General features: G+C 34.0%; 4 protein-coding genes across 4 annotated transcripts; 3 read left to right on the top strand and 1 right to left on the bottom strand.

Moving 5' to 3' along the window:
- The first annotated feature begins 38,670 nt into the window (after positions 1-38,670).
- Positions 38,671-39,609, top strand: LOC110727719. The gene has a single exon (XM_021907301.1). The coding sequence runs from the start codon at positions 38,671-38,673 to the stop codon at positions 39,607-39,609; it is 939 nt and encodes a 312-aa protein (XP_021762993.1).
- Positions 39,610-46,363: 6,754 nt separating this feature from the next.
- Positions 46,364-48,937, top strand: LOC110728124 (cytochrome b5, seed isoform-like). Its single transcript, XM_021907768.1, has 3 exons — positions 46,364-46,656; positions 47,868-47,934; positions 48,370-48,937. Exons 1-3 carry the CDS (start codon positions 46,570-46,572, stop codon positions 48,624-48,626), a joined length of 411 nt encoding a protein of 136 aa, XP_021763460.1. The 5' UTR covers positions 46,364-46,569; the 3' UTR covers positions 48,627-48,937.
- A 285-nt stretch (positions 48,938-49,222) lies between these two features.
- Positions 49,223-54,349, bottom strand: LOC110728123 (BTB/POZ domain-containing protein At5g48800-like). The gene is made up of 4 exons (XM_021907767.1): positions 53,607-54,349; positions 51,904-51,970; positions 50,410-51,585; positions 49,223-50,008 (listed from the first exon to the last, which is right to left on the bottom strand). The coding sequence occupies exons 1-4, from the start codon at positions 53,669-53,671 to the stop codon at positions 49,481-49,483; spliced, it is 1,836 nt and encodes a 611-aa protein (XP_021763459.1). The 5' UTR covers positions 53,672-54,349; the 3' UTR covers positions 49,223-49,480.
- A 9,722-nt stretch (positions 54,350-64,071) lies between these two features.
- LOC110728122 lies at positions 64,072-70,549 on the top strand. The gene is made up of 4 exons (XM_021907766.1): positions 64,072-64,519; positions 64,651-64,751; positions 69,430-69,527; positions 69,855-70,549. Exons 1-4 carry the CDS (start codon positions 64,312-64,314, stop codon positions 69,985-69,987), a joined length of 540 nt encoding a protein of 179 aa, XP_021763458.1. The 5' UTR covers positions 64,072-64,311; the 3' UTR covers positions 69,988-70,549.
- Positions 70,550-72,089: the final 1,540 nt, after the last annotated feature.

The following is a 72,089-nucleotide window of genomic DNA, read 5'->3' as shown; positions in this document are numbered from 1 at the left end:
AAGCATTGGCCTATTGATGATGATGGTGGTATACAGAGGATGTTTAGGACATTTCCTAACAACAATGTATTTGAGATTATAGTTGGAATAAACCCATTGAAGTCTAGTTACATGAATGACTTAGTGTCTGAGTTTAGGAGGAGAAATGCAGCTGTTGAACTAGATAATAAACCACCTCATTTGGATGAACTAGAAACACCTCCACTTCCACCTGTGAATGAACCAGTCTCACCTCCACTAGTCTTTCAACACATAATTAGACCTAGCAGTGAGGAACCTGTCACTGAAACACAACCTAATTAGCCTTTGAGTGAACCACAGCCTCACCAATCCTCAAATGAACCACTGACCAAACTCAAACCAAGGAGGAGATTGGTAAAGAAATATCAGTCCACCACTGATGCTAATGCTACTGACCCATCTTTAGATGACATTGTTCCTGACCCTTTAGTAGATCAAATGTTCCCTACAGAGTTTAACTATGATCCATATGTCACTGCTGCTGATTTGCAAAATGAGGATCAGAATGAACAGGCTAATGACATGTCTAGTAAGGAATATACTAAGGGTAGGAAGGCATTTGAGAAGACAGAGGCAAAAATTGCAACATCTAAGGGAAATGGCAAGGGTAGTGGGAAGGGTGAAAGTTCTGCTCTAGGTAAAAGAAAAAGTAAGGAAAAGGGTAAGGGAAAGGAGAAATCTACACAGTCAGTTTCAGTTGGGCATGGGAGTGACAAGTTACCACCTTCTCTAATATCACCACACACTTTTTTCAAAAAGTTACCTTTGAGTAGAAGTCCTAGGTTTTCACCTGCACAAATCACAACTAAACACATCACTCCCCTACCTAGATCAAGTCCAAACAGTCAACCATAACATATAATCACTGACCCTACCCTATTTGCTAGAAAAATTCCAAAGAAAACTCAATTTAGAAAGGGTATATGGAGTGGTCAGAAAGGAAGAGTTCCTAAACAAGGTACAGACCTCATAAAGTCAGGGAAGAGTACTGTACCTAGTGCTAGAAGGAAGGTTACTTTTGGTTTGGGTGGTGGTAGTGGTGATCTCGATGGTTCTGGTGATGACTTTGAATATGAATCTGGATCTGATTATTCTATGGATGAGGATTATGTAGTTGGTGAGGGTTCTGGTGAATTTGTAAACTCTGATGAAGATATTATACTTGATGGTGATGTCCCTGAAGATGAATTAATTGAATTAAACAGTGTTCCCGACATAGAAGACAACTGGGAACCTAACTTCTGGTCAACTTTTATTGATGATTCTGATGATGATGTTTACATGGCCAAGTTATATAAGCATGGAGAGATGTATGAAGAAGTCAAATTTGGGAAGATAGTGCTTAGACCTTGAGAGATATTCATTGACAAGGCTCATTTGAGAGAGACCTTGAAGGATTATGCTGTTCAAGAAGGATTTGCAATTGATGTAGTTGTTGCAGACAACAAGAGGTATACTGTGATATGCTTGGCACAATGCTGTGAATGGAGGATGCATGCAAGTAGGATGCCTGATGGAAAGACTTGGGCTATCAAGAAGATTTGGCTTGATGTGCATAATTGTAGGGGGTTAGAGATGTATAATCCAATCTGTATTGTGAGATGGGATGCTCCTAAAGTGATGGAAGACATAAGGGAAAATCCAGATATTCCAGGAAAGGCACTTAATTAGCTCCTTTTTCAGAGGTTTGAAATTTATTTGAAGCAAGCCACTTTGTATAGGTTGAAGAGATATGTTGTTCAAGAGTTATTTGGAGGACATAATGAGTCCTATAGACACTTGCCTAGATATGTTTGAAGTTGTTATGAGCACAAACCCAGGATCTAAAGCTTTTGTGGCATGGCATCAAAGTGAGAGCATTCCAAGGGTTAATTTGTTCACAAGCATATTCATATCCTTTGCTGGACAGTGGCAAGGATTCCTAGCTAGCTGCAAGCCATTGATTGAGGTTGATGGTGCTCATTTGAAGGGAAATTATGGTGGAGTTTTGCTTTCTCCTGTAGATTTAGATCATAACAATAAGATAATCCACTTGCATATGCAATTGTGAGCAGTGAAGACAAAGAGAGTTGGAGTTATTTTTTCTGCAACATTCACAACATAGTGAAAGAATTAGAGAGAAAAGATTGGACAATAATATATGACAGGCAGAAGGTGAGATTATTTACCCTATTTTCATGTTTTTTTTGCCTAACTTTAATAAAGTTATATTTCTCACATTGAAAATTTTGTATGTTTTAGGGTGTTGATGTGGCATTGAAAGATAGGTGGCCTGAAGCTAAGAGAAGATACTGTTGTAGACATCTGTCTAGAAATTACAAGAAAGCTTTTCTAGGTCCACTTATGTATATCCTTTTTAGGAGAGCTTGCAATGCAACAAACAAATTCACATTTAGGAAGGCAATGAAAAGACTTCAAAGGAAGGAGGAGAAGATGTGATGAACTGGTTTGCAGATCTATGTGACCAGTCTAAGTGGAGTAAGCACAAGTTTGATCCCATTGTGTGCAATGACTCCAACACTTCAAACTTTGTTGAGAGTTTTAACTCAACACTTGGAGCTGATAGATGTAGGCCAGTTTTGACCTTACTAGAAGGTAATGACCCTTATGACTTGCTTTTAAAACTTGTTTGGAATTATTACATGTCTAATTTTGTTGTTTTTCATGCTAGGCATAAGGAGAGTTTACATGGTTAGGATAGCTTCAAGGCATGAGGCTACAATGGCCTTGAGTGATGATGAATTGTGCCCCAAAATAGCAAAGCTAGTAAGAGACATTAGTAAATCCACTACAACATGCAGAGCTTTTCAGTCTAGCCCAGGAGAATATGAGATTCATGAGGGCAAATCACAGTTCTCACTCAGCCTAAACACCAAGATTTGCTCATGTGGAGCTTGGCAGCTGTCTGGCATACCTTGCAGACATGCTATAAGGGCAATGATTTATGCTAAAGTTCACCTCACAGGTCTGTAAGTTCCTGGTATTCTGCACAGACCTACAAAAAGGTGTATAGCCATTCCATTGCTCCTATACCAGACCTCAGTCAGTGGGCTAAATCTGCTGCTGAGAACCCTGTTGATGTTCACCCACCAAAGATGAAAAGGGGGGTTGGTAGACCAAGCAAAAATAGAAAAAGGGAAGTTGGAGAAAAGCAGCCAGGCAAAAGGTCAAGGACTGTTAGATGCTCAAGCTGTGGTTGTTTTGGACATAACAAAGCCACCTGCAAAGGAGGGCTTACTGGGAAAGAGTTAAGGTCTGGAGAGACACTTGTGATCCAAAACCCAAGGGTTAGAGATCAGTCAAATGCTGCAAAGGATGCCAGGGCAAAGTCAAAGGGTGAAGGGTCTGGTGCAACTGAGCTCACAAGTTCTCAGCTCTCAAGTCAGCCACAAGACCTGTCACAATCCCAAAACTGAGTATGATGCTCACAAGTTCTGCTGCAGCTGTTTTTTTTAAATCTAATTTAAGTATGTACTTGATGTTTTGAACAATATTTGGATAGGTTTGTTTTTTGGTGAAAAAAAGTGTAGTTATTTTTGAACAGAAATTGGATAGATTTACATTAAGTGTAGGTCTTACTTTTTGATGCAACCTTTTGAAACAATATGTTTGGGATGCTATTGCTATAACAGTTAATATATGACTTTTCTTTGTCTCACTTCTTTAACACTTATTGTACTATCATATTTATGTTATTCACAACATTATGTGCTATATTTGCTTCGGAAATAGAGGAAATAACATAAAGCAAACATCTTTATTTATCACTTCATATTAAATGTCATAACTAAGTTTTCATTGCAACTAAAACTGCATCTACTTTAAAACAACAACCAATATGACTAAATACATAACAACATCAATTTCTACAACCAGATGAACAAAATCTGCAAAATCATCTGTCTTCTTCATGAACTCATTAAATTCTGCCCTAAGTAGTTGTACACTTGATGCTTCTGACATGTCACCAGGTCTGCCACCAACATCCCTCACAATGTGTTCTTCGCTAACCCACATGAAAAATTGACAGAGTCTGCACTTGTAATACGGCTTCCCAGAATTTGTAACTGAACTTGAAAACCTGATGTCAGCAGCTCTTGCAGGATCACAATTGCATGTAATGGTTTTAACCCACAAGCCTCCTCTGTTGTTTATGTTGCTTGAAATTGACCTTGTCGCAGAAGAGGAAGCCATGGCAGAAAAATGGAGCAAGGAAAAAAAAAAAGAGATAGAAGATGCAAATAAAAGTACCTTTGAGAAGAAGACAATGTATTTATAAGTGCAAATGTGGTGGGACTTTTTTTTTTTTGAAAAAAAGGAGGGAACTGTTGGAGGGAAAAGTTGGAGGGAACTTAAATGGGAGGGCATTGAGGTCTTTTCCTCTTTTTATGCTTAAAACGTGTGTAATTAACGTTTGCTTAACGGTGTACTTACTGTAGCAATTAGTTTTTAATTATGAGTGTACCGTTGATAATGAAAATTTATTGAAGTTTACCAAAGATAAAAACCAGATTTTGGAGTGTACCAGTGATAATTTCCCTAAAATATAATAGGGTGAGGATAGGGGTGAGCATAACCGGGTACCCGGTTGGATTTTATATTTTATCTAGTTTTGTGTCCCGTGTGATGTCTGAGTTGTTTATTTAAAATTAAGATAAATTTTTAATCTATATGTCAATTTTTTAAAATATATCATTGATACAACATTAGTTAAGAATTGATGTGTTTTTGTGACGATTTAAACTATGTAGTAGACATGTAATGACTAGTAATAATATTGTTGAAAAATATATCCTAAAATTCTATCTACTAAATTTGATTGAAAATAGAATTATAAACTAATTTTTTTTAACCTACAAATTGAATTCTATATAACTCTATCCTAGGTGGCGCGACACTTGGCAAAAAGGTGAAACGCCAAGTGTCGATGTCTTGTCGTCTGGCTAAAAGTTTAGCTTTATATATTAGTTATATGATTGTAATTAAATTACTTTTAGGTTAATTTTTATATTACCACCAAAAAATGTAACCATTTTTGAAATAACCACCCATTTAATTTTTTATTTTAAATAACCACCCCTTAAATTAAATAAATGCTCAGATTACCACCCTATTTAAAAATTCGGTGGATTTTCCGTCCGCGGGTCCCACTTAATGCTTATTTTAACCCTTTTGACTGATTTTTTCCCTGATTATTCTCTTTAAAAACGCTCTCCTAACTTCAATTCACATTTCCTTCACCAAATTCTACCAAATTTCACTATAATTGGGGTAGAATTCGGTGAAGGAAATGTGAGTTGAAGTTAGGAGAGCGTTTTAAAGAGAAAAATAGGGGAAAAATCCAGCCCAAATGGTCAAAATAAGCGTTAGGTGGGGCCCATTCACATAATATTCACCGTATTTTTGAAATGAGTGGTAATCTGAGCACTTATTTGATTTAAGGGGTGGTAATTCAAAATAAAAAATTAAACGGGTTATTAGTTCGAAAATAGTTACATTTTTGGTGGTAATTTAAAAAATTTCCTTATATTTATTATAGCTGTTTATATTTTATATTTTATATTATATTTTAATGTTCTTCATAGGCTGCGGACCTGCGGTAAGTACTCAGGGCTCTTTCCTGATCTTTTATAGCCGTTGTGCCAGCTTTGATAATTCATTTTGACCTCCCTCACCGTGCCTCTTATATATTTTTTTCGCCAGCATGTTTTGAGCTTAGTATGTTCTTTGGCTACAGGGTTATATTAAGTTTTTGACATCAATTTATGATCATAAGACTCAAATTCAGGTTCTTTTAAAAGTTTAACTAGTGTATGGTCTGGCCGATGGCCCGGGTTGTTATTTTGTACTTGTTTAATTTGCTAATCAAATTTGACAGTTTAGATAAAAAAGACTTACTAGTTTTGGGTTTAAGTCTTGCTATAAACATTTTTTAGTTGTCAAATTCAATCATTACATAATGGAAAAAAAAAGTATAATAAGACAAAAATTAACTTATCTAAGTTAACTATAATTTTGTTGAATAAAAAAATACAATTAATAAATGACTAATATGGTAAGACTTTTAATATTAGACCTGTTGGTCTTGAGTTCAAGTCATATTTGGGCTCATACTCACTACCTCTAGCTTCACTGAGTTGATTTTTCTCAAAGTGTAAGAGCAATAATGGCCTTGTATTCAATAATGAGAGTCTCTGCTTCCAATAAAGGTTCTCACTACAGGATCTCGCATCAATCTCCTTCTCGGATCTTTTATTAAAATGGCTAATTTTACAAAATTATTCACCAAAACGGTTAACTATAAATTTTAATTCCCAAATTAGCTAATTTATTAACTTGGAAGGAATTTATCTATTTCTTATATTCCTTTGAACCGATTTGGTTCACATTATAGGTTTTTATTTTTATTTATTTTTTATTTTTTTGGAATTTGAGTTCAAGATAGTTTTTTTTAAAAAAAAATTGGAATTTTGTTTTTCTTTGGGAAATTATAATGCCACAGTTTGAAACATCCCATTAATTGAATAATGAGTAATATATTTGCAACAATTCTCAATTCTTAAAAGTTACACAAAATAAACAATCATTAAAAAAATTGATCCGAAGATCCAATAATCAACAAAAAAAAAACTCTTTTTTTTACACGTAAATATAGAAATATACGGAGTACTTTGTATTAAGGTTTAAAGGCCCAAAGTTTCTAATGCACTTTACAGAGAGATAAGATGTATTAGAATAAGATAAAAGCCTAAAATTTAGAAAGCAAGTAGGAACAATCAAGTCTTGATTACATATAAATAACTAGAGTTATACAACGGTTGACCATAATATTATTTTATTTGCTCTGGAAAAGACAAACAATACTTTATTTCCCTTATCGTGGTATAATTTGCGATAGTCTTGATAGACCAATACTACTTGAAATTCCAAATTTTTGTGATTGATATGATCTTGACGAAAAATTAGGGATTTTTTTTTTTATCAAAATTAGGTTTCTGCCATTGTTGGCATACTTCGTATAAAAAAAAAAAAAAAAACTTTAAGAAAATTAAATAAAACAAGATTGCATCAACCAGATGTTGAGAATGTGGCTAGCCGGATAAATGTGAAAAAAAACTAACTTTAAGAAAATTAAAAGGAAACCAAAACAAAGGATGACTATTTAATGGCTACAGAGAAATTGTGGGCATTATAATTATTTTTAATCTTAACCGATTATTTTTAAAGACCAATCTTGTCCATCCATTCAATTGACTTTAAACATTTATCAAAATATAATGTAGCAACACAACCTTTAAACATTGTAATTATTTTTAATCTTAACCGTTTATTTTTTAACACCAACTATGATAAAGGTGCGTGTAGCAGCACAACCTTTTAAGGGTGCGATGTACGTCACAAATTATGTAATTGGGTGCACATATTAACATAAATGACACTAAAGAACTAAGGTTTCATGGAAAAAGTGAAATCTTTATTATTTTAAATAATTAATTAAACATTATTTAAACTTATATGATTTACCATCATACATAACTAAGGGTCTGTTCAGTGTTCACATTTACTTAATTTCAGTTCAGTTCAGTTCAGTTCAACTCCAATAAGTGCAGTTCAGTTCAGCTCTAATAAGTTCAATTCAGCTCAGCTCCTAATTTTCCTCTTTCATAAAATATTCATTTAAGCTCTATTCAGTTATGTTCAATTCAGCTCCAATTAGTTTACTTCACTTCAGTTCAGTTCAGCTCAGTTCAGTAAATGTGATTTTCCATCATACGTGACTAAGGGCCTATTCACATTTACTTAATTTCAGTTCAATTTAGTTCAGCTCCAATCAGTACAGTTCAATTCCGTTCAGCTCATCTTCTAATTTCCCTCTTTCATAAAATATACATTTTAGCTATATTCGGTTCAGTTTAGTTAAGCTCCTATCAGTTTTGTTCAGTTTAGTTCAGCTCACTTCAGTTCAGTTCTGTAAATGTGAACAGACCCCAAATTAGCCTTACCTTCTTTTTTTTTTTCATTTAAGCATATATATATATATATATATATATATATATATATATATATATATATATATATATATATATATATATATATATATATATATATATATATATATATATATATATATATATATATATATATATATATAGGAGTTGGATCATGTGAAAACAAGTGGTAAAGTAAAAACTGAAAACAGTTAATCTGGGCCGTACATCATATCTTATGGCTGAGATTTTTTCCCCTTATTTTCAGACATCTTTAATCTTTTAATTCACACGTTATTTTCTCTCTCCTCTCTGTTCTCTTTCCTACTTTCTCTCTCTTCAACCAAGTTCTCTGTTTTCTCTCTCTACTGTGTGTTTCTCTCTCTTCGTTCTCTCTCTAAACGCGGCGGAAGCATACTCTGAATTCTCCGTTGAAGCGGCTTAGGTATTTTTGGAGGTTCGATCTGATTATGTTTTTTTTTTTTTGGTTTTTGGTTTTTTAATCGTGTTTTTTAGGTTTGAACTTGATTTGATCTTCAATTGTTGTTTTCCTTCTGATTCTATGTGTAATTGTCGTGAATTATATGCAATTTTGTTTTATTGTAACTGAATTTTGATAATAAATTGCGAATTTAGGCTTTAATTTTTGCATTTTTGCTGTTTTTTTTTTTAATTTTTATATACTGGATTATTTAGCTATAGAATGTCAATTGTTTGATATTATTAGCAAATTGGTGGTGTCGGTGGTGGTGGTGGTCTAGGTTTGGGGGTTTTGGTGGTGTTGATGGTTGTGGTGGTGTTGGTGTTGGTGGTTTCGGTGATTTTCGGTGGGTTTTGGGTGGTTTCGCTTGGTTTGTGGGCGGATTCGGTATTTTTGGTGGGTGTCGGTGGTTGTGTTGGTCTAGATTTGGGGGTTTTGGTGGTGTCGGTGGTGGTGGTGGTCTGGGTTTGGGGTTTCGGTGGTGTCGGTGGTCTGGGTTTGGGGGTTTCGGTGGTGGTGGTGGTCTAGGTTTGGGGCTTAATCGTTCCCTCTAAATCGGCCGTAGGAAATTATGGGAAAAAGAGAGGTACCGCCATTAAGACGCAGAGCTTGAAACTTCATCTTTCAGTTTTTGTCTCAGCAATGAAGCAGAATGAAGATGTTGCTTCTACTACTTGCCTAATTCTGTAATTCCCCAAATTTTCAGAGAAGAAAGAAGGAAATTGAAAGTTGACACTGACAATATTCTGGGAAAGCCTTCAACATACAATGTATTCCATAAAACTTTGAACGAAGTATATGGAAAACTAATTTGCAGTAGTTAACTAGTTATAAATTTTGTAATTTTTTTTTTCTTTTTTTTGTGTGTGTGTGAAAGGTTATTGTAAAATCTCAAACATAAATTTAAAATCTGTGTTGGTTTTAAGCCTCTAGTTTTTGGCATGTTGAAAGCCTATTAGCTCAATTGGTCGAGTACCGTGTAATCACGGGATGTAGGTTCGAATCCTACATAGACTTTTTTAATACCCTTTATTTTTATATTTAGTGACCTCTGGGTAAATGGTGTCAAATTGATTTAATTACCCGAAGTTTATATATAGTTACCTTATTTTCGTATATAATGACCTTAGTATTATGGAAATGTTGTAAATTTTGTTTCAGTCACCTTATTTTTGTATATATCAATCTTGCTGGATTTTCAGCAATATTGCAAGCTATAATTAATATAGTTATTTTATCTTTGTATATAGCCACCTATATGTAAATGTGGTCAAAATTGATATAGTTACCCTACTTTTGTATATAGTGACTTCTATGAATAGGATCAAAATTGGTATAGTTACCCTATTTTTGTATATAGTGACAAATGTTGTAAAAATTGATATAGTTACCCTATTTTTGTATACAGTTACGTTATTTTTATATATAGTGACTCTACGTTATTTTATTTTTTTTTAAACCGTTAGATCTTTTTAGTAACAATGGATGGTTGAGATTTTCTGTTTTTAGTTTTCACCATAAGCCCTGTTTTCAGCGGAACCTCCCCGTATATATATATATATATATATATATATATATATATATATATATATATATATATATATATATATATATATATATATATATATATATATATATATATATATATATATATATATATATATATATATATATATATATACTAGAATTATGTAGTCAAATTAATAAATGGCTATGATTTAATATTGCATATCAATGGTTCATATTTAAAGGTTATACTAGCTACAAGATTATTGTAGCCATTGTAAAACAACAAAATTAAAAAAAAAAATGTGAACCAAACCCGTTCAAAGAAAAATAAGAAATTGATAATTTCCTTCCATGTTAATAAATTAGCTATTTTGGAAATTAAATTTTAGAATCAACCGCTTTAGTAAATACTTTTATCAAATTAACCGTTTTGGTAAAAGATACTTCCTTCTCTAATGAGCATTTGCTTATAGGGGAGTCTTATGCAATTAGGAGGGAAGAAAAAGGCCGCAACCTAGGATGTGAAGGATTCCTTGAAAGATTGGCTTAACGTCTTGGTGACTTTCCTTCGCACATGTAACTCTATCATGGACATGACTAATTCTTTTCACGTGTTACCTTACTGGCTTACTGCTGATTGAATCGAGCTTCTTGGGCCTTGGCCTGTGTTTAGGCAAATCTCAATAAGGGTATCTAAGAATTTACTAGGTTTGGGGGGTAATAACTGTTGAGCCTTTTGGTTTTGATGGACAAATTGACAAACTCGACTAATGAATGTTTTGAGTCTTTGGTGAATAAAGGATTCAAGCAAAGTTCGTTCCGGAGTAGGAACTTGGATGCGGAGTAGCATTCTTTAAAAAGCCTCGTGCAAATCTCACGTTCTAGTTTTAATTGTGAGCACTCAATAATATAAAGTCGGAAAGGAACTCAATGACTTATGTTAAAGACTACTGGAATAAAAGTTAGTTTTAAAAGATAATTTCTTAAAGAAAAGATAATTTGTAAAAGTTTTAATAAAGATAATTATCGAAGATAATTATCTAGTTGTTTTAATAAATAATAAATTTATCTTTTCAAATAAAATCTTTTTAAACAAACTTTTGATAATCTTTTAAATAAAATATTTGATAAAGTTAGCAAGTGGTTTTTCTGTGAGAAAATCTTTTATACGGCTAATGGTTATCAAGTTGTTAGGATAGTGGTTTAATTAGATAAGGCTAGGAAACCTCTTCATGATCACAATCTGTCAAGATAACTCCACAAGTTGTTAGTGGGTTGTTGACATGTGGACGTGATTATGGTGGAGGTTAATGACTAAGCCTTCTCTATAAATACTCGTGCAAACTATCTCAGAAAAACATAACTCTTAAGCATAAAAATTCCAGTAGCCATCTAATAACATAAAGAGAGTTATTTTCCTTCATATATTCTTGAGTGCAATAGGTATTTGTAATCACAGATTGTATACAAGTACTTTGGGGTTGGGATTGTGAGTTTGTAAGGTGAGGTTAAGGAAGCTTCGTTGCTGAAGTCTTCTGTGAGAGTTGGGAACAAGTTCCTAATTTGGGGAACTTGTTAACGGGTTTGAATCTTCACTTGTACAGAGTTTGATTACATAGTGGAAATTTAGAAAAGCCTATATCTTCTCTCGTCATTATTTCATTTAGTTAAATTCCGCAAAAAGTTTTTAGATTTCACCTCAAATACAATTCACCCCCCCTCTTGTATTAGCCAGTTAGACTTTCAGTTGGTATCAGAGCGGGAACTCAGAACACGCAGGCAACCCTGTTGAGTAAGTTCCTGGAAAATGGCTTACACAGAGGAAAAGGAATTCGGGAGTACATCCATTCAAAGGCCTCCATACTTCAATGGCAAATTTTATCCTTATTGGAAGGATAAGATGGAAATCTTTATCCAAGCAGAGAATTATCAGGTATGGCGGATTTTACAAGTAGGAGATTACGAAATTACGAAAACAAATGCTAATAATGAGGTAATCCCTAAACCTATGGATGAGTATGAAAAAACTGATTTTGAAAAACTTGAAATGAATGCTACTGCCAAAAAATTTTTAATTTGGGGACTTGGACCCGATGAACATACTCGTGTCAAAGGGTGCAAGTCTGCAAAGGAAATTTGGGATCTTCTGGAAGTTACACATGAAGGAACGTCAGATGTTAAACGTTCCAAAATAGACATTCTTTTGTCTCAGTATGAGCGCTTTGAAATGGGAAACAAAGAATCCATTAAAGACATGTTTACTCGATTTAAAAGTATTACTAACGAACTAACGTGTCTTGGCAAGATAATTCCTATAGATGAGCAGGTCAGAAAAGTCTTAAGAAGTCTTCCAGACAATGACAGATGGAGAGCAAAGGTTGCAGCGGTGCAGGAATCAAAAGACTTCACCAAGTTCAATCTGGAACAACTTGCGGGTTCCCTCATTACTCACGAGATCCAGTCGAACAATCGGACTCAGGAGACTGTCAAAAGTCAAGGGCTAGCATTAAGAGCTAATGAAGAATCCGAAGAGAAGTCTGACATCGATGAAGAAGAAGCTGCAATGTTGGTGAGAAGGCTGAAAAAATTCTACCGTAACAACAAGTTTTTAGACAAGAAGAAAGGATACAGTAAAAGAAATCAGGAACCCAAAGCCAAGTCTTCTTGTCACAAATGTGGAAGCACCAACCACTTCATCAAAGAGTGTCCATTATGGGAATCTGAGAAAGGCAAGGGAAAAGAAGCTGATCAAAGCAGAAATTCCAAGCCTAACTTTTCTAAAACAAATTTCAGGAAAGCAATGATTTCCACGTGGGGAGAATCAAGTTCCGAAGAAGAGGAACAGGAACACACAGACGATGAAGTAGCCAATCTCTGTCTAATGGCAAAGCATGATGATGAGGTAGTCATTCAACCTAGTTATTTGAAATCTCTCTCAAAGGATAAATTAATCTCTTTATTGTTAGAAACCTTAGATGAATATAAAGAATTATGTGCAAAACTAAGGCAAGCCGAAAAGGCAACTGGAATTTGTAGAGATCATGTTAAGTATCTGAATAGCTTAAGAAATGATGTTCAAGGCAGATTCTTTGAATTGTTAGATAAAAATATTATGCTAAAAGAATCCCTTGAAAGAGTCAAGAGTGAGAATATCATGCTGAATATTGAATTGACTCAATATAAAATGTTGTGTACTAACATTGATTCTTGCAGGTCTACTGAAGTTCCTTTAATCATGTTTAATAATGAACTAGAGCATGTTAAGAAAGAGATAAAGGAAACCAATGATAAAAATGAGAAACTAGAAAAGGACCTAGAAATTGCAAGAAAAAGTAAAAATACAGCAAGCACGGGTGTTCCCAAGTGGGTAAAGGAAGCTCAGACAAAAAGAACAGAAGGTCTAGGCTATGTTCATAAGAAGAAGTCCACTGGAAAGAAAAAGAAATATGTGAACTTACCTAGTGAGACCGTTTGTTCTTTTTGTGGTAAAAAGGAACATCGCAGTGAAGAATGTACTAAGAAAGCAAATCTGTACAATAAGAATGTGAACTATGTTTGGCAGAAGAAATCTGATTTAAATGTGTCAACACAGGAACCCATGAATGAAAGGGTTCCTGCTACTAACCCTTAATTTCTTTTGCAGGTCGCAGTGAGGGGGAACAACCAGTGGTACCTCGATAGCGGTTGTTCTAAGCACATGACAGGAGATGAATCCAGATTTCTCTCACTGACGGCCTATACAGGGGGAACAGTGACCTTTGGAGACAATAAGAAAGGCAACATTGTTGCTGTTGGCAAAGTAGGAAGGTCAAGTTCCCATGCAATTGACAATGTATTTTTAGTCAAGGGTTTGAAGCATAATCTACTCAGTATTTCTCAGTTTTGTGATAAAGGAAACTCTGTAAGCTTTTCTTCTGAAAAATGCAAAATCATCAACAATAACACTGGTAAAATCGTTTTGGAAGGAACTCGTAAAGGGAACACATATACCGTGGACCTTAACAAAGTTCCAAAATACAATCTATCTTGTTTAAGTGTTATTGAGGATGATCCACTTCTATGGCATAAACGTTTTGGACATGCTAGTCTTTCATTGCTTGACAAATTAAGGTCAAAGGACTTGGTAATCGGATTACCTTCTATCAAATTCCTAAATGACAAAATTTGTGAAGCCTGCATCAAAGGAAAGCATGTTCGATCATCATTTAAATCAAAGAAAATGGTAAGCACCACAAAACCATTGGAACTCATTCATATGGATTTGTGTGGCCCCGTTAGAATTCAAAGTAGAAGTGGAAAAAGATATGTCTTAGTTCTTGTGGATGATTATTCTAGATTTACATGGGTCATATTCTTACATAGTAAAGATGAAACTTTTGATATGTTTATGACTTTCTTGAAAAAGACACAAAAATCAATAGGTAATCAACTTATTCATATGAGAACTGACCATGGTACGGAATTCGAAAATTCCAAGTTTGATGAATTTTGCAGAGAACAGGGAATAAGTCACAATTTCTCAGCGCCAAGAACACCACAACAAAATGGTGTGGTTGAGAGGAAGAACCGAACATTGGAAGACATGGCAAGAACAATGCTAATAGCAAGTGGGCTTCCAAGGAATTTTTGGGCAGAAGCCGTCAACACAGCATGCTATATCGTCAACCGAGCCATGCTCAGACCAATGTTGGACAAGACACCTTATGAATTGTTAAAAGGGAGAAAACCTAATATTGCTCATTTAAGAGCTTTTGGATGCAAGTGTTTTGTTCACAATAATGATAAAAGAAATCTTGGAAAATTTGATGAAAGGAGTGATGAAGCAGTCTTTTTAGGATATGCATCTAATAGTAAAGCTTATAGAGTTTACAATAAGAGGACTATGTGTGTAGAAGAAAGTATACATGTGATTTTTGATGAAACTAATAATTATGAATGTGTACAGGAATATGAAGATGGAGATTTCGAAATTGGTCTCACTCGTTCAACAGACCAAGATGAAGAATTAACTCCCAAAAAGCAGCCTGTTCGAATTACTGAAAATGCTGATAAGGAACCTACTGAAGTTCCAAACAATACTGAAGCCTCTGATCAAAATACAGAAGAAACAGAAAATACAGAAGGCGAAGCAAATGCAGAAGCAGAACACCATGAAGAAATGGAAGAAAGAGCAACTCAAAATGACACTTTTATACCAGCTCAATCATTCCAACCAAAGCCATGGAAACATCAAAGGTCACACCCCCTGGATAAAATTATAAGTGACCTAAGAAAGGGAACTCAGACGAGATCCCAACTGAAAAACTTTTGTGCATTCAATGCCTTCCTATCAACACTGGAACCTCGAAATCACAAAGAAGCTTTGGAAGATGCTGATTGGATTGTTGCCATGCAAGAGGAATTAAATGAATTCGAAAGAAACAAAGTGTGGCACCTTGAACCTAAACCAAAGAATCAAAAGGTTATTGGTCTCAAATGGGTATACAGGAATAAGCTAGATGAACATGGCACAATTGTAAGGAACAAGGCAAGATTGGTTGTTAAAGGCTACAATCAGCAGGAAGGTATCGATTTTGAGGAGACTTTTGCTCCTGTAGCTAGATTAGAAGCAATTCGTATTTTAATTGCATTTGCTGCATTTATGGGTTTTAAACTTTATCAAATGGACGTCAAATGTGCTTTTTTAAATGGTTTTTTAAAGGAAGACGTCTATGTTGAACAACCACCTGGATTTGAGGATCCAAACTTTCCTAACCATGTTTTTAAGCTCGATAAAGCACTGTATGGATTAAAACAAGCTCCAAGAGCATGGTATGAAAGACTTTCAAAATTCCTTTTACAAAATGATTTTAAAAGAGGAAAAGTTGACAAAACTTTGTTCTTAAAATCAAAAGGAACTCATTTATTAATTGTACAAATTTATGTTGATGATATTATTTTTGGTGCAACTAATGAATCCTTGTGCAAGTACTTTGCTGATTTAATGAGCAGTGAGTTTGAGATGAGCATGATGGGGGAACTCAACTTCTTCCTTGGGCTCCAAATTAAGCAAACTAACGAAGGAATAATGATCCATCAGCAGAAATATGTGAAGGAGTTATTAAAAAAATACAGTATGGAAAGCACAAAGATAAACCACACTCCCATGGGAACAACCACAAGGTTGGACCAAGACCCCAAGGGAACTCGTGTGGATCAAACAAAATACAGAGGTATGATTGGTTCCTTGTTATATCTAACTGCTAGCAGACCTGACATTTCGTTTAGTGTAGGTCTTTGTGCAAGATTTCAATCGGATCCAAAGGAATCGCATCTAACAGCCGTCAAAAGGATTCTACGATACTTAAAAGGGACGGAAGACTTGTGTCTGTTCTATCCAAAAAGTGACTCGTTTGACCTAAGAGGATATGCTGATGCTGACTATGCAGGAGATTTGGTAAATCGTAAAAGCACGTCAGGTATGGTCCAATTCTTAGGCTCTTGCATGGTCTCTTGGAGTTCCAAGAAACAAAACACTGTTGCTCTATCCACTGCCGAAGCAGAATATGTGGCTGCTGCTGCATGCTGCTCTCAATTGCTATGGATAAAACAACAGTTGCGTGACTATGGCATTATTTTAGAGTGCGTTCCTATTCATTGTGATAACACAAGTGCCATTTGCATTTCTAAAGATCCAGTACAACACTCTAAAGTTAAGCATATACATGTAAGGCATCACTTTTTGAAAGATAATGTTGAAAAGGGCTTAATTAAGCTAGATTTTATTTCTACTGAATTTCAAATTGCTGACATTTTAACTAAGCCTTTAAGCAGAGACAAGTTTGAAAAGATGCGTGTGGAATTGGGGATGCTACGGCTAAAGTGATTTTTGTTTGGAACCCCTAAGGTAAAATCGGATGTAACTAACGATGCTATGCTCAATCTTGTGTGCATAACACAGCTGAAATTACCCAAGGGAAAGATTTGTGAAGTATTGAAAAGTCACGTATACATACTCTTAATATGTTAAAAATATTGAGCCATGTTGTTTCAAGTTCCCTTTTCATCATTCTTTACTCTCTGTATCATGATCACGTAAATTATCATCATAATTTACAATCAATTTGCTCTTATTTATCTTTTTCATTTTTTATCTGTTTTTCTTCTTGTTATTTTCTTTCTTATCTTTTATTTCTATCTTATTTTTTATTCTTATCTTTTTCCTTCCTTATTTTTTCATGATCAATTTTTCTATTCCTCATAACATTCAAAAATACAAAAAGATTTTTTTTTTTTTTTTTTTCACGTAAGATAAGGAGCTAACATATTCACTACTCCTTAACTTCCGTATTTTTATCTATCTTATTATTGTGATACGTTTGAAAGATGCAATTATTACATCCTATTAAACCCATACTACCCCTAAAACTACCCTACTACCTTACCATACAAACCGTCACTTTTTCTCACCCTTCCCAATTAAATTTTTTTCTTTAACACTCCACCTTCACCCATCAAATCAATTAAACTCCCCATAAACTTCCATAACCGGCCTCACTCTCTCTCCTCCCTATTCGCACTATTCATCTTCTCCTTCCTTTCAATTCATCCTCATAACCATGAAAACCAACCTAACCTCAACCCCGAAACAACCAAAAACCCGGAAGCCTTCCTCTGTTGGCGGCTCCCCTGAACCAGTCCCACTTGCCGTTGTTCACCCTCAAGCTTCGACAAAGAGAAAGGCTACAACCGTGAAAGGAGGTGACAGAAAGAGGCAAAGCTCTCAAAAGTCTCCATCTTGGAATTACACTCACGGTTATCACATCAATTATGACTGGTGTACGGCAAGTAAGTTCTCCGAATTCATCTCCTTAATTGATTATCAAGAATGGGTGCATTTGTTCCAAAATTGTTCTCACTATCCAATTTACCCTAAGCTTTTGTTTGAATTCAAAAATACTTTCAAACACAACAATGGTGTTTGCACGGCTACGGTCAAAGATACTCACATTCATTTTGATATTGCATATTTAGGGAACTTGTTTCAAGTCCCCACCTCTGGCTATAGTTCATACCTAAAACACAAGCAAATTGTGCAAATTGGGCATTATGATGAGAATAGGGTTATTAAATTTATCGGTGGAAACCCGAAAAGCAAGACTTCGCATCATAACATACTCACCCCTCTTCACAAATTATTGTTCAATTTCACATGGAGAGGCATTGTTCCTCGTTTGCAAAAACGTAGCACAGTATCCCTACTAGATGCAACCATCATCTTTTGTCTTGCTCGGAAAATAAAAATAAACTTTCCAAAGTTGATGATTGAACATTTGGCTTTCTATGCAAATAAATCTACTATTCCATATGGATCTCTCCTCACTGTGTTGTTTAAGTCTTTTGGGATTGATGTTGAAAGTGAGTCACCCACTTATATTAAACCTGAGAACATTCTCTCGGAGCAATCTTTGCTTCGCCTGAGCCTTAAACTTGAGAGTGGGACACTTACTTTCTTGACGAGAGGAAGTGAGGAGAAAAATCGTGGAAAAGGGAAAACACAGGTTGTAGAGGGAGATACAAGTGAGTCAGAAGAGGAGGAAAGTGAGTCTGAAAAAGAGGAAAATAAAGAAAAAGGAGAGGAAGAAAAAGGAGAGGAAGCAATTTCTGAGGGGGAACCTCAGGAGGCAGTTTCTGTGGAAGAAGAGGAGACTCAGAGTGAGGGGGAATCTAGCTCAGAAAGTGAGAGTCTCGACCTCCCTTATACAGGAGGACTAAGGCGGAGTAAGAGGAAAATTGTCAAACCTGCTACTTCTACTCTAAAGCCTGTGATCATTGAAGACATTAGCTCTTCTGATCACTCAGACCCTGATTTCACCCCTACACAAGTTCCTTTTGCCTCCGAGCCATCTCCTGTTCCTGCCTCTCCCACAAACCAAGCTAAACCCTCTTCCCCTCCTGTTTCACCAAAACAGACTTCTCCCTCTCCCTCCCCAGCTTTTCCTACATCACAGCCTACAGGCTTTGCTGCCTTCTCTGGAACAAATGCTTCTGTTTTTGATATTCAACAGGTGAAAGCAGAAATGGAGAAGCTGGTAAAGATGGTGTGCACAAAGCTGGAGGACATGGCAAAGCAGCTGGCTTCTCTTCAACGCCAAGTGCAGGCTGTGGCAGATGCTCAGGCAACCAGTTTTACTGGGATGGAGAACAAAGTTGATGCTGCTGAGAAGAACATACTGCACAGCACTCAGGAGATATTGGAGACGATTAACAGGGTGGCTTTTGAAGAGGTGGAGGAAGCTTCCAATGACCCCAAAACCCCAGCTGATGAACCTACTTACTCACCATAATTGCAATTTCAAACTTGTCACTTTTACTTCTTTTGTTTTTGCTTGTTCCATTCGGATTTCAGTTTGTAACTCATAACTTTTGCTACTCTTTCCTGCTTTTGATTTTCGTCTATGGGAACTTGGCTCGTATTTTTCATATGATTGTGTGTGTTTGCTGATGATTTAGTACCTAACTTATTTTTGCCTTGCATTATTTGAGCTCACTATTCCCTACGTAGTCTAGTGGGAGTATAGCAAAATGTTTTTTTCAATCTTTTGATAATGCCAAAAGGGGGAAAAAGACAAACTTCATGGCGGCTAAGGTGTTTACCAAGGAACTCACACATCGAAGGTACAAACTTTTGCTAAGTTCAGTTTTTAAAGTCTTTGTTAATTTTTCTTTTGCTCAGTTTTTTTAAAAAAAAAAAAAAAAATAATAATAATAAAAAAAAAAAAAAAAAAAAAAAAAAAAATACTTTTTAATATTTTTCTAAGTTCTTTAATTGTTTTTTTGTTTTCATGCCTTACTTTAAATTTTTGTTGCATGCCTGGATGATTTTATTTACCTAAGTTTGTCAATGTTTGTCATCATCAAAAAGGGGGAATTTGTTGAGCCTTTTGGTTTTGATGGACAAATTGACAAACTCGACTAATGAATGTTTTGAGTCTTTGGTGAATAAAGGATTCAAGCAAAGTTCGTTCCGGAGTAGGAACTTGGATGCGGAGTAGCATTCTTTAAAAAGCCTCGTGCAAATCTCACGTTCTAGTTTTAATTGTGAGCACTCAATAATATAAAGTCGGAAAGGAACTCAATGACTTATGTTAAAGACTACTGGAATAAAAGTTAGTTTTAAAAGATAATTTCTTAAAGAAAAGATAATTTGTAAAAGTTTTAATAAAGATAATTATCGAAGATAATTATCTAGTTGTTTTAATAAATAATAAATTTATCTTTTCAAATAAAATCTTTTTAAACAAACTTTTGATAATCTTTTAAATAAAATATTTGATAAAGTTAGCAAGTGGTTTTTCTGTGAGAAAATCTTTTATACGGCTAATGGTTATCAAGTTGTTAGGATAGTGGTTTAATTAGATAAGGCTAGGAAACCTCTTCATGATCACAATCTGTCAAGATAACTCCACAAGTTGTTAGTGGGTTGTTGACATGTGGACGTGATTATGGTGGAGGTTAATGACTAAGCCTTCTCTATAAATACTCGTGCAAACTATCTCAGAAAAACATAACTCTTAAGCATAAAAATTCCAGTAGCCATCTAATAACATAAAGAGAGTTATTTTCCTTCATATATTCTTGAGTGCAATAGGTATTTGTAATCACAGATTGTATACAAGTACTTTGGGGTTGGGATTGTGAGTTTGTAAGGTGAGGTTAAGGAAGCTTCGTTGCTGAAGTCTTCTGTGAGAGTTGGGAACAAGTTCCTAATTTGGGGAACTTGTTAACGGGTTTGAATCTTCACTTGTACAGAGTTTGATTACATAGTGGAAATTTAGAAAAGCCTATATCTTCTCTCGTCATTATTTCATTTAGTTAAATTCCGCAAAAAGTTTTTAGATTTCACCTCAAATACAATTCACCCCCCCTCTTGTATTAGCCAGTTAGACTTTCAATAACAATCATTCTACCAACAGCATATAAGATAACTAAGAACGATAATAAATCAATAAGTAATCAATAAGTAAGCAGTAAATATTCAATTATATAAAGAAGATGAGTTTAGAGATACAATACTGAGTAAGGATAGGCCTCCTTGTTCAATAGGGACGCAGTTCCGTAGATAAAAATAGAGCAATTTGTTTATATTTAAGTATATGCGAACGTACATGAATGTTAAAATGTCGAATTCTTCTTATTTATACCTAGGGATCTATAGGGTTTACAAATATATTCAGAATATCTTTGAAATGTATGAGATCTTCTTGATTTATCTTGTTTCATGCTCTGTAGGTGTATCTTTGGCAAGTATCTCCTTGATTGATATGCTTGATGTTGCTTTCCTTGTTTATTTTAATCAAGCCGTTTTGCGTATTCTTGCGGATTTATTGGCCTTGGATTGGTGCCCTAAGTACAATGGGTCGTGTGATAATACGAGCCCAACAATTGCCCCTAATTTTTATTTTCAAGTATTTGGAAGTGAAAATTACCTAAAAAGCCGTTGGAAGGATTTTGAATTTTTCAGAAATTATTTTAACGGTTAGTAAAATAGGAAACGTGATGGCAGTTTTAAAGCAACTTCCTCGATAACCGTTCATGGCGGTTTATTTCTTTTTTTGGTATTTATTGGGTGTGCAGGATCTTGTCTAATCACTTCATTGCTTTGCCCCAATTTCAGTTTTCACCAGGTATTTTCTCTCTCTTCTCTGTTTCCTCTGTTTCTTTACTTTGTTGTTTTCTTTTTGTTTTGTGATGGGTGATTATGTAAAAGTGGTGTTTCCTGGGGTGAATGAGGGTGTGAAAAAGCCGTCTTTGGTGCCGCAGAACGTATTCCCTGCTAAGGATGTTTATCCTTCCACCATAACGAAAGAAGAAGTTCAGAGCATCGCTGCTATTGCGCGATTCCCTAATGGGGTTGTGGTGAAAATCCCATCTTCTAGGGAGAGGTCTGGCTAGACTGCCCCTGGTTGGGTGTGCTTCTTTGAGTATCCCTTTGTAATTGGGCATACTTTCCCTTTTTCTCCTCTTGTTCGCCAATTTCTCTCTAGGGTTAGGGTTTCACCTTGTCAGTTATTGCCCCAAACTTGGAGGGTTTTGAGAATTTTGGATTTGCTGAGTGCAAAATTGGGTTTAGAACTTGAAGTGAGGGATTTGTGTTATCCTTATACTATTAGGACCAGTGGTAAGGGTTGGGTTGGTCTTCGTTTGAAGGATTGTGTTGGTCCTTTGGTGAGTGACTTGGAGAAGGCGTTTGACAAGAAGTGGTATCACAAGTTCTTCTTTGTGAGGATTGATTCATTGGGTGGTGATTGTGACTTTTTGCTTGACACTGTTGAGGCTGAAGGTATTTTGTTTTCTCATTTTCTTGTGTTTTGCTCTCCTTTTTTGTTGATTTGGGCTTATTTGCTTGATGGTTGCAGTGAGTAAATTGAAGCAGCGTTCTTAGTCTCCGTCCCTGATAGACAAGTTGTACGAGTTGAGTGCAGACGAGAGATCTTTCATCAAATTGACACAGTCAAAAGCGGTTATCCAGATCAAGTCCTTGGACGATTCTGATTCTGAGCAGAAAGTTGCCCCAACTATGTCTCAAGTTGTGTTCTTATTTTTTCTGATGTGCTTGTGATTTTTGTTGTGTTGTTCCATGTAGATGTATCCTGTTGCAAATTTGTTTTGCCCTTGTTAATGATTTACTTGGTTCTCAATTTGTTTATCCTTTCTGAGGTGGTTATGTACCTTGTTGAGTATGTTTGTTAGGTTCCTTGTTGTATACGTTTGTTATGTTCCTTGTTGTATACGTTTGTTATGTTCCTTGTTGTATCCCCTTTTGAATTCTGCCATGTTCCTTGTAGATACTTCAAGGTCACTAAGGTCTCATGACCTTCTTAGCTCGTCCTCTCTCTTAGGCCGCCTTAAACATCGCTCCTCTCCTCAAACTACTAAGGTTGTTCCTCTCAAAACGGTAGCTCCAAAGAGCGGTCCTCCTCCACCTCCACCCCGCACTGGCCTTAAGAGGAAGTTGGAGGTACCTATTGATGTTGATGCTGCTGATTTCTCTTTTGATTCCTTGGCTCCGCATGTGGATACCCTACTGTTTCCGTCCTTCAAGGATCGCCAGTCCTCGCAGACTTCCGCTGACCTTTCTCAAGAGGCTGCTGTGCAGTCTTTCCAGGTATGGTATACTCCGAAAAAAAACGAAAATTTAATAAACATGGTTATATCGGATTGCGCATCTCTTTGGAGCCTTCAGTCTTGTTTGGGCATACTGGGCAAAGTGTCAGAGTTTACTCGAGTGTATGAGGCTATGAAGAAGGAATGTGATGCTCTTTCTGACAAGTACAAGGCTGCTACTGATGCTCTGAAGAATGAACGTGCTAGGCATAGGGAATGCATTACTAAACGTGATCAGGTGAAGAGGACCTTGAAGGAGGCTGGAAACGAGGTTGTTGATGCTGCAGCGTATTACTTTGGGAAAGCCCATCTTGAAATGATGGAGGAGTTTCAGTAAGGAAAGCATGAGGCCTGGGATTATGATGCTGATAAGGCTGCTTTTGAAGTTGCATTTCCTGCAGGGACTGCTGCTCCTGGCACATTGTTGCTGAGCTATGCTGATGAGGAAGTGAATTCTCCTCACAACGCCGAGGTCAGGGATGTCCCGGAGAGTACGAAGCCTGTTGCTGAAGAAGTGGTCCCTACTGATAACATGGACGAGAATTAGTTTCAATGGTGCTGTGTCACCTTAAAGAATTTGTTAACTTTGAAGAATGTTTGTTTTTACTGCCTTAGTGCAGTTGGATAATTTTTATTTTGTCTTTATGCTACACTTTTGAAGCTGGATAATTAATCTGTTTTGTTGCTTTGCAACTAAGTAATTCTGACTCTTTTGCTATGTTGATCTATATTTATGTTTCTTACTGTATCATTGATGTCTTACGGTCGTATTGCAGTTGTATTACAGTTGTAATATGAATGTAGTGTTGCTTACATGTGTCTGCTTGTTCTGTGAGGACAGTTGGTTTGTTCTTTGCAAGGATGATTAACCTTTGCTCTGTGATGACCTGTTGTGCTCTTGCCTAGCAATGTAGGTGTTTTTCCTTGCAAAACAGAATTATGTGAGGGGTGGCCGTGGGTTTCCCCAACGGCCCTCCGATGCCAAAGTCAGTACTCGTAATGATCACAAATTGAATTGACAAAGTGTGAGTAAAGAGGAGTACCTTTCGTGCTGATTTTGGCTGTTGGAGATTTTTGTGCTTTTCTGTTTTTTCTTTTTTCTTTATTTTTTTTTTGTAAAAAGAGATAAAATCGAAATGATAACTACGTACCTTCGTTTCTCAGAAATGATATAGCTTTAAGTGTGCTGCATTCCAGCTTCGTTGTATCTCTTTTCCTTCTGCATTTCTGAGTCTGTAGGCTCCATTGACTACCACCTTAATGATCTCGTAAGATCCTTCCCAGTTGGGTGCTAATTTCCCTGCGTTCACTTCCCTGGTATTTTCGTATACCTTTCTGAGAACCCAATCTCCCAACTTGAAGACTTTTGTTCTGACATTCTTGTTGAAGGATCTTGCTACTTCTTGCTGATATGCTGCCATTCTCATTCTTGCATCTTCTCTAAGTTCTTCCACTGTGTCTAGGTTGTGAATTAGTTCTGCTTGATTCCTTTCTTCTGTCATTAACCCTGTAGGCGTCGCTCGATGTGCGCCTACGTTAAAAGCATGTGGTGAATATGCTTGGCACTCTTAGGAAGTGGGAATTGACATAATACGATTAGGGACAACGATTATGGACAAATAAAGTAGGGAGCCGCCAACAAGTTTTTTAGGAACTTGTAAACCGTTCATGGATCATAAAAAGGCAACCACGACAAAGGGACAACGAAGGCAACAACGATTGACCCGTGAAAGTTACACCCCATTCATAATCCACGAGATTACTAACTCCATATGGTTCGGAACCACGAAAGGAGGATCGGGGATGATGGTACGAAGTGAGTCATGGAGTCACATTCGCCCGTATTGGCCTCTACTCAATTATTATATTGAAAAGCATTCCTGTGATCTCAAAGGCATACAAACAAAATATTCAATTCACTCCAAACTATTATTTAACTAAATTGGTTGAATATTAATGCACACATAATTCTAAAATATTTGGTGATCACTTGAATTAAGCAACAAGATTATAAAGGAACCTAAACCGGTTGTCCAAATTATCTTATTAGTCGTGATTTTCAATTACATATTCCCTTTAAACATGTTTGATGATATTACAATGTTCCTTCGATCCCTTTCCTTCGCATTTTGCTTTTATGGGGCAAAGTTTATACACTAGTAAAATATGCGCCATCCAAATTGTTAGTTATTCCGAAACAAGAACACCAGTAACATATGTCCATATTCAAATTTTTTTCAAAAAAAAGTGCCGCAATGTTTATCTCCATTATATACAAGTATTAATTTGGCGTAATCCTTTAACATCTAAATAATAAAAGAAGGATTCCAAAAGAAAGAGATCATAAATGAATCAAATTACGTACTGAAGGAGAAACTGAATCCAAGAATGTGTGTTTTTTTTTTTTTTTTTTTTTGGTACTAGAATACGTCATTTTTTGAACTTTCTCTAATATAATTTGCACATTATTGGTTGTTCGGTGATTATCGTATAATTTTGTGAGTGAAATGTCTTAAACCTATATTAAAATTTTAATTTGGATTTACATAAATACTGTGTGAACATGTTGTACCGATTTATAGATGCATTTTGACAAATGTCTAAACAAAGAATTTAACCCAGCTGTCTAGGATATAACGGTTTGAGTTAGTTATAACTGTTTAGTTAGTTGGTTATCAATAAACAAAAACATGTTTTTTATGTTGGGTTTGAGAGTGTGGAGAACGGTTTCAAGAAGGCTAAGGGGGTGCATAGCTTAGGAGATTAAGCTATGGGCTATTGCTTAGTGTAAAGCAATGGTGGATGTCAAAGGGCTGACTTCAAATGGGCATATCTCAAGATCTAGAAGTGATATTGAGATGATTCAAGTTGGAGGGGATAGCTCGTCTCAAGAGCTTTCCAACGCCTGGTCATAAGCTTGATTTGGTTAAGAATCGAGGGAGTTAAGACTGTTTTAAGAAGAGTTGTCCAGTTGTCTCAAGAGCAGTGCGGGAGTTCGACCGAACTTCTGAAAGGTTCGGTCGAACCAGTTGTAGATTTTCATTTGCAAAAGCTACTGACTCGAAGTTCGAACGAACCTCTGGAGGTTTGACCGAACCATCCTTGGTTCGGTCGAACATGGGGTAGGTTCGGTCGAACCTCGTGTATGCTCTGTTTTCTACGGTTTTGCGACTTAAGCGATGTGGCTTATTTAAGACCGTAGGATTGTTTTATTTAGCCTAGCACTATATATATTCATGTATTGTCATTGTAGAGTAGAATGAGATGAAGGGAAAGATGTAGAGATAGAGAGAGCCTCATGTAAACCCAAACACTTAGGGTTTAAGTGTTTGAGAAGGTGAGCTTGGGGTGGGAGCTTTAATGGTGATTGAAGCTTGTAATCTACATTGTTTTTCATCAAATTGTTACTCCATAGTGGATTGGTGGGTTTTTCTCCCGGTTCTCGGGTTTCCCACGGTAAATTCTCCTTGTCTTGTTTATTACTTGTTTTTCCGTCTTCATGGTTGTTAATTGTCGTTAATCGCAAACTTAGCTAGCACATTCGTAATCCCTTTCATTTTAGTTGCCTCATAAAATTCTGTTAGAATCTAAAAACCACTTATTAAATAATAAAAAATAAAGAGACTATATATACATATTCCTCAAACACTTTTAATGTTGATGAATCAAGAAAGGGTTTTAAATAGTAATAATGGTTTCTTGGTTTTCTAGAACTTTCCGAACTTTCTTGATTTCAAATGCTTGGAATTAGTATTAAAATTTTATCCGTAAATGTTTTATAAACACATTCAAATAAACTATAATGATTTTCTTTAAAAACAAAAAAAAAAAAAAAAAAAAAAAAAAAAAAAAAAAACTATAATGATGACAATAAAAATTATTGAATTAACAAATGAACAAAGAATGATTGTTTTTTTTTTTTTGGACAAAATCAAAGAATGATTGTAATAACTAAATAAAGTAGAACCATTCCAAATTTAACAAAATTAAATTCTTTAATATAAAACCCTACGTACCTTTTTCTTGATTTTGCATTTTAGAACATATAATCACCAAAATAATATAATAATAAAGCAATAACTTCTAACCTATCTAATCAAATAACATAAAAATATTACACGATTAAAGCAAACAAAAATTAAATACTAGATTAGAATGTATCACTCGATCATTGATTAAGCTAATTAAGAAAGCTAACTATCGTTTTATAACAGAAGATTATTGAAACCTAATCTAAAATGACATACAATAAAAAAAGAAAGAATGAAACAAAGGCTAAACGTTATTAAAAGTGCATATTCATCTTAGGCATTTCTTCAATCTTCGTCACCATGTCTACTTCGTCCTTGAATCATTTATACCTAAAAAAAAAATCAAATTTTAACTAAATATTAATGTGCATTCCAAGAAAGTGAAAAAAAGCCATTAAAGAAGTTTAACAAATGGAGTAATTGCAAAAATCTGGATATATGAATACATACCCACATTATGATGAAGAAGATGTTGAAGAAATTTAATACGGGTTGCTAAACGGATTGTGTTCGTGAAAAACACCTGGAACCTCTTTAATTTTGGTCTGTGGGCGTCCCATGTAATAGAAGTACGAAAGATAGTACCATGCCGGTATCTCCTCTCTCTTTTCATCAGTTATCAGCCAGTCTTTAAACCTCTCTTTAGCTTCTCTCATGGCGATTTCTCCGATAACCATATGGAGAAACCATGTCCTTGTGTTAGTGTTAGTTTAGGAGAAAAACAAGTTGAATATAATTCCTTATTTGTGATCTATTGAAGTTTGTGAAAGTTAGTTTTGTCTAACTATAATAAAGCCATTGGATGTAATGTTGACTTTCATGAGGCTGTTGAATGTAAAGAAATTGATATAACTTCACTGAAGGTTTGTTGATTGACTATCTTTGTTATTTCATCATCATGACTAAGTTTGTGCGTTCATTTGTCTTATTTGCATTATTATCTTCTAATGTTCTGATAGTGGTTTTAAATGAAGGCTTATATTGCAAACTAATATGACAACTTAGTACTAAAATTTAATCAGTAAGAATTATGATATCTTCTTGTTTTCGGTGAAAGGTCTAATGCATAATGTTTTGAAAATACGTTCAAATAAACTATTATGATTTTCTTACAAAAATATATATATATATATAAACTATGAAGATGACAATAAAACTGATAGAAGGTTTAGTTTACTTAACTTATGTATTGAGATCATGTGAGAACCAAGGTGAATAATAGGAACTAGGAACTAATCTCAGCCATTGATCGCACTCCATCTAATGGCTCACATTGCACCCGCTTTCATTAATGGCATTCTCGTAATTTCGCTGTTTTCAAACTTTTTTCCAGTTTTTTTTTTTAACTTTTATGGCAATTTCATTTATTTTAAGACTGATTTCATTTACTTTTACTAAATTTATTTATTTATTTTTTTTTTTGAGAAATGAAGGTGGAAACTATTTTATAAAGTTAAAATATTACAAAAATGCCATTAATGATATGGGAAGCATGTGAGCCATCTAATTAACATGATCTAAGGGCCTAGATTAGTTCCTAGTTCTTATTTTAGCCTTGGTTCTCATTATTACATTACAACATGGAATTAAAACACCAAAATCTACATCATCTTGATATTTGAATCCGTTTTCCGTGTGGAGTGTAAAACCTGCATCAAATTTGGACACCAAAATTAATAAAAATCCTCAATAAACTACAATCTGAAAATTTTAAACATTATAGAACAATAAAAAAAACAACAAATTAAAGCAAAAAACAATAGCAAAAAATCTGGTAATATGGAACCAAAAAAAATAGTGTTCGGCTATTAAAAACAATATATATATATATATATATATATATATATATATATATGTCATTATTGAATTTATTTGATGAATATATATATGTGATTATTGTATGCATTTGGTTTTTGATATTATTTTCTGTTAATTTTTAAGTAAAAAAAGACAAAAAAAAATGATTTTTTGGCACCGGTTAACCGATGTCAATGTTGAGTTTTGCCACCGGTTTGAACCGGTGGCTTTTTAAACCACTTATTGGCACCCCCCACATTGGCACCGGTTCAAACCGGTGGCATTAAGAGGTTTGAACCGGTGCCAATTTTGTTTTTTCACCTAGTGTCATTATTATCGTTGCTTACTCTATGATCATATATGTCTTCATTACAATTATCCATTCCTATACGATATATTATTATCGTTGCTTACTTAGGGCCGTTTTTGAATTTTGTGAGGCCTATGGGCAAAGTAAAATTAGGGGCCCTATAAATTTAATCATACATGCGATATGCACTAGGGGTGAAACAAATTCGGTTTAAAACCAAACCGAACCGAAAACCAAACCGAATAACAAATATGGTTTGGTTTTTTTTTTAAGGTGGTTTGGTTTCGGTTTTGAAAAAAAAAAATCGGTTTTTGGTTCGGTTTCGGTTTGAGAAAGTGAAAAACCGAAAAAAACCGAGCCAAACCGAAATATAGGCCCAAACCCAAAAAATAACCCTAGCCCAACAGATTTACCCTAAGTATATAAATGAAAAAAAAAAACCCTAATTCTCTCATTTCCTCTTCTCTCTTCTCCGCGGCTCCACGCTTCACCCTTCTCTCCTCTTCTGATCTTCTCAGTCTTCTCACTCACTCTCCTTTCCTCTTCTCAAGTTCTCAGTTTTTAGTTCTCACTTCTCCCCCTTCACTCTCTCTCCTTTTCTCTTCTCACTTCTCCACCTTCCATTCGCATCACCATCGACTAACCTTTCGAGGATTTTCGAACTCCATCAAGGGCATCAACTAAAGGGCTTTCATGTCAAATTCGACCATGAAAACACTAGATCTAGTGTTTTCATGGTCTAATTAGACTTTGAAACCCAAATTTGAGGAAAGGGCCGTTGTGTAGGGGTTTGGTATGACTGCTCTTTTGCTATTCTGTTGTTGTTCTTGTTAAAAACTTGTTCAATTATGTTGTTAAAACTTGTTTGTATGAATTGGTTGGTTTGATTTTGTTACTTTGTTGTTAGAAATTGTGTAATTATGTGTATGGATTGGTTTTGATTTGATTTTGTTAAAAGTTGAAACTTGTTGAATTAGAAGTTTTAGAACTTGTTAATGATATTATGCTCTACTACATTACTGCTTTGTTGATGAATGAGGCCAAAAAAATTGCAGATTATTGGCCCAAATAAATTAGGCCCAAAAAATTCGGTTTGGTTCGGTTTCTTATTATGAAACCGAAATGAATATGGTTTGGTTTGGTTCGGATTCTAAAGTAAAGTGGTGCGGTGTGGTTTTAACAAATATAGAAACCGAATTAAAGTGGTTTGGTTTTGGTTTGGGCAAAAAACCAAACCGAAAACCGAACTTTCACCCCTAATATGCACTAAAGATTGATTGTAAATGAAGAGTACTATTTATGAGGCTATTTAACTTATATTTCCTCCGTTTTTTTTTTTTTTTTGAAAAAAAAAAATATTCTAACATTTTGAATTTAATCTTATTCACGTACACTCCTTTGATCATCTTTTGTGATTTATGGGTTGGAAAAAATATATATACATATGATATCGTGTTAGATATTCCTCGAAATATACTTTCATTAGATAAACTTTTATACTTCGTAATTTTTAGTTAAATACAACTAAAGATATTTAAGTTATAAAATGTGCATTGACATTAGCAGGAGTGAAACTCCTGACGTTACATGTGATTAAAAAAAACAAAAGGAGTATAAATTAATAATCAATTTCATACAACCAATACTTCCTAATAAGCTAATATTAATGTGAATGTATAATATAATAAAAAATTACACTATATTGTTCTTCAAAGTATTGTTTCAAAATGTTCTTTGGAGTAGTAAATAGATAAGGGGGGAAAATGAAAGGGAAAAAAAATAGCTAATGGGTTTCGAACGCAGGAGAACATAAGTGCTTAACTAAATTCTTAGAAGTACTAACCAGTGAACCACTTAATTCATTCATTTAGCAAATCTGGAAATCAATTTTTATACCTAAAATAATTTAGGCCAGGCTTTTACTAACGGAAAACTGGACTTTTCCTTTGGGGCCCTGGGCGTCCGCCCCGGTTGCCCTAGATACGGCTGTGTGCTTACTCTATGATCATATATGTCTTCATTTTTTAATGTCTTTATCTTTGTTTTTTTTTTTAAATATACTACGTATATTAATCCTAGTCCTAGACTCTTAGTGTTATTTGGATAATTGTTCTATGACTTTATCGGGTTGTTTGGGGACGAAATAGTAAAGTTAATAATCTATATATTAAAAAATATGGGATGTGTAAGAGAGATAAAATTTTTAAAAATAGTAATAGTGATTTTGAGTATAGGTTATAAAAGAAGAGGAGGTACTATTTAATTACAATTGTTTGTCAAAATTAAAAAATGGAATTACACAAATGCTAAAAAAATGTGCTAATTGTGAGGCTCCTAACATAATATAAGGCATATCTCTTGTGAATATATAATTAATTGGTTGGGGTAAGAATTTGTCTTATATTGATTATATTATACTAGTGGTGATACTTTATTCTAGATGTTTTTATTAGCATTTTTTGTGAAAAACTACCTATTATAGTCCAGAATTTGCGAGAAACTACCTTATAAAAAAAATGTTGTAATTAACTACCTATTAAACTACAAAATGTTGTAATTGACTACCTCCCATCGGATTCTCAACTTTGACTATTTTTTTCCTGGCGTCGACTTGGTCAACCAACCGCCATTACCAATCAACCAATTCACTCCCCTGCTCCACCACATACACCAAGCAACACCCACAACATTAACCACAACCCCATCCATCTTTCTTCTCTCGCCCATAATACGACAACAGCAGCAACTGCTACCACCGCTCACCACCAACAATCAACTCCACCCAGCTCGCATCACAGCCACAACTCCCACTCATGCATCCGCTAGCCCGCAATAATCGCACCTCCATTGCAGCATACTTTTCTCCACCTTTCGCCACCAAACGCTACTGCTCACCACCCACATCACAACTCTCAACACCGACCACTCCAATGGCCACAAAATCATTATTGCCGAACAATAGTCCAAAAATTCAGAGCAAAGCAAGAAGATAGGTGTTGAATTCAACATTTTTCACGATGTCACCCTTACAATGGGAATTCCGATCCATACACTTGCGTGCACTTGGTCTTGGAGGATGAAGTCGTTCGCACCTTCAAATAACAATATTCATTACAAACAAACCCTAATTTCATGGAAACAAATTTTTTGGGAACAAAATCAACAATTGTTAAAGGGTTTCAATCGAAATCCATTACAGAAAACTAAATTAAAGAAGACTTACCTCAATTGCAACCTACAAAAGGAGAATTTGCCTCAAAGAGTGGATTTTCGAACTAAAATTAGGGGGTTTTGGGGTTAAAATGGCTCAATTAGGGATTTTTGAGATTTGGCGGGAAGTTTTTGGGGGAAAAAAGGGAGGAAAAGAGTCACGTGACCAAGTCAACACCGGTGATAAGTAGTCAAAGCTAAAAATCCGGTGAGAGCTTGTCAATTATAATATATTGTACTTTAATAGGTAGTTAATTATTATTTTTTTTTATTAGCTAGTTTTTCGCAAATTCTAGACTTTAAAGGTAGTTTTTCACAAAAATTTCTTTTTATTATTATTATTATTATTATTTGATTTGTACTTGAAATTTGAGTAGTCGTAGTTATTTGATTCATCATTCTATACATCTCTTATTTAGTTTTGTTATTGCTACTACAAGAAAAGGGGGAATTAGTGACTACCAACAGGCCCGTTTTTGAGATTTAGGTGGCCTAGGGGCGGATTAAAAAAGGGGCCCTAATTGACTAACGATTGACTTTATTAACGGAAAAAATTGGGTATACAAAAAAAAATACGAAATATTTTATTTAATTCTATGAAATTTTATTAAGGACTAACAGTAGAGCAAAAAAATCCAAAAGTCATCAAATATTTATAATTCAGTCCCCGCATTCCCGATTGGCGATTGCACTATTTATTCAACAATGTAGAATGAGCAAGACCTACAAGGCTACAACATCATAAATTTTAATAGCACAAATTAAAAATTCAGTACAATTGAATAATATATATATATATATATTTAAATATAAAAAAATTATTAAAAATTCATGAAGAGCATTCAACAACAACTAACGTACAATTTGATGATTCATGATCATTTATCATAATAAAAACAAAATTAGGATTAATTGACAAAATATTAATTTGACATATTGATGATTCATAAATCAAATTCAGAATTATAATTTGAATGAATTAATATTGCAGAAATTTCTCATGTAATATTGAATAATTCATATATTAAATAACTTTAAATTTCTGGAAAAAAAAATTAAAGAACTAACCAATGACTTTACTACTTTAGGATAATGGCAGACTCGTTCCTGAGTTCATCTTCGAAGTCCGAAGTCAAAACCCATAAAATAGGTGAAAAAATAATGGAAATAAATACAAAAAAGTGATTAATGAAATTGATATGTGAAAAACAATTGAAATACTAGTAATACGGAGTATAATTTATAGGAAAAGTCATTGATTTTAATCCAGTTAAAAACTGATTGCAAAGAAAAACGTTAATGGAGGAAATCATCTCTAGAGAATTAATTTGGGAAGGAAAAATCATAAAATCAAATATAAAGATAGAAATAAATTGATTTCAAAGATGGGGAATGAAGAATATACGAATGAATATGGTTACATTAAGAGAATTAATTTGGGAAATTTAACTTCCCCAAAATGGAGCTATTTCCTAGGAAGAATATTAATGTGGGTGGTTTATTAAGGGTATAAATTCATTAACTGATAATAAGAGTATTTAATTTTCTTTTTTATTGAATTAATACAATACTGTAAATATCAGTATTTGGGTTTCGGATTTTGGGGCCCTGGGCGGGCGCCCCGGTTGGCCCGGGCCAAATACGACCCTGACTACCAAAGTAGTCGATAATCCTTCGCAAAAATGGGTTTGCAACGGATTAGTAAAATTTGTGGTTCCTGCAGGCAGATGCACGATCCGCATGGTGCATCCGCTGCGGAATGTACATTATGTTGTATCATAATGTACATGGTTGTAGAAAAGAACATATTGTTCAATTCTAATGTACACGAGTTATATTGAGTTTTTTTTTTTTTTTTTTTTTTTTTTTTTTTTTTTTGTAAAAAAGCAAAAAGATAAGTAGTAATTATTTTTAACCATACAATAATTTCAAATCATTTCAAACTATACTCTCTCTCTCTAGAAGTTTTCTCTCTATAAGATTTCTCTCCCAAAAAAAAAAACTGAAAACCACTTCAAGTTCATCAAACCTTAATAAAAAAATCGTCAATTTCGAACTTCTTGGTGCAAAATTGTTCAAGATGGTTGACGAAAACAAAAGATAAGTACAATTTCGGCATGCATTATAGTTGTTCAATTTGAAGTCGATTGTTAGTGTTTTTTTGCAAGTTTTTGGTGTAAATTTGTAATTTATGTAGTTTTGGTGTTGCAATGAGAAACTATATGAAGTTCTACTTGAAGTAGACCGATCAATTATTACATTTTGAAAAAAGAAAGCAAACAAATTAGCAAATTCAGAAAAAAGTTGTACATCTAAATAATACAGTACATTAAAATATTATAGAATCATATTGAACATATCTATATAGTTACAATGAAAAGAACATACTATTAAAATACGATGAACATATACCTAAAGTGAAAAAAATACTATTAAAATATAATGAACATATACCTAAAGTGAAAAAAAATACTATTAAAATATAATGAACATATACCTAGAGTAAAAAGAACATGCATGCTATTTAATAATAATGTTCTTTATCTTCATGTTCTTTGATTGTCATTAATGTACTTTTATTTGTGACATAAAATTAATTGTTTATTTTGAATTGTTCTTTAAATTATGGTGGTTGAATACAAATAATATTCATTACTTTATATTATCATGTTCTTTATTAATATTTCGGATGCTCTATAGATATATATAAAGAACATAAAGCTGAATGTTTTTTACACAATAACTATATATGTTCTTTACAAAACAACTAAATGTTCTTTACTGAACAACTATATGTTCATTTTGTCTATTTTTTTTTAAAAAAACAAAACTGGATGCACAATGCATCGTGCATCCGCCTGTAGGGAAAAAAATTCACTATTTTGGTTAGTTGCTAAACAACTCGTCGCAAATCTATGTTTGCGACTACTTTTTGGGTAGTTGCAATTTTAGCAACAGATTAGCGATGACTTTATGATTGTCATAAAGCGACTAACTTTAAGATTTTAATGACTGAATTATGTCCATTGCAAAATATTAGCGACGGATAAGCGACTATAGAGAACAAGTTTTTAAGACCACATAAGACCAAAATTTTGCAACTATGGAGACCAAAATAATCTGCGATGGATTAGCGACTACCCTTTCATACTAAGCTAGTAGTAAAAACCAAAAAAGCACCGGTTTAAATGGGCTTACAAGGCACCGGTTTTGAACCAGGGCTTATTAACATTAAAGATATCAGCTCTTCCTCAAGATCGGAGTGTTACAAAAGCATTGCTTCAAAGAACAAAACTTATATACGAAGTATATATAACATATTTTTAATTAATAAATGATTGTACAAATTACAATGTTTTCAACTTTCAAGTCCGGCAATAAAGCAAAGAAAATGCAAGCATTAAGCACAAAATGAGCCGCGGCAGCATAGCAGCAATAGAAAGTACGAGTAGGGAGCAACAAGGACGAGCAACAGTCATAGCAACAGCGATCACAATAGGAGCAACAACGAGCACAAGTGCACAACCGAAAGCTGCATCGACGAGGAATCTCACCAGTTACTTCTTCCTATTCAATCTCCTCTAAACTTTTTAATGGCAACTAGCTGTTGAAAACACAGCACAGAAGTTCTAAGAGTATTATGCCATAATCAGATCATATTCATTTAAATAATCTTACAAAGAATATATATTACGTGGTTGATAACAAATGGTACTAAGTATTATAGTCAAATTTCCCATAGCTTACATACATAGATTAGGGCAGCTAGCATCAATTCGAGAAAAAAATTATTCAATTCACTTACTTATAGAATAATGTTGAAATAATAAATAGAGAGAGATGAGAGAAGGGAAAGAATATAGAAGCTGTATTCATTTTTAAAAGTAGTACATAACAACATATATATGTAATGCAAAATATCTAAGCTAGTAAGGAACATGATCCCATGATCATAGATCATACTAAAATTAACCCACTAAACTAACTCACTACTATTATGATCGACTCCACTAACATTAGGAGTTAACTAACCACTAACAATTTGAAGCAAATATTCCAACATTGAAATGCTCAGATGTTCACCTCTCTTTTCATTTCTCCAAGAATCTTGTAAGAAATGCTTTTCAAGCTTGAGGCACAGTTGAAGTTTTTAATTAAAATAATATGAATCTTCATCAAGATGAAATCAACTTTTTTTAAAAATTAAATAAATAAAGGTCTCATAGAAGAAATACTGAAATACATCAAGAATAACCCAGACTTATTGCTTATCTCGTCTTGGCATTTGATGCACTATTAGTCTATTACATTCCAGCTAGCACTTTGCTACAGATTGAACAATTAGCTCAAACTATTTTTGGTCAGGGTTACTAGATCCGGTCAGGGGTTACTTGGTTTGGTCAGGGTTATTAAGTCAAATCAAGGGTTACTAAGTCGTTTAAGTGTTATTTAATCGGAGAAGTTACTAGGTCGGAGGGGTTACTTTTGTCATGTGTTAGATGGCCACACCGTGTGGCCAGTCACACACAATGAGGAGGTATTTTTTTTTATAAATCGTATACATTTATTAGTGTTTTTTTTAACCCTCTTTAGTTTTTAATTAATTAATTTTTGAACAAAAACAAAATTTATAATAATCTAATATCATATAACTAATATATAAAGCTAAACTTTTAGCCAGGTCACGGAATAGCGACACTTGGCATTCCAACTTTTCGCCAAGTGTCGCGCAACCTTGGATAGATTTAAATAAACTTCATATGATAAAAAAACCGTCAAGTGTCGCGCCACCTTAGATAAATTTCATAAGATAAAAAAAAATAGGTATGAATTCTATTTTCAATCAAATTAGGACAGAATTTTAGAATAAGATTATTACACTACTACAAAATAAGCAAAGGGACCCCTTTTAAGAGACCCGTTGTATAATTTAACAGGTCTTATCTATATAAAAGACCCTACATCTCATATAACGGGTCTGTAATATTAGGCACCAAATATTATGTTTTGCAATTTGAAATAACAAGGTAATATTAAAGACCCGTTATTATTCACAACGGATCTCTTAGATAAGAGACCTGTTGTTAGATACAACGGGTCTCTTAAATGTAAGGTAAAAAAATAATGTTAATACTTCGATTTCTACAGAGTTCTATTATTGGCGCCCATCTTATTTCCATTCCCTCCTAAATTCCTACCCAAAAAAACCCTTCAATTTCATCAAAAAAAAAAAACCCTCTTCAATTTTTCAATTGTTGCCCTATTGCCGAAGAAGAACATTTGATTTCATCTTTTCAATTTTTCATCAATTTTCCAAATGAACATTTGATTTCATCGATTGCATGTACTACGGCCAGTGTTATTAGTAGCTAGCGCTGCCCATCTTTGGGTTTTCTTCAAAAAAAACAAAAAAAAAGGAAGGAAAGAGCAGCGGCTCTTCCACGGCTCCTCCACAGGTCCTCCACGGCTCCACCGCAAGCTTAAAGGTTAGAATTTTGGCTCAATTGATGCATGTATGCTTTCTTAGGTTTTTGTGTATCGATTATTTATTTGTTTGTGATTTTTCTGATTTAATTTATTTAAGACTTATTGGTTTGTTTGTGGAGATGAAATATTGAAATAAAAATTTCATCTTGTTCGACATTTGTTGGCGAAATTTGCTATTATAGAAATGAAAAAGAAATTGCACCAGTAACTCGTCAATGTTGGAAAAATCTGCTATTATTTTAGTTAATGTTGGGTTGCTTATTAAAAGTTGCAAGTCTATTCATATTTCTAGTACTTGAATTTTCATATCAAGTGTTGGTTCGTGGTTTTATTTTCTGGGTTTATGATGGTTTTAGTTTCTATGCCTTATGATGTTTAATGTTCTGGGTTTTTCTCTTTAAATACTTCATAATTTTAGATTGTATGATCTTTATTGTGGTTGGGATTTCCAAATTGTTTTTTTTTTCTTTGTTTTTTTTAAATTACAAATGCACTATGTATTCATGCATGTACTCAAAATTGTGAGTTTCATTGCTTATTGGAACCTGAGTTATGCTTTTTGTTAATTTAATTATTAAAATATGAGGGAAAGGTGTAGGGAGAGGGGCAGGGGCAGGAGTATATAAAAATTAAATAAAAAATTTAGAATGGGATTAATTATTTTAGTTGTTGTTCTGTAGACAATATTAAATGGATCGAAGTTGGATAACAACAACTAAGCCAGGTGACCCAAAATATCAAGTAGGTGTAAGAGAATTTGTTAAGTTTGCAGTTAAGAATAGTGGAGGCCGCCATAAGCTACCATGCCCTTGTCACATGTGCCATAATTTCTTGTACAAGAGACCCGAAGAGATACTTAATCACTTGGAGAAATGGGAATTTGATAAAACATATACCCGTTGGATTTGGCATGGAGAATGTAGGGATGAAGCTTCGGTGAGTAACTTTTCAGATAATGCTAATGAAGGTCAACATACAACTGAGGGAGATAGATTAGAGGAAATGCTCCATGTAGTACATGAGAATTTTGATGAAGATCCCACTAAATTTGAGAGCTTATTAAGTGACTCTGAAAAGCCTTTGTATGAAAGTTGCACTAAATACACAAGGTTGTCTGCCATACTTAAGCTGTATAACTTGAAGGCGGGTCATGGTTTAAGTGATCAAAGCTTTAATATGATCCTAGAATTGGTAAAAGACATGCTTCCAGATGATAATGTCCTTCCAAGTTGTACATATGAGGCAAAAAAGACATTGAGTGTCATGGGTTTACCTTATGAAAGAATTCATGCTTGCTCTAATGATTGCATGTTGTATCGAAATGAGAATGAATCGTTAGAGAGATGCACAATTTGTAATGCCTCACGATACAAAAATGATGAAGGACGAGTGCCTGCTAAGGTATTATGGTACTTTCCAATAATACCTAGGTTTAAAAGGTTGTTTTCTAATGCCGGAGATGCTGAAAAGTTAACATGGCATGCCTATGGTCGAGAGGATGACGGAATGCATAGACATCCTGCTGATTCCCCACAATGGAGGTTTATTGATGGAGAATTTCCGGAGTTTGCCAAAGAAAAGCGTAATTTACGCCTAAGATGGCTTCAATCCATTTGGCTCATTGAGTAGCACTTATAGTACATGGCCTGTTGTTTTGATTACCTACAACTTACCTCCTGCACTTTGCATGAAAAGAAGGTATATGATGTTATCACTACTAATTTCTGGTCCAAGGCAGCCTGGTAATGATATTAATGTGTATCTGGCTCCACTAATTGATGATTTGAAGATGTTGTGGGAAACAGGTGTAGAGGTGTTTGATGCACATCAAAACGAGAATTTCAATTTAAAAGCAATGTTGTTCTGTAATATTCAAGATTTTCTAGCATATGGTAATCTATCAGGATACACTGTTCACGGGAAAACTGCTTGTCCCGTATGCATGGAGGGTTTTCCAGGAAGGTGGTTGAGTGCATCTAGGAAGAATGTTTTTGATGGGAATCGTATATTTTTGCCATGTACTCATCACTATCGCAACTTGAAAAAGGCCTTCAATGGACATCAAGAGTATAGGGTGCGCCCTAAGATACTATCTGGAGTAGAGGTGTTTCAAAAGATCAAAGATCTCAAGATCACATACGGCAAGAAGCATAAAAAACTTCTTCCTCAACAGGGATTCAAAAAGTGTTCAATACTGTGGAGCTTACCATATTGGAAATTCCTTTTTGTGAGACATTCGCTTGATGTGATGCATATTGAGAAAAATGTGTGTGATAGTGTTATTGGTACACTATTAAATATTAGTGGAAAGACCAAAGATGGGGAGAAAGCTAGAGATGACTTAAAGGAAATGGGGATTAGAGATGAACTCCATGTGGTTGAGAATAAGAATGGTCGAAAGTACTTGCCACCGGCTGCTTATACGCTCTCTAGAAAAGAAAAAATCGAGTTATGTCAAAGCTTGGCCGGGGTGAAAGTGCCAGAAGGTTATTCTTCTAACATTCGCAACCTGGTAAACATGGAAAGTTTGAAACTTGTGGGCCTTGAGTCTCATGATTGTCATGTTTTGATGCAAAATTTGTTGCCCGTAGCTATTCGTTCAATATTGCCTAAAAATGTTCGATATGCCATTACTAGACTTTGTTTTTTAATGCAATCTATAGTAAAGTTGTTGATCCCGAACATTTGAATGCTTTGGAGGAAGAAATTGTTATAAGTTTATGTCAATTAGAGATGTACTTTCCTCCATCTTTTTTTGATATCATGGTTCATTTGATTGTTCACTTGGTAAGAGAGATAAGATTTTGTGGTCCAATATATTTGAGAGTTCAATGGGCTTTTGAAAGGCAAATGAGAATATACCAAGGGTATGTGAAGAATGCTTATCGACCTGAAGGTTGTATTGCTGAGCGACTTTTCTATGAAGAAGTACTACAATATGCAGGTGACTTTGTGGTAAATTCAAAGAGAATAGGGATTCCTGCATCTCATCATAGTGGACGAATGGATGGTGTGGGAACCTTAGGTCGTAAGCAACGTGATATGTCTTATGACAATTGGCAAAAGGCACACTCATATATTCTGCATAATGAGGATGAAGTTGCACCCTATGTTGAAAGACATATGAGACACTTGAGAAAGTACAATCCAAGAGCAAGCGAAAAGGCATTAGCTGACAAACATAGCAAATCATTCATTTCTTGGTTCAAAGATGAAGTAATGAGGGAGCTCAATGACTCTTCAATAGTAATTTCAGATCGAGTCAAGAGTTTAGCATATGGACCTGACTTTAGGGCAACATACTATTCAGGATATGTTATAAATGGTTGCACTTTTTACACAAAGTTCCAAGATGAAAATAGCACTATGCAAAATAGTGGGGTCACTTTAAAGGCTCAAGCTATTCACTTTGCTAGTGCAAAAGATAAGAATCCCGTGTGTGGTACAATGAGATACTATGGAGTCATTGAAGAGATTTGTGAGTTGCATTACACCATGTTTTTTATTCCTATTTTCAAATGTCAATGGGCTGACAGCAACAACGGTGTTGAAGAAAGTAATTTGGGACTTGTTATAGTCAATCTTAACAAGGTTGGTCATAAAGAGGATCCATTTATTTTAGCAACCCAAGCTAAGCAAATTTTTTATATGACTGACCCCTTAGATAAGCGAAGGTCAGTAGTCATAACACCAAGGACTCGATACTCCATTGATGATTGTTGTTTTTATAGTGTGTTGGAGACTCCTTCTTTAACAAGAAAAGTAGTGGATGATAATGTTGATGACTCTTCAATATATGTGAGAGATGATCATAACGAGGTTACATGGGTTGAAGATAAAAAGAAGAAAAAAAATGTCAAGCGAAACCGATCTCGTAACACATGTAAATATTTTTTTTTTAAGTGCTAACTTGTTTTCATTATTGGTTTTTCCTTAGGAAGTCCTACTTAAAGTTTTGGTTTTATTATTACAATGACTTTTGCATTTAAATAACCTATTAAATTTATTTTTCTGTTTTTTTATAGGTTGATGGCTAGAAAGAAAAAACGTGTGCGCCCATCCAATTATGGTGACACACTACATTCTAAGGATTATGAGAAAATAAGGCGTGAGGATGAGAGGGGTCGTACTGTACTTGCTATGGTGGGGAAGGCGATCCAAGCTGGCACCAAGATTTGTTTCGAGTGGCATCCTATTAAAAGAATTCCAGAGAAGAATGATACTAATAATATCAAGTTTTGTCATCAAATTATTACTCGTATTAATGAATGTTTTATCAAATAATGATCATCAATATTTATTATTAATGACTTCCAAAAGAAGTCATAACCGCATAAGTTTAATTTTAAATCAACTATTAAACAGAGGTTTGAAATAATGATATTAGAGATAAACACATGTATGGTGAAATGAAGACACTTCACATGTTCATGTGAAGACTTGAAGAATTGAATATGCAACTTCAGCTTAGGAGAGTCGAAGATCAACGAATGATACTTTACTTACTACATATGAGAAGATATCCAAACATATTGGATTCATAGTTGCGGCACTAGAAGATCTCAAGTTATGTATTCATCAAGGGAAGAAAATACGCGCTGCACTCTTTTTCCCTTGACCATGGTTTTGTCCCAAATTGGGTTTTCCCGGTAAGGTTTTTAATGAGGCAGCATCTCGAGCGTATTACGAAAAATAATGTACTTTTTTTCCTTCACTATGTTTTTATCCCACAGGGTTTTTCGTAGTAAGGTTTTAATGAGGCAAAGTCTTCGATAATGGACATCCAAGGGGGAGTGTTACGAAATATTGTATGGATATCCATTATCGTCCTTTATCATTTTAGAATGCTCTAGAACTAGGGTTTATTGTTATCTAAGCAAACCCTAGTTTTATATATATATCCCTACTTTATAAAAAGTAGAAAATAACTCTTAGGAATAGTGTGCTACCAAATATACCCTTAAAAATATGTATAAAATTGTGTACAAAAATGTATATTTACTTTTTTACCCACATTAATATGTTTACTCTCATTATTATGTTTACTCTCATTAATATATTTAATTAGTTTTTTTTTCATTAAACATACCATCAATTAATACAAAGTTTTTTTTAACAAAAACTTGTAATGCCTTTTTATTTTTAAATAAAAAAATTATAATGTTTTGTACTTCATATGTTATTATTGTTATTTAAAAAGGAAAAAAAATTGTATGTACGAAGACTTTGTTTATTACTACGAGATGATTTATTTTTACACCTTCGTGGTCGCTCTTCTTATTTACAATTTTGTTGTCCTTTAATTATTACAAATATTGTTGTTGTTTATTAGCTTTTTAATTGTACATTATTTGATGGTACGCACGTAAACAACGTGGAATTTAAATGACATTCATATTAAATAATGATATTTGAGCAGATGCTATCAAGAGGTATAAATAACTTTAAAATCCTAAAATCGAAGGAAATCGATGATAGAAAAAAAAATGTATTAAATATGGAGAGAATTTAAGAGGAAAAATATAACTAAGTGGTTATTGCTTTATTATTAGATATAGATATAGATATTAGATGGTCGTAGAACATTGAACTTACATTATTAAGTTTTTAGCTACAACGAACATTTCACATATTATTACTCCGTATGACCAAGCTCACAAAAAATTCGTTTGAAGAAAAATACGTTAAGTATTATTAAATCATGCAAATCAATTAAGAGTTCTAAACTAGATTAAGATATGAAGGGATGCAAATCAATTAAATATTATTTAATAATAATTTTGAAATAACACTGTCAAAATTTTGAGGGTTTTAAAAATAATTATTGTTATGGGGTAATTTTGTACAATGGTTCACCGATAACGATAGTCAACGATCGATGCTACAAGACTGGGTCAAGATAGTTACGAGTGCTCCTTAGAATCAAGGAGAGACAGAGAGGCAATAAGAATAATTCTTCAAGGTTATTAATACAATAACGTATCTACTCTCTAAGCAAATCCAAGTTCATTGGAGACCAAGTAAAAGCAATAACCGCTACTCCCACTATTTGAGGATGTGGTTGAGGAAATCATGCAACAACCACCCAAAGTATCTCACAACCACGGTGCTGCTACATTGAAGCTCTATAAATAGGAAAGCCCTCTTCCCATGAAGAAGACACATCCTATGTACATAACCTCCTCCTAAACATACTACTCCTTTATTCCCATGCAATTTCTCCAACCTCCATCCACATGGACCTTCCACTAAAAGTGTCATTGCTCAACTACTATATTTTAATCCCAATACCACTCTCCTAAAAGACCACTACTGCAATGTATTTCCACAATACTACTTAGCCTATTACGACATATACACCCTGCCATACTAAGTACAAAGTCCATACTCCCTGTTTACTTGTAATTAGCTCCGTATATTTCTATAATTATCGTATACATTGTAATTGTAATGTTTGGCTTCATGCCCATATTATAGTGGATTGGTGGCCTCATTGCCACCCGCGGTTTTTACCCACCTTTATTGGGGTTTTCTGCGTCACCATATCATGTCTTCTCCCTCTCCCTTTATTTTTCTGTTATTTACATTCCGCATTCCATGCTCATTATTTTAATTTAGTTGATCCTTAGCCCGTATCCCACATCAAATCCTACTTGACGAAATTTAGCATAAACAATTATCATTTAAGATTTTGGTGGCTTTTTTATATTTCTACAAAACCACTATATAGGCACATAACCAAATAGTATGTATTGAAACTACCAGATCTACCACCCAAACCAAAGGTGTAACTACTTGCTAATACAACTTCTATGCAAGAGCTAACTTTTTCGCGCGCGTAGGATACCCTAGTGTATATATATATCCCCGCTATATGGAATAATATAGACTGATCTATTCTCCCTAATTTCTCCTCTTTCTCTGTAATTTCATAACAAATTGAAAAATCTGAATAATTTCGGGGTTGGCCAACTAATTAACTTGTGGACATGTGGTAATGAGCATGACTTTTTAGTTGATTCAGAATCGTTCTCTCGATTTATCACCATAAGCGATCCATTAGGCCCAATATCAATGCAAGCAATGAAATATTGACACATATATTGGCTTTGTAGCCTTTGTTCAAGTCCAAGACATTTGTTCCCATCTATTTCGTGTAAGCTAAATTTCTAATAAACCTTATTCCACAGTACATAGCTGAAATCCTACAAACTCAAACACGAAGTCACTCACTTATAATCCGGTTATAAAGAAAATACTTCCTCCGTTTTTAAATACTTGCTCTATTTCTTTTGGACACGCATGTCGATGATACTCTTTAATCACAATATCTTTAATTATCAATCAGTATTAATTCTAACAATTGAAAATTAATAATCTATTCATTAAAATGATTCCAACAAGTACCCACAATACTATATTTAAACTTATGTATAAATCACAAACATTAGTCAAAGTATGACAAATGAATAGTGTAAAAAATAGAAATAGAGCAAGTATTTAAAAACGGAGGGAGTTGTACATATAATGAGTATGATATTATATAAAACATATTCTTAGACTTCAACCATTAACTTTTGGTTGAATTGGTCCTTTAACATAATATCAAGAATCAGCGTGATACGAAGGTCACAGGTTCGAATTTCATCCACCTCTCCTTTTAAAGTAAAACTAGTGTGTGTGGCTCATGCGATGCCCCGGGTTACTAGTTTGTACATGTTGATTTCGAGTTTAAGTCTTGCTATAAACATTTTTTAGTTGTCAAACTCAATCACTACATAATGTAAACGAATAGTATAATAAAATACCAATTAAAAAAAAATCAATTAACTTATCTAAGTTAACTATAATTTTGTTGGATAAAAAAACACAATTAATAAATGACTAAGATGGTAAGACTTGTAACTTAAAACTTGTTGGTCTTGAGTTCAAGTCTTGTTAAGCAAGGTACTCGTATAAGCCTATTAAGACTAGAAGTTTCCACGCTATCTAGCCCCCAACATCAAACATCACAATTTAGTACATAAGTGAGGGTTTATGGTTGTTGGTGAGAGCAACAAATAAAACAGAAAATCTTGCGTGAACCTGGTTCAGGTTTATTCACACGTAAGTACGTAACTGGCATTATATTCATATTGACCATTATATTAAAAAATTTCATTAAAAAATTAAACTTTTATAGCTTTTATAATGTCAGAATAACTTTTATTTCAACATAATAACATTTATTTTAATATAGTGAATATTTTTTATTAATAAAATAATCATTTGGTCTCTTATGTTAATGTTCCACAACAAATTAGTGTGAACCAGATTTATTTAAGAATTTGATCAAATTAAAAGCTAATTGAGGTTCACCTACCCTCTAATTAACGGGTAAATACCCATTCAACTTCCTTTGTTCTTTCTTTATCGGCCCACCAACCCTTTTTCTATTTTTTCTGCATCTTCAACTTTCAAATCTCACTCACCCACCCACTCTTTTGCCATTTTTCTCCATCAAAATCAAATCTTTTACAAATTGGGATTATTTTCTCAGATAAAGGGGTTGTTTTTGTTTTACAATTTGTTTGATTGAAATCAAATCCAATGGATGATCAAAAAAAGGTCTTCACTTTAGCTGAGGTTTCTGAACATAGCAATCCTAAGGATTGTTGGCTTGTTATTAGCGGAAAGGTTTAATCTTTTTTTCTAATCTTGATTAAATTTCTGAACTTTTAGATAATTATATTGAATTGATCATTTATTTGTTTGAATTGGATTCATGATTTGAGTATTCGTTTTTTAAGGGTATTATAATAAGGGGTTGATCTTGAAATTGTAATTTGATTTATGTTTAGTTGATGAATTTTTATGGTTTGGCTACTCGATTTGTTATTAATTTGATATACTTCGTATTTTTTTATGACTATCATTGTTTTTAAATATATGTCAAGTGTATGGTAGTGCCGTAGTGGGTTGAATTTGAAAATTCAGTTTGATCTATGCTTTTGGTTCAGGGATCCTTAATTTAAATTTTCAAATAATTGTGAACTTATGATATGATGATTCAGGATTGTTTTGTTTGTATGCTTGTTATTGGTCGAATTGTGGGTACAATTCAATTTAGAATGTTGGCATAGTATATAGATTCAATAAAATGATTGAATATTCTACTTTTGTAAAATATTGAAAAATTGAAATAATAAAGAAGCATTTGAAATAAAGTAGATTTCTGTGTATGCATTATATTCCTGTATCTTTTCTAACATAGAATGATCAAGGGTTATATTCAGGTCGAACCGAGAATTTGAATTACATCAGGGAAATTGTTGTCATCAGTCTAGCTCTATAATCTTAGCATTCTAATTAAAATCTTTTGTCTAAATCGTCAATTATTTCATCCCTGTATTGTTATAAGTTCATCAAAAACCTCTTGATTGAACTGCCTAGTTTGTCTTGACTTTTGATAACCTATCACTTTGTATCACTTCCCTCTTATTGGGCTGTTTAAATGGTGGTGTGGATTTGTTACCAAATACTGAATGTGGAAGTTCTTTGAAAAGGGTAACAAATGGTTTTAGTAGAATGTCGAAACCCATATCATGGGGCAATAAGTGAGGTCAATCCTTGGGTTGTCTGATCTGTGAAGAGGGGGAAGGAGTAGTAATTTGTTTGGTTAAATTGTTTTGGATCATTCCCCTGTCTTGGTTATTGGCGGTCGATTTTTGTGGCAGCTATAAGAACTAAAAAGGCATAAGTTGTGCAGGGACTCTACATTAGACTCAGTAGAAGCTTTTCCTTTGAGACATCTATGTTTGACATGTGACTGTAAACATGCATCTTTTATCCTTGGGCATCGACTGTATCTTTTGAAGTTTCTAAGGTTTTTACATGTGCTGTAAAAGGTATATAATGTGACAAAGTTCTTGGAAGACCATCCTGGTGGTGATGAGGTTCTGTTGTCTGCCACAGGTTAGTCAAATAGTCCATTTATGCGCAATTTAAATTTTGAGGTTTTCATTTTTCTTGTTAGATGTCTTGGACTCTTGGTTATATAGAGCAGGAAGGCTGGAATTGGAAGCAAATGCATTGACTTTCTTAGCTCTACATGTAATAGGAATATTATGTTAATTAGAGTGGAACTATTACACAAAATCTTTATCAGTAATTTTAAGAACACGTCATCTTACTGCATGGCAGACTTCTTTAGACATTAAAAAGCTTTCTTTTAAATTGATCGACATACTCAATGAACTAAATCCTGACGAGATGGGTAGATGAGACTGAGAGCCTGTGAATAGAAGAAATTTTTGTCAATTCAGTATGAACTTCTATACTGATGCATCATTGCCTTGTGGCTTCGGATTGCTAAGAAGGAGATCATAATAATATGTGCTTGGTATGCAGGAAAAGATGCAACCGATGATTTTGAAGATGTGGGTCACAGCAGCACTGCCAGAGCTATGATGGACGAAATGTATGTTGGTGACATTGATACCGCTACCATACCTACCAAGGTCAAATACACACCACCAAAACAACCACAATACAACCATGATAAGACTCCGGAGTTCATTATCAAGATCCTTCAGTTCCTAGTCCCGCTCCTCATCTTGGGTTTCGCTGTTGCCATGCGCTTTTACACCAAGCAATCAGCTGAATAACTGTAAGGTGGCCATCTCGTGAGGAAACAAAATTGATCGTCGATAAGAATATAGTATTTATGGAGCCACTCCCTACCAATTAGAAATTTCTCAGGGCAGGGATCAGTAGGATATGTGCCTAATTTCTTCAGCTTCTTTTTGGTTATTTGGTGTTTTTACTACCTTATTTTCTTTCCCCCCCACTCCCCCCCCCCCCCCAAATTTTTTTTGTGATTTTGATATTACAAGCGATTTGTACTCCGGAATTGAACTCACTACCATTACTTTGGAATTCTAAAGTTCAAACCTTTCTAAACATTCTCTTCATATTAGATTTGTCACTGCTCTTTATTGCATCATTTTGATTTATCTTATTCATATTTCTCCGCATCGTAGCTCCCTTGGTAACAATGGTAGCCATATAAAGAAGAAATTAGTGAAAATAAACTAACAGCTTAATATACATGGAGTAGTTTAAACCTTAGTAACCCAACTATTCCTTTTTACTGGTACTAATTTTTATTTTACTACATAATTAATTTGTTAGCTAATTTTATGTGCCATAGAATATGATTCAAGTAAATATAACCTGAGGAAATATAAGATTGCATTGGATATAAGGTACAGTCCTGCTTCACTGCTTAAATATGTTCATAACAACTGTGCATATATATACCAAAAATAAGAGAGCAAAGTCAATACAGGATCTCCATTTCTTTGTAACATTCTCAAATTGAAAAATAAGTGTTATCACTAAGTTAAAAGCACAAACTCATATACAAAATTCTGAGGGCAGAGGTTGGCAAGTAACAGGCAAGAAAATGGAACTGAAACCCCATTGAAATCCTGTTTGCATTGCTCGTCGCACTATAACATTAATATGTTCTATCAGTAACCTTAGAATCTGTCCTCTGTGACTGTCTTGAAGGAGTAGGAGAACTTGATGCCCTGGAAGAACTATGTCCGAAGAAGCTTAGCTTCCCGAGCTTCTTTGAGAAAGAGCTCATAAATTTTCGAGAACCAGATTTTTGCATGGTCCTTTTCATACAAACATGATCTTTTTCTAAATCATTGAGTCTCATTCTCATACAAGCCAGCTCGAGCTTTAGCTCTCGATTCTCCCTCCTTAGTGAGGCATAGTTGTCTTTGGGAGACATTGATGCACTGAGAGCTCCACTATTGACACGCCATGAATGGAACATCGGCTTAGGTTCCTCCTCAGGAAAAGAGCAACCTAGGGCATTTCGGAGTCTTAGCTGCTCGAAATAGAGTACTTGGACTATTGACTGTAGAGGAAGCCGCTCATTTTGAGCTGCATGCGCCCCTGCTTCTTGTGAGAGCTTTTGGAAGTCAATCAGCTTGCAAAGCTTTCTCTTCTCTGCATCTGATAAACCTTGATGTGCCTGCTTATACGAAAGAAGATAAGTCATTTATCATTTCAATGCTTTACATGGACAATCCTGGTCAGGTTGATGCAGCATGCATCTAATTAGGCTATCAAGCGAGGTGAATTCAATGTACATGCCTACATGGTACTATGGCATATGGCTTTGTTAGCCTATATCTATAATGAACACCAGTATATATTAGACATAATTCAAGCATCTGAAGGCAATGATAAGAAAATTAAATTAAGTCAAATGTTCTGCATTTGTTATTTAGTATAATTTTCTTGCTATATGAACAATGCCCTTATGCAACTCCAACAGATTTGAGGGGAAAAGGTGCAGTCAAAGATGACAGTAAGTCCTACTCCGTTCATATCAGAAAACATTATTGTCCATGCATAATTTGTGATATTTACCTTCAAATAAACATCAATGGCCCTATATAGTCCATCATGAATGGTGCGCGCATGTTCTGGCAAAGCTTCAGCAATAACTAAGAACTTGTTAAGCTTGAGGTTTGCATCCGGGGCAATTTCAACAAGGTAGTTGTCCACTAACTTTGAGACTTTGAATAGGGCACCCTGTGAAGGTGACTGAGGACTTTCTGATTCAAAAACAGAAACATTTTCCAATTCTTCTTCACTATCATCTTGCTGGGAAAAGTTAACCAAGATCCTGTGAACCGTGTCCACATCAAATAGTGTGTCTCCAGCATGGCGAAATGAAGGAATCAAAAGGTCATCCAAAGTGGCCATATCTAATTGGGATCCAATTCTTCTTTCTAGATCAAGCCTGCAAGCAACAGAACAGTCTAGCAGAATAGCACTCCTAAGAAGGCCAAAGAGGAAACTAAGTGGCACGACGAGCTTCTCTACTGGCAATAGACTGACAATTGTTTCAACCACAATTCTTTCATTGCTACCAGCCCCAGCAATAACATCTGGTCTTGATTGACCAGAGACATTCCACAGGCTGGCTTTCTTTGTCAACTCTTTTTCTGCGTAGTTTATAAGTGAAGCGCCTATACTCTCTGGTCTAACCCCTCTACATTTCATTGCTGATATGACTCTCTGATACATGTCTACTCGAAGGACTGAAAGATCTTCAATCCACCAGTCACCATCACATTTCACAGCAGGTCGGCTTAAGTTGAGCCTCCCTGAGCTGCTGTACTCCAACCTTGAAAAACTTGAAGCAATTTGTTCTGTACATGCCTTAGAGGCTATAGCATCAATGCATCTGCCTACTATTTTCAGCTCATCAGCCAGGGGGAGAAGGTTTTCACATTGCTTTAGAACTTCAACACACATTTCTAGGTTCTTGCAGACTACACTGTCAAGGTATTCTTCAGCTCGAGATCCAAGACTGTCTTTCGAGTAACTTTCAGTCATTTCAAGGTAATCAGAGACACAACAGAGCTGGGCAACATTAGCTGGTGTGATCTCAAAGTTATTGCCATAACAAAACTTTGCTGCCAACTCAAATGTTTCAGCACCTCCAGGCAGGTTGAGAAGCTCAATCTTTGACTTATCAGAATCTCGACAGTCAGCTATTAACCTGCGTAATCTCCCACTACGAGAGACTAAAGGGAACTGCATATAAGACAGCAGACTATGCATCAGAATTATGCATGACTAGAACACCTAATTAGAATACAAATAAATAATCATCAGAATTATGCATGAACTGATAATTAGTCATGAGCCCAGCAAAATATATCAACTGTAAACATTGTGCCCGGAGCAAGTCTGAATCTGTAGATTTGTAGAGTTCAACTACAAATTAATTTTAATATTCTGAACGCATGGTGAAAAGGGAGGATGCATATAGGAGGAATTCCACAAACATAATTAAAGTTATTCCTTGAATTATTTGCATGAGTAGCCTGACAATTGCTGTCAGAAACTCACCTTATGAAGTGCATAAGTCCCTCCAGGAACTTCTATGATGATATCACTGGGAACATCCCTAAATATCCTACAACAGGAAAGCAAGTGAACACAGTTAGAGCTGAAAATCAAGATTATAGTTACGGAGACACCATTCGATTAAAAAGAGCATTAGTATCTAAGTATATATACACAATTGTCATGGTGATGCTGTATGTGAAAGAAAAAATGTTTAAGAATTTTTTTTTCTTCAGAGGACTTTTTTCAACATTATGAAAAAACAAAGTAGGAGTAGGAGGTATATTCACTGATGACCCGAAAAAGACAACTCTAAATACCAATAATCAATAAAGATAGATTCCGAATTATTCCTCTCTATCACCTTAACTAACATGCCTGAGAAACCATGGAGTTGTTAAAAAAATATATTAGAGCATAAAACAAAGAGAAATTTATGTGGCGAATATTAAATAATAATTGAAGAAAAGAAAAGAAAAAGAAGACAATAAAAGTGGAATGGTACAAAATAGTAGTAGAAAGCAAGCAACAAGAGATAGAAATAGAAGAAGCAAATGCTTCTTCATTTAGAGTCTTTGCCGTACAAATGAAGGAACGAAGAAATCAAGAAGAATACAATCATAAAAGGTTCCCTTAGAAAGAAGAAATTAGGAAAATGACTATTCACTTGTCTGCAAGTATGTATGAACTTGAAGAATAAGGTTCAACAACAATCAGAATTATTCGCAATTGTGAGTTTGAGACTTATTAGGGAGGGATACTAGAGCTGAAAAATACCCTCCTAAATCCAGCATTTCCATGACTGCTCAATCACCTGAATCATATCAACAGCATTTTGGCTAATCGAAAAAACTGATTAAACTTCGAAATTTGGGAAAAGCAGCAATTCTTAGGGATCACAACCAAAGTTGTACTGTAAAAAATAAAAAGTACTGACAACACTGAAATCAGTAATTCAGTACATCAGAGATAGCAGAACCGGCTAATCGATTTTCAAACACATAATTATCTTAACAAATTACATGACTTAGCTTCTAATGCCTTAAGTGTGGTGTGGACTGATGTACCTTTCAATAGATGTTTAAGGCAAGGGTGGTGTCAAATTCGGCGTATCAAATTCTTTTGACTTACAATGTGTGATGCTAGACTCTATACCAAAATTTTAGTGGTCCTGTAATTGACCAAACCAAATAAATCGAATTTCTTTCATCAACCGCCCCATTTGACCTTTACTCGAAAACAAAACATATTCATTTTTGAGTAAATCTCACTTCCAACACCATGATGTAACTACACATTTGGTTATATCTTTGAATTTTCCTTAATTTTATTGACAACTCTAAAACTAAAGCTAATAAACGTTGAAATTCCCAGAAAAATAAGAAGTTTCAAAGGGATGATCTTCAGAAAGCATAAAGAAGATGAAAGCAGGAAGAGAAAATTAACCAAAATTCATCAAAAAAAAGAAAAAATTATCAGAATTTTGAAGATATAAACAATTACCATTAAAAAACAGATTAAACCCAGAAAATTAACATGATCAGCTCAGCTGAAATTATACTCAAACATTTCAACAAAATTTACATTAAAATTTTGAAATTGAAAAAACAGAATTTTTATAGGAAAAATAGATTAACCTCATCAAAATTCAAACTTTTTGTAGCACCAAAAAAAAATCTTATTAAGAAAGGCGGTGTAGAACGAACCATTCATTGCTACGCTGTCCCGAGCTTTTAGACAAGGGAAGTTGCTGCCTATCAGCGCGGTCCATTGACAGAGAAGAAGATGAAGAATAACAAAGAAAAGAGAGAAAATGAAGGGAAAAACAGAAATGAGATTCTTGAGTTAGAAGACAGAAAAGATAGTGGCAGTGAAAGTGGGGCTAAAGAGAGTGAAATGAGGAAGAAACAGAGAAACTCAGCAAAAACAAAGACAAAGACAAAAACCCAGGTGAAGATGTTTGTTAATTCATTAAAAAAAATTCCGGTTTTTTTTTTTTCATGACGATTCATATTAGCCGACCCCAAATCATTTTGAGACTACGGCTTTGTTGTTGGGAGGGGGGGTTAGGTCGTTGGGGTGTTTCGTCGAACAGGTGGAGATCATCAAAGGCAAAGATTACTCTTGGCCATACTAATGGCCCTATAAAATGGTGGGTCATCCTTCTCATCATCAAAATGTAAACAATTTATTTCCCTAAAAAAAATTGATCAGATTGAAATATTTATGGGAAATTATAATGAAAATTAAAATGCCGTTAAAGAAGCGCAAAAAAGGGCAAAGATAAGGAAGTCAAATCTTGTGAGAAAAAAAGCGGGAAAAAAGGTAGTTAAAATGGGTTGTGGGAGTGGGGGTTTGACATTATTATATATTTATACTAACCTATAGTTTTTTTATATAATTAATTATAACCTATGTTTTTTTAATTTTGTCTTTATGGAAAGGTGAAAAAACAAAATGATGATCACATTTTTGTACCTTCACTTTTTTTTGTAAATTGACAAATTTGCCCCGTGATTAGAGGTTTTGTTTTTTTGTTTTTGAAGGATTATTAGTTTTAAATATTGGATTTTATTAATGGATTAGATAATTTAGAGTGTCTCCTTGATTTCATGCTAAGACAATGATTATTCAAATTTTTAAATTGTTAAATTAAGGAGTGATTTTAGCATTCTATAAGAAGTTTGTCATTTTTAATGGTTTGTTATAGGGTAATTAGTAATGCTCTAATAGATAATAGGAGTGCTATGATTAATTAATCATTACCCTATTTATATTCCTCTCCACTCCCATATCATGGTATAAGCTTCTTATTTTTATTTTTAATAGCAAAAATATTTCATTAATTAAAAGTCATACGACATCTACAATAAAGATTCGACGTTAACAAATACATAAGATATTGAATCAAATAGAATTTTCCTTCATAAAAACTACGATCGTCGAGTAGATCTTGCATTGCGGAGCGTCTCTCGCTTATATCGCTGAAAATTACAGCCTTGTTGGAGAGACAATCTAACGATCCTTTGTAGCTCTGAGGATGTTTTTCTTCTGATTCATCTATTCGTATTCGAAAACTTGATAACTTTTTCACCAACGAAATAATTTCACGACAATCCATTAGAACTGCTACCATGAATTCAAAACTAAGAAATTTCTCTCTCGAAAAGAGGAGATAAACCTTGTCTTTCGAAGGAGGTCGAAAAACCCTTGTCTTTCGAAGGAGATCGGAAACTCTTTCTTTCGAGGGAGAAAAGTTCCTCCCAAAAGGAGGAAGCATTATTATAAACCTAAAAAAAAACACTAAAGAAACAAGGATTGGGGCTTTCAACCGATTTAAATCGATGGAAGCCCCTTCAAAATTCAACAATGGAGGCTAGGGTTTTGGAGAGAGAAATGAGGAGTACTTAAATGTTATCTTATATAAGCTTCTTATCATCAATCAATAACTTATACTAAAGGCGAAACCAGGAATGACACTTGTCATTTCCTGGTTAAAAATTTTCCCGCTTTTTTTTTCCCTTTCTTTTTTAATTTTTTTGCCATATTTTAATAACATCTATATATTTTATAACCTATAATAATAGTCATTTCTATTTTGACAACATATTTAATCCAATATAACTCAATCAATTAAAATTTTTACATATATTCTATATATACTAGGAAACTTTTAATTATAAAAATACTAACATAGCTTTTAAAAAATAAGGTATTGGAATATATTATTTTCCAAGATTATTATAATATTATCAATATCAATTTTAAAGAAAAATCATTTTGGTAGCATACTTTTTACGGAGTATTAATCTTAAAACTATACATAACGTTTATAAGAACAAAATAATTTTGTTACAATATACTTCTTACATAACATATATTGGAAAATTAAATCTAATTGTTCTAATTCTCCGCAAACTAAAATATATTTAAAAAGTTGATTACGGAATACTAATTATCCTAAATTAAAATGAACTCAAATAATTTTCATATTATGCCGATCAAAGTGTGTCAAAAATTTAAGGACAACTGTATATGAGTTCGTATATGGGTACTAACCTAATTACCTAAGCTAATAATTTAATTTTCTTATACAAACGTTAAATCTTCTAAGTTTCTATTACTATATTTTTTTTTATACAATCCAATTCAATAATCTTTACATTTAAATTAAGTTATTTTGTTACAAATAAATTTTTTGGATAAATTATTGTTGAATTAACACCATATTTATTTATTGTAAAATTTAATTATGACCGTGCATGACACGGGAATTAACCTAGTTTACTCTAAGCATGAACTTGAATACTTGATCAAAACCTTTTTTTTTTTTTTTTACTTTTATTTTGGAAAGCTACATCTGAATTATATTGGTTTACCCGATTGAGAGTTTGGAATGGGGGTAAATTATTGATCATTTAATGCTTACTAGTTAATGATTCATATATCATATGAAGATGAGTTTTTAAAATTAAATACCGATTTATCTAACTTTTTTACTTAAGGAATTCATCTTAACTTATACTCTGTGTATCTTATACTAGTAATAGTTATAAAAAATATCTCTAAATTGATTAAAAATTATCCCAATATAGAACATCATACAATAAAATTATTGTGCACATGGGGCACACAAGAAATATTTTGTTTACCTTGATGGAAAAGTATATATGACTAATAATGATGTCCTATATATAAGAGACATACAACTTAAATCACTTATTATTGTTCTACCTATAAATTACAAAGGTTGGAGTAGTTTATTTGACATAGAATGTGTAATAGTGGAAATGTAATATCTTAGTTACAAGATTACATCACTATTATTTGCTGATAGACAAATAGAGTATGTGCTAATACAAACTTATTACATTCTTTCAAAAAAAAAAAAAAATACAAACTTATTACATACTAGAGAATATTAACATATACTCTATCATCTACTATTAAGTGTTAACATTATATCGAATGAAATGTAATAAAATAATCGTTATTGGTGTCACATACTCAAATTGTCATCCCGTGTTTATGTCTTTAATTGCAACTTATTTCAATCAAACAAGTGAACACACCTATTAAGGGTTTGTTCACGTTTACTAAACTGCACTGAACTGAACTGATTGGAACTGAACTTATTGGAGCTGAAATGTACTGAACTGAAATTAAGTAAATAAAATAAGGAAAAAAAAATCTTGCAAAATATCTTTAATTGCAATTTTTCAACCAAATAATCCAAACAACTATTAACTCGTGCAACAATACAGTAAAAATAAATGTAAAACAAGAAACAATAATCTTGCAAAATATCTTTAATTGCAAATTTTTCAACCAAACAATTGAAACAACTATATTAATCCGTGTAACAAAACAGTAAATTAATGTAAAACAAGAAACAATAATCTTGCAAAATAAGCAAAAGTTTAGGCTTTATTTGATTTTATTATTATTATTATTATTATTATTATTAGGAAATTTTGACTTTTACCACCTTCAAATAACCACTTAATTGAATTTACCACCTCCAAAAAAAAAAGATTTACTTTACCACCAACAAAATTTCCAAAAAATCGATTTTACCACCAACTAACGGATTCCGTCCACGAATCCGTTAGTAGGGCCCACCTTTTTGACGTTTCTTCTTCATCTTCCCCGATCTTCCGTGTAAACCAACCAGCAACGAAATCAACTACCTCGGTTGGTCGGAATTTCGTGTGTGACTAAGGAGGGGCCGGAATTTGGTGTGTGGGTTAGGGAGGTGGTCGGAATTAGGTGGTGGTTAGGGTTTTAGGAGTGCGAAATTTGGTGGTGGCTAGGGTTTTTAGAGTGGTCGGAATTAGAAGGGGATTTATGGGTGGTCGGGATTTGGTGGCTGCCAAAAACTAAGAAGCCAAATCACCAACAACAAGGATACAAATCGATTATCATCAACATTTCTACAAACCAAAGCAATTAATCCATTACAATACCCACAAATCGAAACCTCAAAACCAGAAAAAGAATTGGGTAAATCAAACCTTGTCAATCGTTTTTAGCATCAAGCTCAGAACCCCACTTCAATGGAGTCGATTCCAGGTGACTTCCATGGTTGAGGATAAGAAGACGACGGTCAGAGGAGAGAGAATGAGCGAGATGAAGTCTGATTAAATGGGTGCTGTTGATTGATTAAGGAATGCCAAGCCTTGGAAACGCATTTGAAGCGAAGTAGTGATTTAGTGGGTAATCGAAAAGAATGGAGGTGATTAACTCCATTGGAAGAGACGCCATTGTTGTGGCTTTCGAGAAAACAGAGCAAAAAAATAAATAAAAATTGGTGGAAAGGTGGTTGTGGCCGTGCGGTGCGGTGGTGGGGCTGGTCGTAGCGGTTAGGTGGTGGGGGCTGGTCGTAGCGGTTAGGTGGTGGGGGCTGGTCGTGGCTGGTCGGCGGTGGGGGTCCTGACGGTGGCAGCAACACCGGTTGATTAATGGGGATTTTTTTAATTTTTTTTTAAAACTTACCCAATAATATGGCGACACGTGTGCAAGGTAGGCCCCACTAACGGATTTATGGACGGAATCCGTTAGTTGGAGGTGATTGGTGGTAAAACTGATGTTTTATTTTTTTATGAGGTGGTAAAGTAAATCTTTTTTTTTTTGGAGGTGGTAAATTCGACAAAATCATTATTTGAAGGTGGTAAAAATGAAAATACCCTTATTATTATTATTTTCTACTTTTCGTATGAAAAAGGTAACAAATTTGTTGAAAAGGTCATAAAAAGGAGAAGAAAGGAGGAAAATTGTGGTTAGAGAGAGCTGTGATATGTGGAGAATATAATATACTATGATTACCAGCCACCTTCATTACTGTGGGCCCGAAATCATTATCTTGGCTGGCCCAATGGGCCCAACCCATATTAATGGAGTATAACAGATCTAAGAGGCTATTAAGAATGCCAAATTTGATGATATTCATATTCCATTAGTCAAATGTCAATAATTCATTTTTTTTTAAGTTTGTTGTATAAATATTGTCAATACTCAATCATGTCGTACGAACTCTACAAGTAAGATACGTTGAACATTATCCTAAGATAAAAGGTTAGAGCAGTCGGCTAGATCTTCAACTTTCGAGCATTTAAGTTAGATCGATATATTTATTGAGCTACTAAAATAATACTCCGTGTTTTTCTTTCATAATGTGTATTATATTTTTTTTTATCATAGTGAGAACAAGTGTATTTTCTTACATTATAGTCATTACTTATATTCATACCATACAATATAATTAAATGATGATGTATATATATATTGATGATAGTATAGGTGGGTTAGTTGCAAGGGTTGCTCCCCACCTCTTAAGTTTATCTCTAGAGTGTTTGTAATTTTAAGCTACATGATACACATCTACAATTGTGTTGTGACTATTGTGAGGCACACAATAGTCATTTAAAAAACAAAAAAATGTAAGTACATATTGACCATCTACGGTCAAGAAGTCATAGAAAGGTATAGGTTGATGTATGTCGTAGGCAGACTAACACCAATGATAAGATGGATTGAAAATTTGGCCTGGCCTTCAAAAAATGTGTTTGAAAAACCCCTCTCAACATGTGTTCCTATGCATAAATGCTATGTACAAGTGTTTGAACATGGATGATGATCGATAATATGAAATCAAGAGTAATAAGTGTAGTTAGGGTTGATCATCATACCTTTGGGATTGAGTGATATTAGGAAGAACTTTTATAAGATGAAAGCCCGTGACAACCCTAGTAAGTTAGTTCTTGATAGACACATGAAGATTCGTCACATCTCCTCATATATATACAATTTGTGGCATGTTGTAAGCAAGGTAACATAAGGCCAACAAAAATACAACATTTAGGTTCCATCATGGTTATTAACTAACACATGAAGGCCAACATCATGTAGAAGTGCTATAACAAAGGGGCATATAAGTCGATCATGTTCCCAATTGATCTCATCTACTTGATTTTAAAGTACATGATGACATTTTATCTTCGTCATTAGGCTTGAATTCCTTAAAAATTTGTGTAGATCGACTTTCCTCCCAAATTTCATTATAGTAAACTTCCGGCTTCAATTCCTTGATCGAAATTATCATCACAAATTTGATTGACTAATTAAGGAACAAATTAAAATAAAGGTTCCAAGTTGTATAATAACATGCAACATGCAAGTGAGTGAGAGAACTAGAGAGCTAAAGGAAGGGACTAGATCAAGCAATAGAGGGTGAAAATGTTAACGTTTGAGTATTGCTTGCTTCAATATATATAACTTGATTTCCTTCTTCTTTTTAGGTCTTTTGGATGTCTTAGTCGTGTGATTGAAGTGATCGAGAAAAGGGGAGAAATAGTTCATTCATTTTCCCATGCAATTTTGAAAATGATGAGATTTTAGCTCCTTAAGTTAGCTAAGCTCATGCATGAGGTGAGGTTTAGTGATCATATAAGTGATGTAATATGGCAAATAGCTAGGGGTGTGAAAATTTTGATTAGATTAATAAAACTTGGTTGTTACATACTCTGTATTAGTTGCTTGACCCAAAAGCAACGCATAAATCAGTATAAAATTGTCATTCTATTTTTGTTATTCATACTGTATATAAATTTAATTATTGAGAACATAAAATCATTGTCCATATATAAATCAATCGATCACTCATAGTCTAATGAATACCGTAACAACCAAATGCTTCCTTAATTTGGATCAGAATTCAAACCTTCAATTCCAACTTTAAAGTTGGGGACGTACGACGTTCGATTCCACTAGGCCTAAGGACACATTTGATCGAGATCAAGAAATTTGGAACAAGATTTCTAATTTTGGTCTCTAATATCCCATTTCTTTTACAAAATCCTATATCTACATAATTAAAGTTCTGTAAAGAGAACCTTAATTACATGATGTATGTACTTTATTTAAACATCAAAAATATAATAAATGTATGTACAAAATACCTTATTCTCAATTATTATTAAATCTCAATAATTGTTACAATGAAATTATATTTCTCATAAATAAACAAGTGAAAGTGATATATATAAGCGTTCCACTATCAAGAGAACAAAATTCAAAGAGTCCAATAACTAATAGATTCTCATATAAGCTCATATGTATAATGAGGAAAATAAAACGAGAAAATTTTTCGCATTTACCGTTTTATTTGAATAGTTAAATTAATTAGTTCTCATCTAAAGAAAAGAAACGAAGAGAATTACATTTCTCTATCATATATTTCATTATCGATATGTACGAATTTGTTGGGTGTTCAAGACAACAACTTAAACATATCAAAATTATATGAATGGAATATTATTGTTATTAATAGGATGAGAATGGTGGTTGGCCCACGAATATTATAGAGGTTGAGACATAGATTGGCATATTAATGAGAGTTTATGAGGCTCTAAATCTTTTATAAGCTACCAAACGAGCAAATTGGCTTCCCACATTTATAAACTAGTGGGGAATGCATGCATAATGAGAAGGCTAAAGGAGGATAATTAACTTAAGTTGCATACACATAACACATGGCTTGTATTTGTAATTGGTTCAATAACCTTCTAATTGGGGAAATACCTAGGCATTGGATTCGTCTATTTGTCACCATTATGGCATTATTCTTTAATGGATAAATTTAGATACATGCTATAAAATAGAGGGGGCTACAAAATAAGGTAAGGTGACAAGTTATCAATTGGCCTATCTTTACATGCATGATGCATGTCTAATTGTCTATCTATCTATACCATAAGTATAAGAGAGAATTATAAAAGTTTGTGAAGTGTGGTTTTGTCTAATTGTCTATCTATCTATACCATAAGTATAAGAGAGAATTATAAAAGTTTGTGAAGTGTGGTTTTCATATATGTTTGTACCTACCGAATAAGCTTGGTGGAGTTGGTAAACTGAAACCCCGTCAACTATTTTTGTTTGGGAGTAGGGGATTCCTTAATCCTTTTACCTCCCTCTCGACTCCCCCCCCCCCCCCCCCCGCCCTACTCTCAACTCAAGTATTATTGTATTAACCTGTGGAGTTGGGTTGGATTAATTCAGACATTTATGTGATCTATTCAAGACAACACATGATTAGAGGTATAATATTTCATTAATATAAATAATTTATAAGAATTTTTTTTTTACTCATTGTACAACTAGTTAATATTATGTCATTTTATGCTTATTAATTTTGTCATTTAAAAACTATATATTGATGCAGTAGTACGAAAATAAAGACCAATTAGAATTTGTTACATACACCCGGGTGTACCGTACACTCGGAATCATTTATTCATTAAATCAACAAATAAACAAAATTAATTTTACTCATTTATTGATTGAATGAACAAATGACCTCGGTATACCGTACACCCGGATATACATAATATGCTTTCAAGATCAACCACTATTACACGGAACACATATTACGTATTTTATAGTCATTGTTTCTCAAGTAACCAGAAGAATCTATATACTTACTAAAATAAAACATAGGATGCGGCTATTGACAAAGATTAACATCAGTGAATGATGACACACACTTTATTAGGCTTTGAAGGCTAAATTGCAAACAAACGCATGCTCCGAATACATGAAATTAAAGATGAAATTATAGCACTTTATGGTTGAATTTTAAGCAAATAATCCGCATGCAAAATATGATTGACTTTTACCAATTTATATAGTATAGCTGTAATGTGGGGCATTAATGCACTATATTTCACAATATGTGTTTGCATGCACGCTTGCACCATGTCTATGAATATATTGTGTACAGTTAGTTAAATTACATACACACAAAAAGTGTAACGTAACCTTTTTCTAATTTCTCATTTAATTTCATGAGAGGTTGATTAGTACACTTATATATAGTTATGATAATATTTATCGTAGATTAGAATAATACTGTATATATTATATATTCTTGGATTACGATATTTGTAAAACACTATATATATTGATCAATGATATACACTTTAGATTGAGGAGTTTTCCCGAAATCCAATATACAGGACATTTAGATATGAAGGATATATGAGTAATAATATAATTCACTAGAGAAACTTGCTAATGTACACACGTATATATTGATTTGGTTATTGCTTGCGTGTACAATTGATCAATGCAAAGTGTCAAATATATACTCATATATTATCAAATAAAAGAGATTTGACATGATTTCACTTTAGTATCTAGAAATTTACTATTTCTTTTTCACTATGGTGCCATGATTAATATCAATATATTCAATCTTGTAAAAAATAGTTGAACTTTGTTGGTTTTTTTTTTTTTTTTGAAAGATGAACTTCATTAGTTAGTCTTATATATTAAATTTCGTACTTGTGATTATGTTTAATTATTGAGTAGTTTGAGCAAAAAATATCAATAATCAAATATACTTTTCGTAATTAAATACTAGCAAAATATTAAAGAATTAATATTATAAGACTTTAATCAGTACATGTTTAACAACATTTCAAAGATACTTAGTACAATTTATTTTTAATTCGTTACTAAAATTATAGTCAAATTTAGCATGTGAATAGTAAAAATAAAAAAGTTCAACATCTCAATTATTTAGGGACGGGGATAGTAAGGCCCTGTTCACTTCACCTTATTTTCACTGAACGTTAATTATTAATACTAAATTGAAATTATAATTACTTAATATATTTATATTTTTTTTTAAAAAAAAAAGGTGAAGTGAACAGGGCCTATAAGACAAATCGTTGTTGATGTCATAATTTTACTAAAAGCCTATCTTCAAATAACACGAAGACTTAGGGCCTATTCACTTCACCTGAATTGTTAATTTCAGTTCAGTTCAATTCACCTCCAATCAGTTCAGTTCCTAATTTCCTTCTCTCATAAAATATACAGTTCAGCTCAATTCAGTTCTGCTCCAATCATTTCAATTCAGTTCATTTCAGTAAATGTGAACAGACCCTTAATGAACATAACATCATCTTATTTATATATAGTCGTCGTAAGTTGTACCATTTATTTTCATTGGAGTACATGTTTATTAGAGTTAGTTTTCATATTTTTTGAAATTAGGCATGTTCATTGAAAGTTTTTTTCATTTTTTTTCCCCTTTAAATTAGCCTTGATTTTTTTTTTTTTTTAATGTATGCACAATGAGTATTTTATGCGCACGTCTCCGTGTCAACATCATATTTGCATTGCACCCTCCCCACCCAAAAAAAAAATGGAAACAATGTTGGGTAAGAATATATTGGGCTAACTTATATTTTTATTTGGATCTGAAAATAAACACTCAAAAATATTGGTTGCTTTGTAATGGATCAAGTCCAATTGAGTTTTCTGAATACATTTGTTCAGTTGTTCAATTGTTCATCAATCGTTCTCTTCTTCATCTAAAACAAGCAGCAGAAGAGAGAGAACAACGCCATGTATTCATGGTTTCGTCGGACTCTCTCAAGAAATAATAGCAACAACAATGAAAACACCCAGAAATTGGAAGCTTCAAATAATTCCACAAATCACAATAAAACTGTCAGAAAAATTGAAGAAGATGAATTTTATGGGGTTACTTCTCAATTGATTGAATTCGTCAAATCATTAAATCTTGACACTTTCAAGAATTTCTCAATCCCAGGTCATTTGTAATTGATTTTTGTAGTGTTAATTGTTTTGTGATTTGGGTTTATGTTATTTTGATGTTTGATCAATTTTGCTTTTCTGGGGTTTGAAGAATTTTGCGCATTTTTGACTGGTTGGTTGTTTCAGAGGAGGAGAATGGTGGAATTCATACGACTTCAGGTGGAGTTAGGGTGGATTTATCGGAATGGCAACAGCAGCATGCCATTATTATTCTTTCGAAAGTCAAGGTTCATTCATGCTTCATTAAATTCTCTTGTTTTTTTAATTTCATTGAATTATGATCATATATGTTTGTTATTTATGTATGAAATTTGATGGGTTTCTATGTTAGTGCATTTTGAATTCAAATTAAGGTGATTATAGATTATTTATGTTGTTTGTTGGGTATATTTCATGAGCAGTAACCTTTGTTTGTGATGGTTGTAATTCTTTTGGATTATGTATGTTGATTGTGCTTAGTTTGATACTCGGGTTGGGTTGAAACATTAGGGATGGTGAAAACGCGGTGTTTAGACAAATATAGCATCCATGGAGTTTCCTAAAGGGTACAATTTTTTCAACAACCAGTTGTAAGCTCACACCAACTCACACACATGACACCAAATAGGACAAACAACTAAAAACTTTGATTGGCTTGACACTTGGGTGTAGGATGGAAACCTTGCAAGAATGTTACCTTTAAAATGACACAGTAACAAATTAGGAAGATGCATTGCTAGAAAATTAGAGGTAGATATATGAGCATGATAGAATGAACAAAACTAAAGATGGGATTGTGAGTAGAAGCTGCTGAAGTAGGATTTGCACAAGCAAATATGATGTAAGATGCATGCCTACATTTAGAATTGTGAATTGAAGACTATGAAAACCAGGAGAGGAGTGAAGGTGAGAGTAGTGGAAAACTTAGGCTTTCAGTTAGATTCAACTATAGTAAAGTATATCATGTTTTCTATAAGATAAGCAGGTAACTTTTTGGAATAAGAGAGTATGCACTGTTCTACATTAAAATCATGATCAGAGAAAGCTATAATAAGGTAAAGATACTTGCTTTAGTTGGCAATAGGTCTGTGGGAAGGACTTATGTAAAAAATCTTAATCCTGCTATTTTGTTGGAGTAAAATTCACCAAGTAAACTGCCTCAAATGAAACCAAATTCTTTAAATATCCACTCTTTTTTTGCGGACATCTAAAATTAAAATGCAAAATTTATGTTCATCAAAGTTGTTAAGTAATTGAGAACAAATTTCAATAACAGTAATAATACTGCTAAACAAGACGTTATCTCTGTATAACAATAACACTAACACTTGCAGTAGGAAGCTATCTAGACCAAATTTTTGATTCAGCTAGGAAACTTTTTCTTGTAAAGAGATGAGGATTTAGGCCCTAGGGTACTGTAAGATGATGATAAGATGATTAATGAGGGATGTTATTGCATTTTCCCAAAAATTAAGAAGGAATGTAATTTGTTTGGAAGCTCATAAGGCCTATAGTAAACTGTCTTTGGAAGAAGTTGTTAACTTGTTATTGCTATGAATTGATAAGGAGTGGAGATTTAGGTCCTTGCATCTTGATATAGTGGCTTAGGTGATAAGCTAGTTAGTTAGAGGGAGAGCTCTATAAATACAGAGCTAATTAGAGAGAGGGAAGGAATTATATATTGTGATGAGTGATTAGTTTGTAGTTTGGGAGAGTGCCATTCCTCTCAAAAGATTGGCAAGGTTGTAATTAGTGATTAGTCACCTTGGTTATCATGAATTCAGTCATATCTTTACTTGTTCTTCCCTAATATCTCTTTTTCGTCCATTAATTTCTCTTTTCAGTCCTAGTCTAGTCTCTTCATTTTGAGCACTGATCTGAGCTGATTCCTAACATGTATCTAGGTGTTTTTTGCCTCCTAATAGCCCAGTGCCTCCTTTCTAAAATAACTGATGTGGTAGTATTCTGTAGGGTTTGATTATAGAGGTATCATTCTCTTGCTTATGGTCCCTTTGTTTTATTTACATCCTAAGGCTTTCCTTTCAGTGAAGTGGGAAGATTTCTTACGATACTTATGGTGGTTTAACTATTCATAGTTGCATCATATTCCTTTATGTTTTGAAATAAGCGCTAGGTTTGTAAATCATTGAGTCTTTCATATTCTCATTTGAAGAGCAGAAAAAGGAGAATTGGGAGAAATTAATTGTTTTTCAGTCTTTGGAGGATATACTGATATAGATCCAAAGTGAAATGGAGGCACATGTTGACCCCAATTTCAAATTTTGTTTCAGATAATTGAGGTTTTAGACCCTTATTACTATCTTATGGTTACAGATGGGTAGCTTTACAATTTGGTGTAGGCTAGCGTGTGGTTTAGCTAGTATGTAGAATATTTACCCATTTCAGCTGGCGCTGCTTCCCAGATGTGAACATTATATTTTCCATTAGAAAAGTACTGTATACAGAGAAATTAGCATATTTTCTGCACTCCTGATGCTGGGGTATTGATTAATCCTGTGCTAGAATTATGATCGTCAAGATCGAAGCTTAGTCACCTTTTTTGTCCGATGGCCTTTGTGTGTCTTCTGTGGAAAATTGCTGATTTGTTCTTTTAAGAACAGCTCTTGCATATATGCCAGGGTATCAAAGATTGGGTTTGGTTCCGTGCAGAAAACATCTAAAATCTGTTTACTGCTGTGTGGACTTGTGGAGTTCTTTCCTTGTATCCATCTAGTTGTTTTCCCGGTTTGGTAATTTGTATAAAGGGATTGAGTTGGAAATGAAATCTGCCTCAACAATGTTTACCTTTTACCTAATTTATAGGCCACATTTGATAATTTTAATGCATTGAATAAAATTGAGTGGAGATTTTTTCAAAATAGTAAAAATTGAGTTGACACTATCTGAAACCAATAGCCAAGTGATTGAAATAAAAGGTTTAGTACCCAATTTCCCCAAAATTTAGAAGCTAAGTACCCAAACGGCCAAATTCTAACTTAGTATACTTACTAGAAATATCCATCAATATTTGAAAATTTTACCTTTTCATCATACCAATGTACTCATCCTTGAAGATTCATTGTCAAGGGCATCATGAAGGTTAATATAGGAATGTTCAATTTGAAAGTGGCTATTTTCTGGGACATCTTTAATTCTTTAGAGATGTGATTTTTTGTTATAGGAATGAACTTTTGGCTTTTCTCAAACCTTGCCTCGAGGGTTAATACTCGCAGTTGTTAAGTGTGAAGAGATTTTAAGGTTTAGTGTTTATGTATTAACTCAGATATTCAAGAAACATGACCATTCATCATATGATAAGGCCAAAACTAGCAGCTAGCCCGACCCAAGGGCACTACATAGAAATATTCTTATAACCTCCCAGCTTTAGGGGCTGCAGTTTGTAGAAAGGCTTTATAATCACATAAAGGTTTTAACGTTGTCGTTAGCCTGCTCCTGTTACTTGTAAGGTATACTAATTGATAAAAATAATATCCAAACTTAGGAATCTTTTTTCTTATAATTAGTAGGATGTGGAATGTGTGCTTTATCCTTCATTGATCCTAAACGTAGCCCTTTTAGTATCATTACATTACAGAGGGCTGGCTTACTAAATGTCTCCTCTTTTTTCTAATTGTGAAGTAGACAGTCATTACACACATTGGATCAAGGGTCAATTAGGAAACACTTCCTATGTCATTGCCTGAGTAAGGTTGCATTCATCTGACCCTCTACCTTGCCTTGGAAAATAGCCCCTTTAGAAAACATTAGGGTAATGTTGATGTTGATGATGTAACAAATCTAGTCTCACTGCTTTCTGCATTACAGAATAGAGCGAAGTCGAATATAATTTTGTTGAGCATATCAGCACTATAGTGAAACCCTTATAATTGGCTGTTTGTAATTTCTTTTGGATGGAAATCTGAAATTCATTTCTAAGTCGTCAGTCTAAAACTATACTAAAGTGACTACACCCGCTTTCAATCAGAGACCATCACTAATGCTTTCCTAGTTCTTTCTCTTTTCTCAATACTCAAGTCTAGTATAGGAAGTTCAGAACAAATTATACATCTAATTTTTATTACAAGTTTATAACACTGTTTTCACATCCATTTTTCAGTCTTACATCATGCAAGTACTGTATATAGCAGACTCGTTGTCTATAGTTTGAGGATATCAAGCTATGGGAAAATTGATCTTGGAAGTATAGGAACAATGTGAGATAGGTTGTTTGCACAGATTCCCTTTCAATTATTCTTCAGCTCCTGAACTTTTTGTTTATTTATTCTTTTCTATTTGGGCCGAGATTTGAATGATTTACCCTCAACCTATGATTTTTTTCTCAACCTGTGACTTCTGGTTCTGTTTTAAGCTACCTTGAACTTTTAGCATATTTTCAACAGCACTCTCTTTCTGATTAATGACTTTTTTTTTCCTAAATTGCTTGATGCTTGACTCAAATTCTTGTATATTAGCCAAGCTACATGCTTCATAAATTGTCATTCTGTATTCTATTAGAAATGACCTGATCTTACTGTACGTCCTTCTTATGTAAGACTCTTTTACCCAATTCTTGAACTTTGATACTTGCAAACAATTTTTTAACTTCTAATGCTGATAAAATATTAAACACGAGCTAATAATTTTACCAAACCTAAACTTTTGAACTGTAATAAATCAAACCACGTTAAAACCTTTCAGTATGAAAAAAATTCTCATCGATGGCATAGTTTGCTACTTCTCTGTAAACATGTCGAAGTTAATGTTAGCCTCAAATTACCAGACCAAAGCCGACAGTATCAAAGTGAAACAACACCAAATCTCATGCGAGCTTCTGCTAATTAAATTCTTTACTGTTTCCAAGAGGGTAATGGATCATCCTTCTTGCATACTATTGAGTTTCTGATACAGGTGTTTTCTTATCAACAGGAATTGTCACAATTAAGATACACATTATGTCCTCGCCACATGAAGGAACGTCAATTTTGGAGAATATATTTCAGCCTTGTTAAAAGCTATGTGACAGAGTAAGATATACTCTCATTCTTAGATTTACCAGTAGCTATCTGAAGCTGCCATTTTCTTTGATCATACGCGGCAAAGTATAAGTGTGGTTTTAATGGCTAGGAGCAACGCTGGCATCTCTTAACTTTAAATTCAAGGTTCACATTTTAAAACAAAGCAGCTACACCTTTCCTTGTACATAATGAAAATTAAATTTTGGAGGCACCCAAAATATCTATGAAATACAGTATATGTACATATCGGAAACTATTAATGATAGTTATGATACTGTACATTGTATTTTATTTGGTGTATTCTCTTTACTAAAGTGATCCCCTTCTAATTGCCAGGTATGAGCTGCAGGCTATACGGCTTGATAAGATCAGAAAGATGGCGACAGAGAAAGAGAAAGTCTCGGATACAAACGGAATTGAACTTGAAATGACAGAGGCAAAGCAGTCAAGCAGCTCAGCTCCTCCATGAGAAAAACATCAGTGCAAACAGTTTTTTGTCTCCTTAGAAAGGTACAATACGGCTATATCTCGTCTTTGTTTCAAGTAACTCAAAGGAGGTGAATTTTGAAGGAACCAAATGAGCTGTATCACCCTCGCTAACAAATTAATGATCTGATCTGATGAAAGGTCCCTTTTGTGCTTGATTCACCGCAAATACTACAGTGTATAAACACCCACACCCGGGTTAAAAATGTGATTTCTTCGTTTTCCCCCTGTCATTCTTTGGTTTTTCGAGAAGGTGGGGGAGGGTTGATTATGGAAAATGTGTCATCTATGTGCATATGGGAGTGTTTTGGTCTCCCTAATCTGTCCTGAAAATTTGTCATTAAGAATCACTGCTGTAACAGATAAACAGGAAGATTCACAGATTGATGTTATGACATCAAAGACAAAAGGCTTTCTGTGGCCAATTCTTCTATCTCAGTTTAGACTGTTTAATCTTATAACTGTATTTGGGGACCCTGATCAGTTGATATTGTTAATTGCAGAAACCATTTCAAATGCTCTTTGTTTGTAAGAAAATTTATCCATAGTTCAGCCAACTGTGTTTACGCCTCTAATTTAAGGTAATCAATCCAATAGCTCAGAGCGCGCCTGCCTTGTGACTGTATTGTAATTCTTCATTGCTTTGCATTATTATTCCAGCTTTCCTTTACAGGGTGTGGAATTGCTCCCTTTGTCTGAAATTAGTCACAATTCTCTAAAATTTCAGCCTTACAACGTACAGCCGAGGGGTTAATTTTTGGTTGTTCCTTAGTATCCAAACTAAAATTTTAGGCGGTCGTCTTAGACCTCAAGGTCCATATGTGTAGCACATCTCTATCCTTGTTGCATGGTAAAGGTTCAAACAACTTCCAGATAGTTACCCTGATTACTGATTCCTGTATAAGTACCCACATAATACGATCGAATTTCCTTGTGATTGTAGCTTAAAATACAAACAGATGAATCCTCTCGTCCCAAAAGTTTACACAGGTAGGGTTCGTCTTTCTTTGGGTGGGTATGAATAATTGAATAGTTTAGGCAAAATGAGCATTACTTCATGTAACTTAGGCAATATCTTTTATAAAGCATTTAGCCTAGTAACTAACCTTAATGCTAGTACATGGACGGTGTCAAGGGAAGGAGAGCATGTCAACCTATGATCAGCCGTCTCTGCTTGCCCACGGCCTCGTTCCCATGGCCTTAAATACATGCACACGGCCTCCTTGTCTGTTGATTTCACTTATCTCCAAGTCACTCTAAACTGAAACTACTTGTATTATGTTTCTAATCCAACAATTCATAGATCAAATTTATGCTTTGTGTGTGATCCTATAGGTTCGTTTACAAAGTACGAAGTAGTGAGCCCAATTGACAATTTTAATTATCTAAAACTAGTGTCACTAGATAATTCCTAAGCGTAACGATGACTTATGGCCTATGCTATTGATTTAAGTCAAATTTAAGGAGTGTTTGATATAAATGGTAATTGTTACTCAAACCTTCTTATCAAATACTTGTTAACAGTAAAGATTTAATTGAATCCGTTTTCAACTAAAAAAAAACGCTATTACTAAACATGCTAAAAGTGTTTATCATGATAGCCTCTTTGTACTTCCTTTGAACTAGTTCTAGTAAAGCAAGTGCTCTTTCCCTTATCTGTCAAATAAAATATGCTTGGTACAATATATATGCTCTGGTGCTTTCATAGGAATTTTTTTACAATGATTTACACTCATTTGCTCCGCAAATGAGGGCTCAATGGACAGGTATACCACCACACTTTCTCCTGAAGAAGGGTAGTTGATGTAAATCCTACACATTTTTTTTTCACCGAAAAAATTGTTTTGGGAAATTTTGGTTCAAATTAGGGCACCTTAAATCATGTGAGTTGTAATATGAAAATCTGAAATACCTCTTATATTAAAAAAATAATAAAAAATAAAAAAATAAATAAAAAATAAAAAAATGAAAAGAGTTGCACCAATCACCCGTGTTACGAGTAGTCTAATAGGGAGAAATTTATCCCCTTTCGTCCCACCTTGAATTTACAACAAGGTTTGTTACGTCGTGATTGATTGACTCGTC

Source organism: Chenopodium quinoa, unplaced genomic scaffold (genome assembly GCF_001683475.1).
Source record: "Chenopodium quinoa cultivar QQ74 unplaced genomic scaffold, ASM168347v1, whole genome shotgun sequence".
In the NCBI taxonomy this organism is placed as follows: domain Eukaryota; kingdom Viridiplantae; phylum Streptophyta; class Magnoliopsida; order Caryophyllales; family Amaranthaceae; genus Chenopodium; species Chenopodium quinoa.
The sequence above is the reverse complement of the archived record's forward strand: the minus strand, read 5'-3'. Positions and strand labels throughout refer to the sequence as shown.

Bases quoted from the DNA above. Each gene is read 5' to 3' on its own strand.
- LOC110727719 (XM_021907301.1), top strand. From the start codon at position 38,671: ATGGATCGAAGTTGGATAACAACAACTAAGCCAGGTGACCCAAAATAT.
- LOC110728124 (XM_021907768.1), top strand. From the start codon at position 46,570: ATGGATGATCAAAAAAAGGTCTTCACTTTAGCTGAGGTTTCTGAACAT. The intron at 46,657-47,867 runs GTTTAATCTTTT...GTGCTGTAAAAG, and splicing joins GGCTTGTTATTAGCGGAAAG to GTATATAATGTGACAAAGTT. The intron at 47,935-48,369 runs GTTAGTCAAATA...CTTGGTATGCAG, and splicing joins GGTTCTGTTGTCTGCCACAG to GAAAAGATGCAACCGATGAT.
- LOC110728123 (XM_021907767.1), bottom strand. From the start codon at position 53,671: ATGGACCGCGCTGATAGGCAGCAACTTCCCTTGTCTAAAAGCTCGGGA. The intron at 51,971-53,606 runs GTTCGTTCTACA...TTCCTGTTGTAG, and splicing joins GGACAGCGTAGCAATGAATG to GATATTTAGGGATGTTCCCA. The intron at 51,586-51,903 runs GTGAGTTTCTGA...TCTTATATGCAG, and splicing joins GGACTTATGCACTTCATAAG to TTCCCTTTAGTCTCTCGTAG.
- LOC110728122 (XM_021907766.1), top strand. From the start codon at position 64,312: ATGTATTCATGGTTTCGTCGGACTCTCTCAAGAAATAATAGCAACAAC. The intron at 64,520-64,650 runs GTCATTTGTAAT...TGGTTGTTTCAG, and splicing joins CAAGAATTTCTCAATCCCAG to AGGAGGAGAATGGTGGAATT. The intron at 64,752-69,429 runs GTTCATTCATGC...TCTTATCAACAG, and splicing joins TTATTCTTTCGAAAGTCAAG to GAATTGTCACAATTAAGATA.